A 71,419-nucleotide genomic window follows, 5' to 3' on the forward strand; every position below is an offset into this window, starting at 1 on the left:
GATGGTTCGGCTTGAGTTGAGCTAGACTCCACTTGTGGCGTGCTTGAAACATCTACTCCATCATCTTGATCATCATTATGAACCTCCATGGGCTGGATGTGTCCAATGCCCATATACTTGATGGCACTAGATGGATCATCATCATTACCTGCAACACATGGAACAACTTGCTCCACTTGGGAGCCATTATCCTCCAAGAACACCACGTCACAAGATACTTCAATGGTCCCGGAGGACCGGTTGTAGTATCTATAGGCGTGAGAGTTCTCCGCATATCCAACAAATATACCCTCTATGGTTCTAGTTTCAAATTTACCGAGCTTTCCTTTGTTGTTCTTAACAAGGCATTTGCATCCAAAGACACGAATATACGTGACATTAGGCTTGTTACCGGTAAGGAGCTCGTATGGGGTTTTGTTGTGGAGGGGACGGAGGAAGAGCCGGTTGGAGTAGTGGACGGCCGTAGAGATGGCTTCTCCCCAAAAGTTGTGGGGTGAGTTGAATTCACTCAACATGGTTCTTGCCATCTCAATGATAGTCCGATTCTTCCTTTCAACAACACCGTTTTGTTGAGGAGTGTATGGCACGAAAACTCATGCTTGATGCCCTCATCATCAACAAACTCTTGCATAGTGTAGTTCTTGAACTCGGTGCCATTGTCGGTCCTAATTGCCTTGATCTCGGATTCATACATACGTTGAGCTTTCTTGGCGAAGGTGATGAACTCTCTATGGGTCTCGTCCTTAGACTTAAGGAGAAAGACCCAAGAGTATCTTGAGTAATCATCAACAATGACAAGTCCATACTTGCTCCCACCAAGAGTATCATAATGTGATGGCCCAAAGAGGTCCAAATGAAGGAGCTCCAAAGGCCTAGATGTGGTAACAATACTCTTGATGGGATGCTTCTTCTTGAGTTGCTTTCCGGCTACACATGCACTACAAACACGATCTTTCTCAAAAGAAACGCCGGTTAGTCCCACAATATGCTCACCCTTTAGGAGTTGTTTAAGATTCCTCATGTTAACATGACCAAGGCGGCGATGCCACAACCATCCTTCGTCATGCTTGGCCGCCATTAGACATGTGGAGAAGGAGGGGCTCTCTTTCGAGAGGTCAACCACGTAAAGGTTGTTCTCCACATATCCAACAAGGACCAATTTGAGATTATCACTCCTAAAGACTTGCACATAATATTTAGTGAAATATGAATTGTAACCGGCATCGGCAATATGATATATAGAAAGTAAGTTATATCCAAGGTGTTCAACAAGCATAACCGTCTCAAGGCACAAGTCCTTAGAGATTGCTACCTTGCCATACCCAAGTACCTTTCCCTTTGAGTTGTCACCAAAGGTAATGCTTGACTTCTTGTTGATATCTTCAATGAATTGATCAAGCACACCTTTTCCTCCGGTCATATGATTGGTGCATCCACTATCAAACACCCATTTTGGACCACGGAGGAATACCCCTACAAAATCAAGTAGAGGATTTAGGAACCCATCGATTAATGGGTTCCTTTGCAATGGCAACAATATCTTTTGGTACCCAAATTGAGTACTCTCTATAAGCATAGCCATTAGGAGGGCCAACATAGTTAGCATAGACATCACCATAATAGTCAACAAATAATGCATAGTGATCGTTTGGCCCCGTGCGGTCACCACTAGTGGCTTTGCCCTTTGAGGCTTTGCCATTGTTAGTGACCTTCTTGTTCTTATCTTGAGCGGGTTTCTCCTTATTGTAGTTGTTCTTCTTGTGGGACTTGGGAACATATCCAAGTCCATACTTTTGATTGTTTGACCTTTGCTTACTCAAGAGGTCATCCAATCCCATCTTGTTCTTGGCGGTGGTGAACTTTGCAAGTTCCTTTGTTAGCCTAACATTTTCCTCAAGAATAGATGCTTGCTCACAAGAAGATTCATTAGGATGATAGTCAAGACCATATTTGGTCACCAAGGACTCAAGATATGCATTGGTCTCAACATGCAGAGAGAGTTCCTCTTGTAAACGAATATGTTCCTCAACAAGTTTAGCATGCTCACTAGTAAAGGAAATGGAGGAACAAGCAAGATTTTCACCATCAATGGGATCCTTCATTGATCCGAGAGCCTTTTTGTAGGATTCTTAAAGTAGATCATGGTTCTCTCCAAGTTTCTTGAGCTCATCCTTGACAAGCTTGTTAGCTCTTTCAAGGTGGTCAAGATCCCTAGTGAGAGAAGCATGAGCAACTTCAAGCTCCTCCTTTGAGGCATTGAGCTCTTGGGTCAATAATTGAGCCCTATCAATAGTTTCTAGGTCTTTAACTTTATCAAGTTCATAAGTTTCAATTTGTTGCTTAAGGCCTTGAGATATGCACCTTTCGGTTTTTAGCTCTTGTCTTAGGAGATTGAATCTCCGTTCCTTCTCATTCAATTGATATTCTAATTCCTCAATGGACTCATCCTTTTCTTTGAGTGAGTCCATCAAGAAATCAAACTTGACAAGAGCTTCACCACGAAGGGTGCATCTAACATCATAGAGTTCCTTAAGCACAATTAGTTCATCTAGATTTTCGTTCTCATCATCTAGAACACTAGATAGGGAAGGTGGAGGTTCCATTACCTTGGTTTCCCTTGCCATAAGACAAGAGCCAATGGTTGTAGATGAGGTAGAGTCATCGGAGTCATCATCTTGAGTTATCCTTGCCATGAAGGAGGATCCAACATCATTCTCAGTGGAGTAGTCCTTGGAGTAGTCATATGTAAAGAGTGACCCTGGCTTAGAGAAAGCCAAACCGGCCACCCGGCCTCCTTCTCCTCATCTTCCTCTTCATCATCGGACAAGTACTCGGCCCCAACAAAGGCTCTTCCCTTGTTCTTCTTGTATCGGTCATTGATTGGGTTTGGCTTCAATCTTGGCTTGACCCCTTTGATGAATCTTGGCTTGTCCACCCTTTTCTCATAAGGGCACTCATTTGCAAAGTGGCTATCTTCATCACAATTGTAGCAAGTTCTCTTCTTCTTGTCATTGAGGAGCATAGGGAACTTTGCCTTGTACTTCTTGGCAAAGAAAGCAAAGTCGGTAGCAATGTCACTAGTTGAAATCATCTCTTCATCTTCTTCAATTTCATAGTCTTCTTTGCTTTCATGGTCGGCTCTAGCTTTGAGAGCAAGGTTGTGTGACGCTTCATGGTTGTGTGAGGCTTCATCAACACGGTTCATTGCCTTGAGTCTCTTTCCGGCTTTGGCCATGCTTTCATTGGCAGCCACATAGGAGACTAGATCATCGGAGTTGAGATCGGCACTCTTGGTCATGATTTGCAAGTTGAGTGCAAGGTTGGTGTCTTCTTGTTTGACGGCAATCATAGCAATGACCTTGGATTTTATGAAGGCTTCGTTCATCTCGAAGCCGTCATTGTACTTCTCAGCACCAAGTCCCTTGACCCTTACTTTCAGAGCACCAAGCCTAGCATAGGCATCGGATACGGATTCTCCATCTCGAATCATGAACTGGTGGGCCTCTTGCTTTGCGGTCTCATAAAGAGCTGATTGGATCAAATCGGTTCCCTCTTGGAGTACTACGATCCGATCCCACAACTCTTTAGCGGAGACAATGTCATCGACTTGATCAAGAAGCTTGCGGTTGATGCCACTTCTAATCTTGTCACGTGCGGATGCATTGAGTTGACGGTTGTAGAACTCGGTGGAGGTCAACCGAGTAGGATCTTGTGGCTCCCGATGTCCATGAACAATGAGCTCCCATAGCTCCACTGCTTGCAGCTGCGAATATGAGATTCCATAGCAGATTTCCAATGTGGAAAGTGAGTTCCATCGTAATGGGGAACGGTCCCACTATGGTTTATATGAGGCATGGGTGAAGTGTTTACGGGATAGTCATGGTTAACATCATGGTAGGTTTCCTTAGAGACCGAAGCCCCGCTAAGAGTTCCACCCGCAGTTAGGTTCTTAAGCATGGCAGTCATTTATGTCATTTGGTTTTGTAGCTCATCCTCCTTTTTCTTCTTCTCGGCATCATATGCCAAGAATCTAGATTTCATCTCTTTAACCGAAAGGTTAGAGTCGTCATCTAGACCCTCGAAGAGTTTATCCATCTCACTCTTAAGGCGGTGAAGCCCTTAATAAGAGTCCGGGCTCGATACCAATTGAAAGTATAGAGATGGTAAACCTAGAGGGGGTGAATAGGTTTCTACAAATTTTAATTCTTTATTTGCAATATTAGGCTTTGCGGAATATAAAGATGAGCCTAATGCAAACTAGGTGAAGCAACCTATATGAAGATACAACTATCTCGAGCACGAAGGCTCTCTCGAGCGATTTAAATCACAAGTAAGGAGTTCGGTTAGAGATAACCGAGTAGCACGCGGAGACGAGGATGTATTCCCGTGTTCCCTTGCTTTGCAACAAGGTACGTCACGTTTGAAGGGGTGGAGGTCCCACGAAGGATTCCCCACGCCACGAAGGCTCACCCTATTCTCCGGAGCCTATCCCACGAAGGAATATCTCACTCACTTGTGGTAGACTTTGAGGTAGCCTCCAAACCTTCACAATCTTGCCGGAGCAAATCCACGGCCCGGATGCTTCCGGACTCCTCTTGCCCACCCAGGGTTTCCAAGGAACCCTAGGAAGCAAGCTTCTCAATGAATACAAGGGGGAATGAGATTTGGCTTGGTAGAACGGTAGATCGGGTCCTCCTCTAATGATTCCCGGAGGGATTTGAGTTTGGGTGGAGGAGGAGAGAGATGCGAGGCTTTTGGTGTTTCTAGCAATGGAGTATGAGAGAGAGAGCTCAAGAACGGCTTGTAATATGTTGCCTAGCTGTTCGAGAGGTAGGAGAAGGCCTATTTATAGTGTTCTTCGAAATACGGCCGTTGGTCACTTGCCACATCGGCGGATTTGTCGAGAAACCCGGTCAACCGGATTTGGCGCCGGACGAGGCCGGTCCACGGCCCGGTCGGGCCGGGCCACGGACCGGGCCGGCCGGTTTCCAACGGAGCTGGGACCGGGTCTTGGCCGGGCAGGCGTCCGAGCTTCTTGGATGGCGCCGGATGGCACGAGCGCAAAGTCCGGTTGCTCGACCGGGCCGCTCGGTCCGGTGCCGGTCGGACCGGGCTGTGGACCGGAGCGGCCGGTCCAAAACCGGGCTGGCGACCGGACGGCGACCGGAGGGCTTGCCCTCTTCTCGGAACCTGCCCGGATGGCACCGGTTACGGGTCCGGTTGGTGACCGGGCTGTCCGGTGCCGGAGCCGGTCCGACCGGATCTGTGACCGGCCGGAGCTCGAAGAACTTGCTGATTTTTCGTCGAATTGGGGGGTCTCCCGTTGCCTTTTTGTTCCATTGCTACACCAGCATACCTCTTTGGCTAATACCTGAAAGTCATCTTGTAGACATGTATTAGTCCAAATACTCTAGCACGGTGTCATAGATACCAAAATAATGGATAAGGGTAAAATACCCTTACACTTATAACCCTGCTCTGTTTCTTTGCAGCAACAAGATGGCCCAGAACCTGTCAATGATGATGGACCCCCCTTCAAATTCCTCCCACCAGCTCCAGTGGTCCTCTTCTGCAAGAACTTACCACCCTTTTTTTTTAAAAAAAGTTGTGATGCAGAGCCAACCGATACCAATAAAATCGGCTCCCAAGAGTAAAGAATCTTCAGGGTCAGCTGCCCCCCGAGCCTCAGTCAGGGCGAGAACAACAGTGAGAAAAGTAGCTGCCAGGAAAACTTTTATAGCTTGTCAGTGTCCCTTAATCCCACTCTTGCGGACCTCTACTGAAGACAATACTAGCGAGGAAACGCAGTCCAACCGACGAGGCTCAAACTCGGGCACCTCTGAGGACACCACCACGCGAAAAACAGCCAGATGTGCCACCATCGGCTGCCAAGAAAAGGTCAGCCCCTGAACCTGCTGCCCTTCAAGCTCCCATCAAAACAGGGCAAGGAGGCTTACGCACCAAGAGTCAATGCACCAAGAGGGCTCAGAAGGATCAGCAAACCCCTTCCTCGAACCAAGAAGCTTTAGATGTAACGGCTCTCCAATTCCTCCTAGCTTAGTTCTTGTGCTTTGCTGCCCAGATCGGCTCACCATCTTTTTTGCAGCCTGATGAAACTTCCAGTGGGGATGTCGAGGAAGTTCTGATGCCCTCCAAAACTCTGGAGGTAACAACCTCTGAAGGTGACATCGACCAAGTTGCCACCTTAGCCAAAACCCCAGGCAGAGACGCCACAGCCGATTACTTCGTCATCGGCTGTTCCCATGGTCATCGGAGAGGTATACTCCCTTCGTTGGGCTTGCCCTTACCCTGATCTGCAGACTTATGCTGCTTTTTATTGTTTGTCAGGGCTGTGATTTCTCAGGCTTGCTGTCGTTCGACCCTGAATCTACCGAGCCGGACCACTCCGCAGCACGTGATGAACCGAGCCCCGGCGTCATCGCTGACCAACTCCAATGCCTCAAAGCTCTGCTTTCTTCACCCATTGAGATATTAGTCGAAAAACCTGAGGAGGTGAAGAACACTCTCGAAGAAATCCAGCCTCACGTCCCAGTGACGGTGTAGTTGAAGCTCTGGCCAGTTGGCAAGGATGATGACGACAAGGCCGAGATCGTAGAGGTGGATCACGTCCGAGCTGGTGTACTCCACGCCTTAGAAACTTTCCTTTAGTAGGGCCTGCGCCTGTGGCAGTTTGTGCTTGTAATTCTAAAGTCGATGGCTGTGCATCGGCTTTTTATACTCTGAAGTCGATGCCCGTGCATCGGCTGTGACTTGCATACTGTCATTTTTTTTACTGGCCGATTTTTCTATCGGCCCCCAATATTTCACTGCACATGTATCGCACATGTTCGTCTCATTAGGTGCCCCCCGAGCCGAATCTGTCAGGTAACTGCAGATATCGGCTCTGTAGTTAGCCAAAGCACTGTATTTGGACATCGGCTCCGTCACGCTCAATGTTGACTTCTTCCAGCTCGTCAGCCGACGTACCTGTATCCCCGCTTTCCGCCGCTCGTTAGATCGACGTTGAACACGGGCAGAACGTATGGTGAGGATAATTTTGGCCGATTGCTGGAATCGGCCTCCATGTTGATCGAATTGCTCCATGAAGGTTTACATCTTGGTCTTGCTTCAGTATAACTACGTGACATGCTTGAGACGAGATTATCCCTTTTATTTTTGGGGCCAATCACAAGGATCGGCCTTGCTATGTTCGTCCACCGATTTTGCTCTTGTTACACGGACAGGCCGGTGGATAAGACCAGCCTCACCCCGTTTCTCGTCACGTCGATGCGCTCGCAGTCGTCCAAAGTAATGCCTGAGAGTGGCTCTTGGCCTGCCGTCTCCCAAACGTTCATGCCAGCCGTTGAAATCTCGGCTGAGTCATCTGCGTGGACGACCTCTACTTCATCTCCATCCCATTGTATTAAACATTGGTGCATCGTGGATGGAATGCAACAGTTGGCGTGGATCCAATCTCTCCCTAGCGAGGACAACATAGGTGCTCTTGCTGTCGACAATGAAGAACGTCGTAGGGATGGTTTTTCTTCCTACGGTCGGATCCACGTTCGGAACACCTTGCGCTTCGGATGCTTGGCCGTTGAAATCGCTCGGTGTAACGTTGGTCTTGATCGAGATCCGAGCTAGAGCGTCCCAACCGACGTAGCATGGAGTATGGCATAATGTTGACTGCCGCTCCGGTGTCCACCAACATCTTGTTGACAGGCTACCCATTGATATAACCTCGTAGGTACAGGGCCTTCAGGTGTCTATAGCTTCTTTCTCGTGGCTTCTCAAAGATAACTGGCCGTGGGCCGCAGTCAAGTTGTGCCACAGGTGCTTCGTCCAATCCTAGAGCACAAAACTCCGCTGGAAGGATGAACACCATGTTTGTGCCAGCCGATTGTGGCACCCCCGGGATCAGGGTTAGACAAATACCAGATCTTCGTCTGATATAAGCCTAACCTAGAGCTCGAGAGACTACAGTGAGAGAATCGGTAACACAATAGTGACTCTACGACTCAAGATGTAATACAAGCTCGGAACTGAGCGAAGAACCAAAGCATTACAAGCAGAGGTCACTGACCTGACATACATCAATCAACGGAAGCAAAGTTATGCTATTCGACATAGCAAGATAGCAAAAGGCCTAAGAGGCCAGGAGCATAACGGCGATGTCCCAGCCCATAGATTCCAGGCTGCCACCTGGGAACCCCAAGCTACTCGTCGATGTCGACTAGAAACCACAATCTGTTGGAGGGCTTCGTGCGAAACAAAAGCATGCAAAGCCGAGTACGGGGACTCGAGCAAGACTTAGTACAACCTTTTAGCAAAGCGGGTATGCGGAGCTTTACATGGAGCTTCTTTTGCGTAAAGCCGGTTTTCCTTTGTAAGACAAGAGAGAGAAGAAGATCGACTACTCGGAGACCTTTAAAAGGGGATAAGAGAGCGACATCTCTATCTCTATTGATCATCATATTGTATCCACCAATCTTCATCATCTCGAACCACTATCCTCGGATCACCCCTCAACACCCGAAGAAGGTATCCGTAAACACACATTGTTTGCCAAGTTTTACGATCAGGTTAAAGTTGTCTATGATCTCCACGTCCGTTCCCAAGTCGTCCGTAACCGTGGACACGGCTTTTCGAAAAGATTTAACCCTGCAGGGGTGCACAACTTTACCCACACGTGCCAACCGATTCTTAGTGCCAGTACATTAGCTCTCTTCCTTGGAAAGCCGGCAGAGAGTGGTTGACCACGACCTTTACCTTGCTGTCGCCGAGACCATGATTCACGCGCTAAGGATTGTTCCGCCGTAACGGGTCAAGTCCCGAAGTCGGTCCTTAACGATGTGAGGCGAGGTGGGTTTCCCCAGGGGCCGCAACCCCCAGCCACCACGGCCACGCTTACCTACCTGTCATGTACCTTTAACCCCAAGAAAAATGCAATGCATATGACTAGGTAACGCGCAAACTATGTGACTCATGGAATCTACTAGGCAAGTTAGTGAGTCGAGAGGGTACCATAATAGGGCCTCGTGTGGTTGTACGCTCGGTCTTGGTTCAAGAGGTGAGAACTCGGTTCCTAGGGTCGGCAGAAACGAAACAACCCACCACATCCCAATGTGGCCTCTCGTCTGAGCCTTTAATCATGTTTAACATCATCTCTACACTTACCACGTCAACCTGTCATGCTAGATTCATTCATTGTATGGCTCCAGTCCGAAGACCGGAGTAGTAGCATAACAAACTAAGCATGGCTAAGCATAAAGAGATAAAGGCTCTATCGACGCACACGTGCCCAACCTAGTTATGCTAGGAGCAGTGGATCAGGTATTTGAGGCTACAAGGGTGGAACATTCAATAGATAGGATAACTCTACCTATCGATAAAAGACAGTTGAATCGTATGCGATATGTAGGAACCAGAGTAAAAGCAGTTCGAAATCATATATGAACCAGGCTAGGGCTTGCCTTGTCCCTGACAAACCAAGGTGGATTTCCGATAATCTTGTACTTGACTTGTTTGTCGGAGGATGAGTATTGATCTTCATCGTCTCAGACTCGTGCTCTATCGATCGCGAAGAAGCAAATACTATAAAGAGAGAAATAACAATCAATACATGGCATCGATGCAATGCGCATACAAGGATGATGATATGACATGTTAATAGGTATTGAAATCATCCCTAAACATGAAAGGCAATTTAAATGGGTTTGGAATGCCCTAGGGTTAGCATTTCCATAACCACATAAATAAAGAAAAGGGTTCATATTGTTATTCTATTAAGGACAGAGTTCAAAGTTGTTTAGCAATGCATGCTTTTGATACTGAAGTGTAGATCTCATTTTTCTGAAGATTTTGATATATTATACACATTTTTCCGAATTAAAATGAATAAGTTATTGATTTTACAAGTTTTATCCATTTTAAATCATTTCTGGAAATTATGGAAATTAATAAAAACCTGACAGAATGGACCCACATGTCATAGTTTTAATCATTTCCTAATTATTAAATTTCTGACGAGGGGCCCCACCTGTCAAGGATTTCTTATTTACAGAAAACATAAAAACAAAAATAAAAAGAGAAAAGGCTGACACCGGGTCCCACCGGGTCAACCGCCGGTGGTTGACCACGGCGGCCGGCGGCAGGTGAGGAGCGGCGCGGGGTTCCAGGGCGTCCCGGAGCGCGCGGTCTGTCGCGTTGGGAGCGCCTCGACGCGGCCGACCTCCCTATGGCGGCGCCGCCCGAAAAAGGTGGCCGGAGCCGGCGCGACGACGAGCAGCGCGGAGGCGCGGGCCGGCGCACGTCGAGCGAGCGGCACAGGGGGAGATAGAGAGAGCGGGGGCGCGCGGGAGAACCAGCGGCTCACCAGGAGCGTGATGGTGCCGACGGCGAGGCTCGAGGAGGCCCGTAGCGGCGGCGGTGGTGGTCGGCGTCTTTGCCGGCCGCGAGGAAGAAGGGCGCGGCGAGGTTGATTGGGGCCTCCCCTCGTCGATTCCTTCGACGGGGATGACCAGCAGGAGGAGGCGGAGCCAGTGGTGGTGGCGATTGGGCGCGGGGGTGGCCGGAACGGCGACGATTCGCGTCGGCCGGAGCTAGGGTTTGGCGGGCGCGCGCGCAGAGAGAGGAAGAAGAGAGCCAGGGAGACGAAGAGGATAGGGACGGGGCAGGGAGAGAGGCGTCGTGGCGTTCTTATCCCCTGGAGAAGCTTCGGCGGCGGCGGGCATCTCCTCGCCGGGATCGACGGACGGAACTCTGCCAGGCAGCAGCCTGCCTGCGTGGAGGAAGAGGACAAAGGGGATTTTCTGAAAACCCCTCTACTCTTTTGGGATTTTTCTGGAATTTTGAAAACTGGTTTAAAAACAATAGTATTTTGCTATTTGGGAACTTTTGGAGTTCAAAAATAACTCTATACTTCAAGTAAAATATTTATTGGCCCTTCTAAATCATATTTGAGGGTCCAACTATTTGGTTTGAAACATTTGGAGAGAATTTTAAAAAGAGGGGAGTTTGCACCCATTAGGGTTTCCACTTTATTTTAAAATGCAAATCTTTCTTAATGCATTTTATATGATGCTCATGATGCACAAAACAACTCCTAATTAGGGTTTAGCAAAACAGGGATGTTACACCGATGTCTCGTCATCGGCTTTCCTTTGTTTGGGACGCCACTCTTTCTTTTGTGGTCGACCTTCTTCGTCCAGAGTTCGCTGAATTTTCGCGGCCAGATCAGGCCGCGCCTTCCTTAACGTATGCAGGTATAACCTTTCAGCTTCCTCCAAACCACGTAGCCGTTGCACCCTACGCTTTTGGGAACGGCTGAGTCCATCAGGGCACCACCTTGGCCGGTGGTACCTATCTTCTTCTTCTTCATCGTCGTCTTCTAACTCCTCGAGATCTTCCACCCGAGAGGACTCAGCGTACTTGTTCCGAGATGGGAGCGGCCCTAGACATTTGAATACTGACACGTCTCCTGCACCCTTCTTCTTCTCTTTACATTCTGGGCAGTTGCCGATTGTAGGCAATCGGCTCATTCCTGAATCCCAACAGTGTCTGAAGAAGGGACAATCCCAGTGTTTATCCACGTCGTCTTCTTCTCTTGACTTCTCCTTGGCATGGCGCTCATATCTCTCCTCGTCACGATCATGCCGGCGTTGTCTCCTGGCGTCTCTGCTAGCCAGACGATCTCTTTCGTCGTCGTCGTCATATCGCCGGCGTTGGTCGTATTGACTCACGTATTTGTTGAGGAGGTGATCAGAGAGAGGTCGGCGATATCGCAGATTCTTCACTTCTCCCTCTGTGACGTAGCGCTTGCCATCGTGCCGGAGCCGATCGCGTGGAGCGGCTTCCTCTTTGTCCTTGTTATGAGAGCAGCTGCCCTCGTCTCTGTCCTTACCAGAGTGGTGCCCAGGTCCTACCATGTTGATGCTGAACGAGAGACCTGGCTGCCACCTCCCAGGGTAAGTGCACTCCACCATGTTAACAGCGGGGAAGGGGTGCGTGTCGACTTTCATGGCGTACTGGCTAAAGATTAACCGCCCTTGTTCTATCGCCATTTGGATCTGCTGACGCCACACCCTGCAGTCGTTGGTGGTATGGGTGAACGTGTTATGCCACTTGCGGTATGGCTTTCCGTTCAGCTCTGTGTCGTGGGGATTTTGTGGCCTTCGGGTAACTTTAGTCGCTTCTCCTTAAGTAAGAGGTCGAAAATTTGCTCGGCTTTAGTCACGTCGAATTCAAACCCTCTTGGAGGACCTTGTGGCTTAACCCACTTGCGGGACACGGGGCTTGCCCCCGAGTCCATTCGAGCCTTGCTACCTCTTGATCTCCCGTGAGCCTTCATCTTCCTCTGCCTCAACCAGGACCACTGCACGCTTGAATTTATCCTGGTATACCTCTGGGTGGCGCTGTTCATATAATGACAGCTTCTGCACCATATGCGCCAGTGAAGGGTAGTCTGCTTGGGAGGCCACGTCCTCGATCGGTGATGCAAGACCCACCACCGCCAACTCGACTGCTTCTTTTTCAGTCACACGAGCCGAATAGCATCGGTTCCTAACGATCTGAAGCGGCTGGATGTATTCGACACCGTTTCTCCGCGCTTCTATCGCACTTGTGCTAGATCGGCAATGCCGGGCTCGGAAGACTACGAGTGATACTGCGGGTGGAGCTGTTCTTCCAACTGCTTCCAAGTCCGGATTGAGTCCGGTGGCGGCGATGTGTACCACCCAAAAGCCGATCCTGTGAGGGATAGTGCGAAGAACCTCACACGTAGTTCATCCGATGCTTGAGATCGTGCCCAGCTGCGCCAAATATCGGCTCACATGCTCGATTGAGTCGGAGCCATCCGACCCACTAAACTTGGAGAATTCGGGAGCCGATATTTGGGTGGTAGTGGGATCAAATCGTACTCGTTGGGGTACGGCTTGGAATAGCCGATTGCCCTCCTTTTCGGCACCATGCCGAACCGATCTCTCAAGATTGTACTTGATCGATCCGCGGTGATGGCTGCAGGAGTCGAACTCCGAAGATTCGGCTGGAGTGGTATACTTAGCCGGCCACGCTTGCTTCTCAAGCTCGAGCCAAGCTGCGGGAGTTGAGCTCCGGAGGTTCGTCGGAGTGGCATACTTAGCTAGCCACGTACGCTTCTCAAGATCTGTTCCGAAGTTCCTCCTGCTCGTTCTAGAAGTCCTCTGTCGTTGCAGTCTGGTTTGAGAGTACCCAGCTGCTGCAGTCTGGCACGTATGTGCACGTGTATCCGTGAGGGATCTCCTTAGGTGCCTCATCCAAGAACTGGTAATCACTAGGGTTACCACCGATCTTGTAGACGACGTATGTCGGTGAACTCGGCACCTCTGGTGCTGCTAACGCTAACGGCAGCGGTGGTCGGGACTGGAGTGGTATCTCTCCTTGGTGAGTCCCCAGAACTGGTCCTGACGGAGAATACCGATGGCTCATGATTTCCTGGATCACCCGAAGGGCGACACGCTCCAAAGTGTTCACCGAGGCTCTCGAGAATGGCGGTGCGGCGAATGAGCTACCATGAAATTAATCTCCGACGCGGAGACTCGGTGCGTTCTTCGAAGGGGTAGAGAGGTCCACTCCATCGAGCGCGCCTTCAGGCGAGAACCCCTTCCACCTGATGCCGTGTGAGCGGGTTCTCTGGAAAGAGCCGATGAGGTCGGCTTTGAGGACAGCTTTGACCTCGTCATACTTCTTCTTGAGCTCCTCAGTCAGATCCTCGTACGTGACCGGAGTACCTTCCGCCATCTCGGATGTAGATGGCGATGCAGTTGATGTCGAAGACTATCCCACCGGGCATGCCAGAATGTGTTGCGGTCAGAAACCCACCGGCGAGCAGCGACGGGCAACACAGTAGAGCCGGGAGGCTTCCAAGACTGTGGCTGGCCCTGGTCCCTCGAGCGACGGCCCGCAAAGACTCGGCACGCACGTCCGATCTTGGTGCAAGGGCGTGCCACCTGACCTATACCTGGTCAGGAAGGTGATGGATTTGCTTCGCTTAGTTTCCTGCATGGCACACACGTAAACATTAAATACGAGCCTCGATCGGCTCTCAGGTTATCCTGTGAATCGGCTCAAGGAGCCGATCCACCCATGATCCGTATGAGGTATACGATCACATGGTTGTCCTGCTTGATCAAAACAAAGCTAAAACGACCTACGATGATTTAGGGTTTTCACCACATAATCGGAGCATCCTACACGTGATTGAGCCTGGCAGCCACGCACGTTGATAATAAACCGACCCTAGATAAGGCCTAAAAACCAACAGGAGGTTGATCCCCGGAACATCTCATCTAGGACTAGCAAACTACACCCTACGTGCTACTGGATCCTTCAACCCGTTTGCAAGGCCTAACTATGCAGATATTAAACTAATCCTTGAAGAACAAGGAGCAATCATAACGGATCGGGTCTACTAAATAATGATCAAGCGGGGTGCCGCCCTTACACCTAAGATAGGTGTAAGGGCGGCTAGATGTCTAAGGGTCGCATGGACGAAAGCATATGATACGATGAAACAATGCTAACCGTAACACATCTATGATAACTACGTTGCTCGCCATCAACAAGGCTTCGACACGAGCAACGCATGAACAACGAATAAGCGTTATCGCCTAGATCGCAAGATGCGATCTAGGCATCATGATGCTTACCCGGAAGAAACCCTCGAAACAAGGGGCTGGCGATGCGCCTAGATTGGTTTGTGATGAACGTGGTTGTTGTTTATTTTATAAACCCTAGATACATATTTATAGTCCGTAGACTTTCTAACGTGGGGATAATCCCAACCGTGCACGAGCCAAATTCTATCTAACCGACACGTATCCTACTATATTTACAGATACACGGGCAAACTAGCCCAAACTTTGCATACAAGACCGATTCATGTATTTCTTCCATGTATATTCTTCAAGCCCATATTTAATCGCGGCCACCTCTGATCCAGTCAAATTCTGGTGATAACAGTAGAAACAACATCACTTTTAACAAGATGAGAGGTACAATTTTTCTGTAGGTATCCTTTTGGCTACACATTGAATTTAGCTATGGTTTTTCCTACCGCCGTCGGATCAGCAGGAGTCTATGACTTATTGGATGCATATGGTTGCTAAGGTTGTTCCTGATATCGGCTGGCTGGTGGTATACTAGTAGACTGCATAATGGATAGCTGCCACATGCCATGCTCTTTGTCGTTTCGTTTTTGTTCGTTGATACATATGTACCGAAGTGACCGAGTGAGTTGTAAACTGAATACTATTCTAGCCTCATAAAAAAACAGGTTGTGTGCATCCATTGATGGAGAGGCCGGGGTGCTTATCCCCCATTTCGACTTCTTTTTTGCTTCATTTGAACCCTGTTTCGCTTTGAATAATTTGGTTTGTAAACTTTAATTTTATTCCATGATTGTCATGGTAGTTTACTTCCTTTGAATCCTTCTATGTGTTTGGTTTTTTACAGCTTGATTTGCAAACTAACAAAATTAGTTGAGTTAATTGTAGGGCGTTCGCTGAGAAATAGTTCTTCATCTCTAGAGAACCAAATAGTTAGGCACGTAAGAGAATAACTAGTACTCCATCCGCCCCGAAAAGAATAGCGCAGTTTTATCTAAATTTGCATTCAATTTTAGATAAATCTGGGATGTTTTTTGAAATGGTGGGAGTATCAGTATTGTCATGATTAGGCTAAATACTCCAGATTAAGACAAGTACACTAATGAGCGGAACAGAGTAGGCATACTGCGGTGCAGCAAAGTTGCAGCGAGACGCAAGAAAGCATCTGAAAAGAGGTGGCGTGCTTACGTGGTGACTGGTGGCAGCCACGCGTGGGCCACTACTCGGATGATCCTCTTTCCACGGCACTGCCAGTGAGTCGGTCGGCTGGGCTGGGATCTCCTACAAAAGCTCCCCACACGCCCAATCCTCCCCTCTGTTTTCCCCAAGTCCCCCAGTTTGATCGGTTCAAGTCCAACCCCGCGAGTGATTCAATTCGCCCGCAGCGACCGCCGTTTGACTCCACCAAATCCCCAAATCCACGCCTGGAATTTGCCAAGATTTGGTTGGGGGCCTGATTTTCTCCGCCCGTTTTAGCCGACGCTGACCGAGACAACACCGGCCAGCCATCCCTGCACAAAACCAAGTGCCCAACGCCGCGTACCGCCGCGACAGCCACACCAGCCAGCCAGCGCCCAAAAACCCACCGCGTCTGCGCCTCACCCAATTTCGATTTTTGAACCACCCAACCAACCAACCGGAACCTCCATCCCTCGCCACCGTCGTCCGGCCGCGAGAAGCGCAAGAAACCGTCGCGGGAGGAGGAATCTGAAGCGCGCGGCGAGAGGAGCGGCGGCGGCGGCGACCGGGGTCCGGCGATGGAGCGGTACCACCCCTCCGAGGTCTACGAGCTCTTCGTGCGCCACATGAACACCCCGAGGTAAGTTCTTTGGGGATTGGGGATTACTCCCCGTTTGGGTATTGTTCGGCGAGCGTTTCTTGGCCGATTTCGAGCGGTTCGGTGAGCGTTTCTTGGCGCAGGGTGGTGGTGGACAACGGCGCGTGCGAGACGGCGACGCTGGTGCAGGTGCACAGCGCGCGGAAGCACGGCGTGCTGCTGGAGGCGGTGGCGGCGCTCTCCGACCACGCCGTCTGCGTCCGCAAGGGCTACATCTCCTCCGACGACGGCCGCTGGTTCATGGACGTCTTCCACGTCACCGACGCCGCGGGACGCAAGGTCGCCAACACCGACCACCTCCTCGCGCGCCTCGAGTCCGCGCTCGCCGCCGCCACCTCCGCATCACCAACCTGCTCGTCCGCGCGCGACTCGCCCCCAGCGGCCAGGCTCTGCCTGCTGGAGCTGCTCGGCGTGGACCGCCCGGGCCTCCTCTCCGAGGTCTTCGCCGTGCTGCACGACCTGCGCTGCGGCACGGTGGACGCGCGCGCGTGGACGCACGGCGGCCGCGTGGCCGCGCTGGTGTTCGTGCGCGACGAGGACACGGGCGCGCCCATCGCCGAGCCGGCCCGGATCAGGCGCATCGAGTCGCGGCTCCGGCACGTGCTCCGCGGCGGCGCGCGCGGGGCCCGGACGGTCCTGGTCGACGCGGGGGCCGTCGGCAGCCTCGACCGGCGGCTCCACCAGCTGCTCAACGAGGACGGGGAGGCCGGCAGGCGCGCTCCCGCGACGCAAACTCCGGCGGTGGCCGTGCAGGAGTGGGGCGAGCGGGGGTACTCCGTGGTCACCGTCAGCTGCCGCGACCGGCCCAAGCTGCTCTTCGACGTCGTCTGCACGCTCACGGACTTGGATTACGTGGTGTACCACGGCACCTTCGACACCGACGCCGATCACGCGCAGCAGGTGAGCCTTCCTGCCTGTTTCTTCTTCAGTCATATTTTAGGGGGAACAACAGGCTGTGCTGAATACTGTATTTGGGGGCGAGTTCTTGATTCCTGAATGCTATATCTTTCGGTAATTCTAGGTTGTCTATGCGATTCCCCTCTTCTTAGTTCTTTGGATTGGGCTACCAAGATGTTTCTTGGCGTTCTGTCAATCTGTCTCAGTTGATCACCTGCTTTAATTTCATTTGATCGATCAGAGTTGAGGGGAGAAAGTTCAAATGCAATAGTTACTTGCTATACTATGATGAAATGGAATTGAGCTTTACCTAATTGCATCACAACTATAAACTCCTAGCATTCCACTTTTTGTATAGGATTGACTAAGAACTTGCTGAAATGTTCATCTCCTACTACTAAATTCAGATTATATAGACTTAAGCCTGTTACATCAAATTCCTCTAGTCTCCGTACCCGCTCTGAAATCGAGTCATTTTTAAACAAGCATGCTCTGAAATTCAGTCAATTTAAGTGGTGCTTAGATTAATCTGATAGATCTTCCTTTGCTTTGGCTTCGCCGCAGGAGTTCTACATCAAGCGCTTGGACGGCCGGGCAATCAGCTCGGAGGCGGAGAGGCAGCGAGTGATCCAATGCTTGCAAGCGGCGATCGAGAGGCGCACATCCGAGGTACTACTCTCCCCCACTGAATATCTCCTTTCCTTGCCCTGGATGCCACGCCACCGCCGGGACAAAAAAGGGCAGCACCCAATTCCCCTTCACGATCCCACCACCATGTCATTTTCCGCCGAACTTTCCACTTCACCGCCATGTGTTCGGCCGAAGCTCCACCGACCGGCGTCCATCTAACGCCATCGATCTTTGTCAAGCAGGGCGTGAGGCTGGAGCTGCGCATCACCGACCGGCGCGGGCTGCTCGCGTACGTGACGCGCGTCTTCCGGGAGAACAGCCTCTCGGTGACGCACGCCGAGATCACCACCAGGGACGACATGGCGCTCAACGTCTTCCACGTCACCGACGTCGCCGGCCGCCCCGCCGACCCCAAGACCATCGACGAGGTCATCCACGGGATCGGCACCGACAGCCTCCGCGTGGACGAGGAGCGGTGGCCGCGCCTCTGCTCCACGGAGGGGGACGACGCCGGCGCCGGCGCTGGGCTCTTCTCGCTGGGCAGCCTCGTCAAGAAGAATCTCCTCAAAGTTGGCCTCATCAGATCCTGCTCGTGAAGGAAAGGACCGGAAGGTGTGTGACTTGTGTGAATACGGGATGTACAGGGGTTAGTTTGTAAATTAAGTAGCCTGCTCTTTTTTTCTTTTTTCTAGGTTTGGTTGTAGTTACGTGTACAAAGTAGACACCAGGAAGTTGTTGGTCGGTACAAGCTTGGAGCTTTGGTGGGTCATGTATATATACGCTCCATTTACGTGGAAGGGGACAATAGATCAGATGTAAATACGGTTGTGCATATATGATCATATACTCCCAGTTCCTTACACATGTTTTATTTTTTTTGAACTGCTTACACATGTTATTTTGGACATACACAAGGGACTCCGCTAGTTCTCGCCACCTGATTTTACGTGCAATTTATGTGTAACTGGTAAAAAATTATGTAATTGCACATCTACACATAATTGCACGCCATGTATACGAGTTATAAAGGAAATTTTACGATTCTAGTTGATCTAGAACTAAAAGCTAGAGTAAAATTATCAATCCATTTAGAATTAGCAAATGGATAAACAAAAGGTCCATGGAGATAGCTCAGAGAAGCAGAGTTCGCCACACAGGACTGAAACCAAACTGATCATATATGCCCTGAGTCTGAAAAGCATCACTCAGAGCTAAAACTGAGTAAATTCGCAAAAAAGAAGAGCTAAAACTGAGTAGACATTATAAAGAAAACGGGATCATCCAGAACTAGCCTTAACGGCATATTTTTTCTAGAATATACGAGATACTCGGTTTGTATTCACACCACTCCATAGTATCGTAGCAGACATTTCAAACTACATGGACGTCACTTGTTTCACAAGATTTCCAAGGCGGTGCCATGTGTCCAAACATCACAAACTAGCATTGTCAAAAAGTCCAAATGTATGCCAAAAAGTAAGACCTAATGAACCAGGTATGACGATCCATTTGGCTTTGGCAAAATATAATGTTTTAACTTGGTGACTTCGGCGAGGATGAGCAAAGAGCCAGAGAGAATGACCTAGAAATTGCGCCAAGAAAAGCCAAATATGGGCCGACTTATGTCGAGAAGCCTATGAAGCATGCCAGATCAAGCGAAGATAATGTCAAGACGACATCATCACGGACGGGCGAGGATGCCTTGGAAAGGAAGTCACACATACGCTTGAAATCAATGTCCAATATGAATTTGTAGTAGAATTTACCTTACTTTTAGATATTTTCTATCTAGATACTGATTTTGTAAAGAGGAGTCCTAAACTTGCATGAAAAGTCCAACCGCCTCATATATATGCGAGTGGGGACGACTGATTAAAATTAGGCAAACAATCGACAACTTATCAATACATCTAGTTTACCTCTCAAACACTTGTTTCTACTTCCATTTCTCAGTGGTTTCACACGTATTTTTACTGTGCATCAACAATCGAGCTAAAATTAGTCAAACTGGCTTAGTTTGACCCCCTGTTGGACAGGGCCGCGTCTAGGTAGCGATTTAGCACGCTTTAGGCACTAGTCGATGGATAAACACCTCGTCAAGGGCATAAGTGAAAATCTATGTAGGGTAACTAAAAAAACGTCTTACCTAAAATAAATCATGTCATATGTATCGATGAGCCAGATGGCTCATATTCCAGTGGTAGTTGTGGTAGTTTACTCATTTACATGGTATACATTAATATTTATTTACATACAATAACCTAATACACAGTCTATGGTAAAAATATGTTCCTGCCTAGGCCGCTCCTAGGACGCTAAAGCACAGCCTAACCATTAGGCCAATGCCAAGCGTCTCGCCCACGCCTAGCACATTTTTCAACCAGGTGTCCCATACTCACCGCTTCTACGTCAACCTAGAACTAGAAAAAATAGATAAAAGCTTAAAAAAATGTCGATGCCTTAAAGAAACTAGTGCCATGGAGCTAGTCCACATAAGCAGAGTTCGTCACGCAGGACGCAAACACAAACTCGTTCCATATGCCTTGAGTATTTTTTTTTTGCGACAAAGGGCTGATATTTAGAACAAAGTTCTTACAGAAAAGTCCACACCAAAGAAAAAAAATTACACAACAGCCCTTGTGGACTCCGCTGCTGAAGACGACGACTGGGACGTATCGCCGGCGCGTCGCCGCTACTCCTCCACTTGAACCTTGGACCGGGAGGAGCCTCCCTACGGCCGGGAAGTCGACGAAGCTCAGTCCCGGAGGACCTCCATCTAGTGCCATCGAGGCCAGCGCCCTGTTCCGCACATCAACACCTTCAAGATCTAGATCCGGATCCGCCGTCACGGACACCGGCGGGAGATTATTGGCACGCCGCGCAGCTCCGAGAAGCCGTGAGCATGACCACGGCAGCAGATCCGCAGCGCTGCTCCACGGAGCACCACCGTCGGAGGAGAGAACTGCCACCGCCAAAAGCCACTCCGGCCACGCCACCACCTCCAAAGCGCCGCCGGCTGGCATCCTACTGCTTCCTACACTATGTACACGCCGTGATCCGGTGATTCCCCAACCTCCCGCCGCCGGAGTGGCCGGCGGAGGCTGAGAAATCAACCGGATCGAAGGCGGCGAGGTGGAAGGAGTGGGAGAGCTCAAGAAATCGCCTTCTACTGAAGACGGGAGAAGAGTATGAAAAGCATCCCAGCTAAAGCTAAGTGCACAGTATATTAAAAAAACGGGGCCATCAAGAACTAGTCACTACCGGCATATTTGCACCCACGGAGCTGAGTACATGCATAGGAGTAGTATCATACGGGACATTTGAAACTACAACGACGCCACTTGTCTCACAAGATCTCCAAGGCGGTGCCATGTGTCAAAACAAGACAAGCTAGAACACTCTAAACATCACAAACTACTAGTATTAGCATTATCAAAAACGTCCAAATGTCGGCCAAAAGCAGGACCTGATCAAGCCAAGCATGACGATCGATTTGGCAAAATATATTGATTGAACTTTGCGCCGACTCTCCACCGTGTCAAGAATACCGGCCGGAGAATGCACAGAAACCAATCGTTTGTGTACATTTCTCTATCCAGCAGCGGTGACTTCACTGAATTTCATGAAATTTGCAGCATAGAAAAGCACTTGACTTGGCTGCCAAGCTGTCCAATGATCCGTGAGGTGTCCGCGCGTGACATATGGGCTCACTGCACGGCTGACGGCCCTGTCCCCGTAGAAAGAAGCATACAAAAAAGTTTCTGCAGCTATCGTCGGCGGAGCCGAATCCACGTATTCATACACATGATTACCTAACCTACCTCGTGTCTCGCTTTCACGGGAATTTTCGGCAGAGTGCCTGGCAGTTGGCACACAAAGGCTGTGTGTGGTTGTGTTTCTTGCGACGTGCCGACGCCGCATGCAGAGGCAGAAGGAACTGACAGGGATCCGATCGAGCGCTCTCGCCAAGAAAACCAACCGAAAGAAATGGATACAACCACCACACAACTACCACCCCGGTAAAAGCATCTTCAGCCATGTTCTCTAAAGTGTCTCCCAAAATTTTTTGGGACGCATCTGATATATTTTCGGTCCCAGTCACACGTCCCAAAGCTTCCTTCCACCCGACGTGGCTACATCTCAAAAAATAGGTAAACAAAAGCCAAAAATCAAATTGTCGAAACTAGAGCCACGGAGCCATTCCAGGGAAGCAGAGTTCGTTGCGCAGGACGTAAAGACAAACTCGTTCCATATGCCTCGAGCATGAAAAGCATTCTAGCGCTAAATCTAAGTACAAATTATATAAAAAAAAACAAGACCATCTAGAACAAGCCCCTAACGGCATATTTTTCTATAAAATATGAGAAACTCGGTTAATATTCGCACCCGTGGAGCTGAGTACATGCATAAGAGTAGTATCATATCGGGCATTTCAAAATACAACAACCCCACTTGGTTCACAAGATCTCCCAAGACGGTGCCACGTGTCAAAACAAGGCAAGCTAGAAAACTCTAAACATTTTTTTTTGAAATTTAGAAAACTCTAAACATCACAAACTACTCCAGTAGCTTTATCAAAAAGTCCAAATGTCGGCCAAAAGTAGGGCCTGATCAAGCCAAGCATGACGACCGATCTGGCAAAAAATATTGTTTGAACTTTGCACTGATAAAACCAGCGGTAGAGCGCGCAGAAACAGATCGTCCATGCACATTTCTCTATCATTTCAGTGCATTTCCAGAAGTTGCAGCATAAAAAGCACTTGACTTGGCTGCCAAGGTGTCCAATGATCCGTGAGGTGTCCGCGCGTGACATACGGGCTCAGGGCATCTCCAACCGGGCGACCCAAACGGACGCGCTGGGCCGTCCGTTTTGGGCCGTTTGCGTGGCCGCCCGGACACGCGGACAGCGCCCCGCGTCCGCGTGTCCGTTTGGGTCGCACGCGGCGCCCAACGCGGCGACCCAAAGAGACGCCACGTGGTTCGTCTTCGCTGCGCGGCGCTGCGCCATGGCGAGGCCTCGACGGGACAGCCATGGCGGGAGGTGGAACGCGCGGGAAAGATCCCGCGCGCACCAAGGTTCCCGCGCGCGCAACGCCATTGGCGCGCGCTCGCGCCCAAGTTTCCCGCCGGACCGCCGGCTATAAAAGACGGCGGCGGTCTCACCTGGACCGCATCACCGTTCTCTTCCCTCCACCTTGTCCGGCGCCATGCCGCGCACCCTCCGGTCCACATGGGCCAAGCTCTCCCTCGCCGCCGGGCCGGGTTCCCGCGGACGGACGAGGAGGAGCGCGCGGACTCGCGGTGGGTCGCCGACGACGAGGCGCTCCGCGTCGCTGCCGAGGCGGCGGCAAAGATGGCCGGTGACGCGGAGATGGGGGAAGCGGCCGCGGAGGGCTGGCACGAGACCGCGGACGGGCGGTACGCGGCCGTGGAGGAGGGGCGGACGCCGCGGAGGAGCCCGTCGCCGCGGAGGACCTCGCGATGGCGAACATCAACGCCGCCATCGAGGAGCGTCTCGCCGACCTCACGCGCGTGACGAAGGAGCACGAGGGCATCCGGCGGGCCGGCCGCCGCCGCTAGGCGACCTCCTCGGCCGGAAGAACGAGCCGCTCGCTATGCGAGCAGCCCGTGACCTCATCCGGATGCCGTCGCCCGAGCGGCGCGCCGGGAGGATGCTTGCGTCGGCGGAGCGCGGCCGGCAAGAGCGCATGCGCCGGCGGCGGGACAACCACGAGGCCCGGAGCCGCCGGCCGCGTCCGCTTGGAGCGCGCGCACCGGCCGTGGAACGCGCCGACCTGCGGGAGCTTGAGCTATGCGGGAAGCGGATGGTTCCGCCGCGAGAGGCGGAGCGCGAGCGCGCCCGAGCTGCGCGGGCGGAAGGAGGAGGATGATGCCCTCCGTCCAAGCTGCCGAGGCCCGCGAAGCCGCCCGCGCCGCCGCCGACGCCGCGCCGCCGCCGAGCGCGCCACCCGGCCCGTAGGAAGGCCGGAGTGGAATCCTCACGCGTACGAGCCGCCCGCGTCGAGTGAAATCCACGGCCCCGACGGCGAGCCGGCGGAGTCGCCGGCGAGGCCGCCGGCCCCGTGCGTATTTAGGATAGAAGTAGTAGCTAAAAAAATTGTAATGAGTTCTATTTAATGAAAAATATTATTTATGCCTATGACACGCGGGCCGAGGGCGGACAGCGGGCGGACGCGAGCGACCAGCCTTTCGCGTCCGCGGCCACGCAAACCCGGCCAAGATTTGGGCCGGGTTTGCGTCGTTCCGGACGCCGCGGGCATCCGTTTTAGGGATGGGTCCGCGCGCTGGGCCGGGTTTTTGTCCGGCTGGACCCATCCGGACGCGCGGGCGCGGGATGGGTCGCCCGGTTGGAGATGCCCTCACGGCCGTGTCCCCGGACAAAGAAGCATACAAAACGCTTGCTAAGCTATCGTCGCCGCAGTCGAATCCACGTATTCATACCTGCCTCGTGTCTCGCTTTCACGGGAATTCTCGCTAGAGTACATGTTGGATTGGTGGCACACGAAGGCTGTGTGTGGTTTGATCTTGCGATGCCGCCGTCGCCGGAGACCAACCAGCCCAACCATGCGGGAGAAGCAGAAGGAACTGACAGGGATCGCAACGCTCTGGCCAAGAAAACCAACCGAAAGAAAAGGACACAACCACTACCCAACTGCCGACGATCGAACAGCCATAAACTTGTTGGTGCAGACGATACGCCCGAGATTGCATTGCTTCCGGTGCAGCTGCGCTGGTAGATCTGACCAGCTGGAGAAAACGACCGGTTAACAAGTTTATTTCCTTCCCCAGATCTCTCTCTCGAGAGATCTCGAGGCAGGTCAGGTCTGGGACGTGAGATGGCTCTGGTGGTGGTTTGGTGGCGATCGGTTAGTTTAGTTTCCTCGTCACTCACTCGCTGGCTCCGACCCGGCGACAAGGACCGGTGGTTGCGGCGTCCACGGGGAGCAAAACGTGCGGGAAATCGCGACCAAAACCTCGCCAGAAATTAGGTACACGTCGGCAGCTGCAGTGCTGCACGGCTCCGGCCGCCATCGTTACCGTTTAATCCGCAACCAAACCAAGTTGGCAACTGGGCGAAAGCCCAGTCTGCAAATTGCACGCGCTGGATCGTATATCATCGTAAGTTACCATCATCATCATCAAGCAAGTTGGAACCGTCATAAGGAAAGGAAACAAATGTTTTTTTTTTGTCAATTTCAACGGAGTTGCTACGTTGTGCAAACCGCACATGCATGACCAAAGCCATGTGTTGGTATATGCCTTCTTTTTGGCACAAAGGAAACAAATGTTCGTTGCGTATTGTTCCTGCTCTTGGACGATGAACTCGCGCTGGAATGGATACACATCCAGTTCAGTACCGGGCCACGGGGGAAACCGGTGGTGCCATGATTAGGTGGCAATGAGTGGCAGTGTTAGGGGACTCCTCGCCTTGTGTCGGCCCAGATCTGAAGCTGGTCCAGCGTGTCCATATACATGTCCAGCTGCAGCCTGCAGGGGGGGTCTGGACTCGACAGGACACTGCGTTGCGTACTTGGCCAGCTTCTGCTTGCCTACTCCCTCCGTCCTCAAAAAAGTGGACATCTAGCTTCTACACTTTGTCCACAAAAGAGTGTACTCCTATCTTCCCAATGTAATTTAATTGTTTCTCTCATCGCACGGAAATCAAACCCAATAATATTGAGCACATATTCTTCTTGCTTTTTACATGCAATTAGCTTATTGGAGGTGAAAGAATTAAAGAGGAGAGATGCATGTTTCCAATATACTTTTCACTCCATCTCATAATTTATCTTGAAAACCCCGCAGGTACACTTATTTATGGACGGAGGGAGTACATACTATACCAAGGCGGCCAAGGACGACGCTCCTGCTGGCTACGATTTCGACAAGGAAGCTGGAGCTGTTGGCTCCTGCTGGCTACGATTTCGACAAGGAAGCTGGAGCTGTTGGCTCCTTGTCTAGTTGTCTGGCCAGCAAGAGGAGTGCACTCCAGAACTTGGTTGTTTCCGGGGCGTCAAAAGCGACGGCTCCGGAGCTCCAGTGCCTGCCCTCCCCAGGAACGGAGAGAGGCGTCATCGTTAGTTCGTCATGATTGCTCATGGCTAGCAGCAGCGGAGCAGAAGCAACGATTGCCTCCCGCGGCATGCCGTATGTCGCCCAAAGTATCATCAGGCATCGGATTACTTCCTTTGGTCTGTCAAAGAACGCTAGAATCTCATTAGAAAATACTCTAGTACTTCAGAAGGTGTTACACGTTGTATACAGCCGAATAATAATAATGCTTATACGTACCAAACACACTAAAGATCGATTGATTTTGGGTGGCACAGGAAAACCGAGAAGAGGTAAATAACAGGCGCACTTCGTGCTACGAAAGAATGGTTCTTCCCCAGCCCGTAAAAGGGGGCTCGGCAAGGGTATATACAATGGTAACTGATCTGCAGACCGTATGTACAAAAGAATTTGTGGCCATTTGCCAGCTTATATGAAGTGGAGGCGTGGTTCACACAGCCAATTACGTACGACAGCAACACAAACCAAGCACACCTACTTCTGCCAGTCTACAGGGAGGGGGTCACTGCTGCGAGGTATTATTCGTACAGGAAGCCCGGCTGGCGCGCGGTCATAAGCATTAGCTCCGCCAGGTCGCCGGTCTTCATCCTTGTCAGCAAAATGAAGGTCCAGCCCATCCTCCTCCATGTGGGAGTCGTCCATATACCTCGTCCTCGCAAGCGTCTGAGGATTTCTCCAACTGCTGCTGCTGCTGGTGCTTCTGTTATCACCCTGCTCCAGATCTCCCTCGCTTCCCTCTGATATGTCGCCGCTGTGATGGCTGGAACGGCTGCCGCGCGCCATGTTACGATTTCCAAACTCCGGAGGCTCGAGGAAACTGCCCAGCGCAGCCATATTATGGTTTTCAAATTCCGGAGGCTCGACGAAACTATCCTGCTGCGGATCATGAGGATAGGCAGGGGCCTGCCCCCACCAGTTGCCCGCTGAACTGTCTTCTTTACCAGGGTGTTTCGTAGGACCGTGCCGAAACAAGGTGCTTGATGTTGATGCTCCCATATGGCTTTCAGCTCTTGGGTACAACTCAGAGTAATTGTTTTCAGCTTCTTCAATTTCAGACGTTTCCCTTCCTGGTGGACTCGTATTCGGAAAAAATTCAGGGGACTCTTCGTCGAAATGGAGAGAAGCTTCTGTCCTATCCGTGTGTGGTGAATGGCACATGTAATACCAATCCAGAATATACGGATGAGTTCTTTGATCCGTGTCAAGCAACCCTAATGGGCCAAAGTTATAAGCAGCAGGTGGGATGGCATCGGCGTGATTACGGATTATACTTGGGAGCAGCTGACGGAAGATATCGTCCCTTTGACCTGTGCTATCCACAAAGCCTGATGCTTCCATTGCCTGATACTGTGCAATAGCCTGTTGGCGTATTTGCCTTTCCTTGAACTTTTGTAGGTTCTGTAAGAACTGTTTGCCATGCACGTTTGCCACCAATGAAGGATAAACACTCTGAAAGCTGCAAACAATCATGTAATACAATTAGGCTTCAATGTCGCTACATAATTGGAAATGTACAGTGTCAACAGTGGACTAGATAAAAAAGTGGATGATACTTGCAATACTTATGTCACAGGATGAGAACAGTGGACTAGATTAAAAAAAAAGTGGATGATACTTGCAATACTTATGTCATAGGATCAGAACAGCGGACTAGATTAAAAAAGAAGAAGCAGATGATACTTGCAATACTTATGTCATAGGATAGGTGCTATACTTCTGCATCGTCTCACTACATCCATAGAGTGAGTGATCACTGGAAGAGAAGGACAACGTGACAGTGCCAATGATCAACTTACGTCATATCTTAGGAGAAAATCACTTTCTGCTATATACTATGCCTTACCTCAATTAAGCGTTGAAATACGTGTTGTTTCAACTTTATAGGAAACATTTTGCATTAAATTTCCCTAGTAAATTTTTGTTTGCACAATTTAGACAGGTAGTTAATAAAACGATATATTAACAATGAGCAAGAAGCTAAATATGTTAACCCCAGAAGAAAAGACAAACTCACAGAACATTACTAATACTTAAGTACACCAACCTAGTTAGAATTATTTGGAAGTATAGTTGTTACCTTAAGAATGATTTCTCCATTTTCCCTTGGGAGCTCCTTAGGCTTTTAGGTGCATCAAATGGGGAACCATAGTTTCTATTACCATGTCTTCTGAAGTCAAACACGCTTAAACTATTGAAACACAGCAAATCAATGATGTTAACTCTTGCAGACTAGCAAAGATAGATGGTAAAAACATAAATCTGAAGAAGCTTCAGCAGACCTGCATACATCTCCCACTCCATCTACATAAATTGTGAAGTCTGAGATGAAGCGCAGAATGTCATCAACACGCTGTAAATAAGAATCTGTAACTGTCACGAAACTTTAGAAGAACGCATTTATTGAGGTAGTTCAGAACATTACCTTTGGTAACTCAAAAATGAGCAGGTAAGGAGTGATGAAAATGGAGGCCATCTCTTCTACTAGCATTACCACGGTATACTGCATACACAATTTAACAAGGCTCACAACTATAATAGAGAAGGTAAACCACATAGCCGATACAAATATATCCTTGATCTCAAACATCGGTCAAAATATTATGCAGGTGGCAGATATTAAGATCGAGGGGGAGTCCTGTAAATCTAAACGCCAAAACCAACCTCAATCTTTTCAGATATATCACTTTAACTGAAAAAGATGAAAATAACTTCTATATTCACCTATTAATTTAATTGTCAAATGCCGCATAAAAGACTATGTGTTATAACGCATAAGCAACATTTTTTAATAATGCAGTGACTTGGGTAATCACAAAAACTGGTGATGGATTCCAACAAAATGAATGGCCGTGAAATTCTAAAGCCAAATGACACAGCATACCTAATACTTGTATACCTAACTTAATTATTTAAATAGAGGTATATGTACAACAATACAGCCTACTCTTCCTCTTAAATACTAAATCAAAGAAGCACCAGAGCACATGTACCTGAAATAGCGTCTCAAATTCTCTCCGAACCAGTTCACTGCTTTCTTTCCCACGCCATCTCTTTGGCATGTAATGTGTTTGCTGGACAACAAGGCACATGGCCCCTTCTGGGTCAATTACTTGAAGTTCGTCAGCCACTACTTTTCGACTTATAGCAGCTATTGTTCCAAAAACAATAGTATACCAGAATAGGTTCCTTCCGAAAATCTTCAAAAATTATGGATGTGAATATTTAGAAGGTGAAATAACTGCAAGTGACAGAAAATAAAATAGTGCAAATAAAGAGCTTACATGACCCTCGAGAATGGATTCTCCCAGAAATCCCATGATTATAAGAGCACCAGCCAAACCACCAGAAACAAAAGATACAAATTTTGCTATGATAGAAATGAGTGGAGTTGGAAATTGCTTCAGGTAGTTCAACGAATGCACGGCACTATTGTTCATCCTATGTCTGAAGAAATGATCTACCTGAAATTGTGTAAACAGTTGAGTTTTAGGGACAGCTAAGAAAAATTGCATATAAAATGCCTCAACAGACACAAGTAGCTTGCAGCCATAGCTAATATGAGGACTGTTAGCCTGATAAACTGTGAAACATGGAATGCAAAAGAGGTCCAACGTTTCATTTAGACCAGTCACTAGTAGTAGTAATGACAAATAATAATGGCATAAGAAACTACCTCATTATACTCCCTAAAAATCCACCTTGATAAGTTTGACCATCTTCTGGATGATGCTGTACTGGGGTGATTATAAAGTTCTTCAGCATGCCTCAGAATGAGGTACACCAATGGGAAAATTACAAGGCAGGGCGACAGAACCAGCATTGCAATGCCAACAAAGACAAGTCGTTTTTTCAACACAGCTGGGCTTGTTAGAAAATCTTTTCGAACACAGAAATTACTGCAAAAGCAAAGGATACGAGTATTCAGTATAACTGCATAAGGAACTAAAGTTGACCCAAAGAGAAAACTTAGTTAACCAAAAAAGTCAATGGAACAATCCCAAAGCAATGTGTTGAGTTCTTGCTACAACTGGATCATGTAAAATTTCAAAGTTAGAGAAATATCTGTACAGGTGAATCTGTAGCCTGTAGGTGCTAACATCTAAGGCAACATATCATAATACCCTATACATCCTGATTACTTGGTATGTCCTTGTATCCCCTCAATACAATCCTTCTGATCTGATCCATGTCCTAGGGGATAGAGGAATACACCAAGGATCCTGAATCCTGAGCATAGGATACTGTCGCATGAGCTGTTGGATAATATTTGAACCAATGTGCAGAAATCGGATCCATTATAAATTGTTTCCACTATGTGAAGTGACTATTTAAGCTAACTAAATAAACCATGTTTTTGTAACTAGTTATCTAGAAAATTGTTACTCCCTCCGATCCATAGTAAGTGTCGTGGTTTAGTTCAAATTTGACTAAAAAAGAACTAAAACCAGGACACTTATTATGGATCGGAGGGAGTAGTAGTAAAGTAGAAGAGCTTGGGCATGTTCTGCATCAGCTAATAATCATTTAGCAGCATGTAACTAACTATTTTACTGAACATGTGGTGTCATGTATCTTTGACCACATGGGTTTAATAGGATTAAAAGATAAGGCAAATATCATGACTGGCATCAACTGTACAGCTGCCTTATTTGTGCCCCCCCTGTGCATTAGAGTGCTTAATAAGGCAGTGGCTTAAGAGCTTATATGGACTGCTTTAGGGTGTGTTTGCCCTGCTTGACTTCCTACCGAAAGTAGGGATATAGTGTAGAAAAGAAAATAAATAGCTTGATCATCCGATAGCGAAAAAAATTGTAGACGGCTAATTAGTATTGAAATAGTTAAATACTAGTCCACATGAATCAATTACTAAACACTAGTTATAGCTTCAAAATACTGAGGTACCGACTGCCTTACCTGTCAAACATATACTGGAAGATGCACCAATTTAAGGTCCATTCTAGTGCTTTTGGAAGTATCACATAGTTTCTCCTATCATGCACGTGAGATTTGACAGTTGGACCAGCACCAGGTAGCCAAGGCCGAATTGGAAATGAGATAATGCCCTTATTCACCATCCCTATCAAGTAATTTTCTTTCCTCATTATTCTCATGATAATATCATGCTCCGAGAGATCCCTAACAACACAAAGTTTTTTAGACCTCTGTAGCAGCACAACCTTCTCGATTATTTTGGGCCATGATATTGTTTGAATCTCGAGATCTGTAACCCTAAGACTACACAAACAGAAAGAAGGAACAAGGGAAAAGTTATTAACTGCTGTGAGGTAAAACACAGACGTATGCTTTAATCTGAAACATTACCTGTTATAGTAGAAGTCACGCGCATTCAGTGTACTTCTCAGTTGCACAAAGAACTTGAGGAAGTTGATAAGTCCATACGTTGCCAATATAACCATTGATCCAACAGTGATCATTTTGGGAAAGGTGAAGGGCACTAGCGGATTACGCTTGATAGCTTCCATCAGATCACATGGCTTTTCCCCAGACTCGAGCGCCTCGACACCGCATTTCAAGTGGCCGAGGGCGTTCCAATCGACATACAAGAAGAAGAACCCGATGCAGCACACCATAAACAGCACATTAAGTATCTCGATTATCCATTTGGTAACGATGCACCTTAGTCCTTTCGCGCAGAAGTATTCGTAAAGCCTTTCGAAGAAGATATCCAGGTCGGGGATCGGCTCTTCCTTGACGCTTTCGCCATGGAGAAGTCTGGATGGGCTGTCACTGATGGAACCTGGCAACCTTTGGTAGTCCGACAGCTCTATTTCGGGCGGAATGTCAATGAGAAGCTGCGCTGATAATGGCGATTCTCTTCTCCAGGGCCACTTGAATACTGTGCGTGTGTTAGTGTCCTTCGGAGGGAAGGACATCATTCATGAACAGAGAAGCAATGGCCGATTGGTATCCTTGCCATGCCACAGGAAATCACCTATAAGCAAAACCAAGAAGAATTTAATACTGGCATTTTTCCAATCATTAGTTAATGCTTGGAAATTAACTAATGATCCCCATCACCACCACTTGGGCTAATCCAAGGTCAAGTTCTCAACAGGTGGTAACAGGACATTTAGGTTGGAAAAACATTGCAAACAGGGTGACCATTCAAGTAACAAGCAGTTATGAACAGATGGAATTTCGCAATGTTAAGCCTCAATGACGACCAGCAGCAAACATGTGCACCGAAACTAATGAAGGCTTAAAATACTTCAATCTGGGTAATCAATCGCTGCCACAAGGCCGAAACGCAATCACACGGAAACTATCTGCCTCCAAATCTTCTAGCTATCACCAGGCGAAGCAATCCAGGGGTCTGGACCTCAAGGCCGGCAGCTAAACAACACGTTTGAGCTAGCTCATAGCAAAATCCCCATGTGAACACATGATCATCACAATTAACTAGGGTATTGTTCCGACTAATACGAGACACCCGAACCTACACCAAGTGGTTTGCCAGAGCTCGGTTACATCGGAAAATCGCGAAGAAAAAAAAAACAGATTACGCGCGGAGAAGGAAGAGGGGGTAGGGGCGGAGTCCAGGACCGACCTGATGGATGGGCACCGGCGATCGGCGGCGCGCGCGCGCGCCCGATGGAGGCCGGGTTGCGGGAGGCGGGCGACTGGGCGAGGGTTTCGCGGGCGGAGGTGACTTGCGGTGGACTGCGGCTTCTGGTGTGGTGGTAGGGAAGGGGAATCGCACGCACGCGCGATGGGAGAAGACGAGAAGGAGAGGGAGACGGAGGCGGTGCGTTTGGGGAGAGACGTGACGGGAACGGGGAAGGGAATCGTACTTTTGTTCGTTTCCTTTATCCGGGGTTTTCCCTTTCCCTTTGCTCTGCGTTGCGTTGGTCGCCTCCAGCTCCAGGTTGATTGGGAATCGTAATGGCTTGCGTAGGGGATTTGATGCTTAATCACCCACGTGCACAACACGTTTAAGGTTTTAGACACTAAATTATTTCCTTACCGATTTTTCAGTTTCCTTAGCTAACTGATATTCAGACTAGTATTTAGAATAAACATTCCCCAAAAACTTAGGAAAGGGTCCTTAGCTAACTGATATTCAGACTAGTATTTAGAATAAACATTACCCAAGAACTAAGACAACCCACAATAGGAGTATTATTATAGGTGACTCAACGGCGAGCAGAGATTCGTCGACCTCCCAGCACCACGCGATGGCACCGACGAGGGAAACCTCCAGGGAATAACACCATCCTTCACAGCAGTAATACGCCTAAAGCTACACCTATCACCAACTCTATCTACACGAGGAGGCCGGCCTCCCCTCCCCTACCCACTCACGCTGGAGAGGTCGCCGGAGGAGAAGGGGAGAGGAGCGGGGATGAGAGAGATGACTCTCAAGGAGAAAGGAGAGGGGGGAAATGAGCCACCCAACCTCGTATATCATTATTAGACTAAAAGCCTAACCGCCGATGCCCTATATACCCAGGTACCCAGGCCAGAGGGGAGGTATCAGGTAACAAAGCTCCATTATGCCACCTCACCTCCAATGCTGCAAAATTGCTCGTACTCCCGGCGCCTCTAGCGAGCAATTGAGAGCACACTAGACACTAGTATGGTTGGATCTCGTAGCTCGTCAAGCGGAGGCGCCGGTTAGCGTGGTAGCTCAATGCGCGCATGGGAGAGACCTCATTCAAGACGTGCCGCCTCTTTTGGCAACGACGAGCACGCCTTGAGTACTCCAACAAGTGGTTGTGAAAGTGATGACATCACCGGTGATGCTCCGCAAACTGAATCATGACATCATCTCCACCGCCGCATCATTTTGTGAACTTTAATTTGTGAAATATCTAAATTTTAGGTTTAATTATCTCTGCTTATCAGTTCCAATTAGTTTTAGTTTGATGAACTATCTATATCGTAAAATATTCTGCGAAGAATCAAAATTAAATTATGCAGTCTGTGTTTCTTATCTGAGCCGTGCTTTTTGGGTACCCTAGTTTATGGGATGGGCTAAAGATTGTCTTATAAACCGTGATCCAAACAACAAGCATTCAGCGGCGTTTCTTCCGCTCCCGTAAACCCCAAACCCATCTTCTAAAAAAAAAGTAAACCCCAAACCCAGTGGCAGCTCGACTCTCGAGGCGCCGGCGGTTGGAGGCGAAGCCCCACATCCCCAGTACAGCAGACCACCATCGCCGGCGACCATGAACGGCTCGGGCTTCGACATGAGGCTCGGCATCGAGAGCGCTCTCCGGCGCGCGCTTCCGTACGGGGGGCTTCCCAGCAACGACTCGCCGCAGACGGCCTTCTTCGACGCGGCCACCGAGGGCGACCTCCGCCGCCTCAGGGGTGAGCAATCTGCTCTTCGCACCCATCTATCAAGGGTTTCGCCGTGCACGGGCGCGCGTAGCCCGCCCCCTCCGATGCGGCCTCGCGTTTGCTAGGGTTTGGGCGGGAATGGGGGTCTGCGCATGCGTCTGCTTGTTTCGCTTTGTAATATAGTGCCGTATTTGTGTCTTACCTGTGGATTTGTGGCGGTGGTGCTGAAGAGTTGGCGAGCGGCAAGGACGCGAAGGAGAAGGCGTGGCTTGCCGATGTGTCGATCCAAGGCCTGGGGCCGTTTCAGGCCGCCGCGCGCCTGGGAAGAGTGGATGTGTGCAGGTGCATGGTGGAGGAGCTCGGCTTTGACATCAATGCCGGAAGCAAAATTGGTAAGTGTGTGCTTAAGATTGAGTCAATGTCTGTTCTGATGAGCTCAATTTTGCAATGTTACAACTTGAACAATTTCAACATTTATGACTTATGAGGCATGAGTACACTGTTAGAGCTTTAATATAGATCCATCCTTTAGTTGAGAGAGAGATGTTGGTGACTACACATGTTCCCTGCTTCTGATTTTGTTGGTAGGTGTAACTGCTTTGTCTGCTGCTGCATTGGATGGAAAAATGGATGCTGTGAGGTACCTTCTCGACCATGGGGCTGATCCAAATAAAAAAGATGACGCAGGCTCAGTTCCTCTTCACTGTGCTGCAAAATTTGGTATCCTTCTTCTCCCTATTTTTTTTTTCTTTAGCCTTCTTTGGCTTTTGATCTTGTACCACATGAGTTACTCCTGTTCGTACATTTTCCCTATCTAATCGAATTGAAAGCAGCTCCGCTGCCTTTCGTCAATTTTTCTTTTTGGTATCCTCTCTGCTGATACTTAGCTTTTTCTCTGTAGACTTTACACTTCTTAGTTTGTTGCAGTGTAAAGATGAAGGGTTCATTGTTTACTGGGCAGTATACAATATTGATTTGTTTCCATGTTGTGGCTCCATTTAGATCTTGAGTTCTTGTACATCTACCAAAGCGTGGTTTCCATGTTGCTAGAAGTTCATAAGAGAAAAAACAATATTGATTTGACTGTATTAACCAGTCCTTGTTGGTCTTTGTGATGTCCAAACCTGTCAAGCGTAACCGCACTATATAAGTATCTTTTAAACCGGCCTAGATGGCATTCAGTTCTGTTAACTAGCTCTCCATAATATTGCACTTCTGTGACAACAGAGGAACTCACTCACATATGTTTGGATCTTGGGATCATCCAGGGGATGGTGGCACTTCTACATGAATTAATGTCTTTCATTGTGTCTCGTTATACAAAATGACAACAATCATGTTCTTGCTCTTTGTGCTCTCTATAGCATTTCTGTGTCCTAAACAGTTCCAACAAATAATCATCATAATTTATGCACGCTTGTCCTCTAGCTAAGTCATGAAAATGGTAGTTATCGATATATTTTAAGAATGTGTTCTGTCGTTGGAGAAATGTTATTTCTCCTTTTCCACGGTAACATTTTGTTGTGTTTCTGTGTGAATTTTATCTAGGGCATGACGAAGCAGCAAGCCTGTTGCTATCTAGAGGAGCTAGTGTTGATATAGCTTATTTTCATGGGACACCACTACATATTGCTGCTGCCTATGGGAAGACCGGTGTCATCAAAGTCTTGTTGGAGCATCATGCAGATGTAATAATTAAATTCCACTTTTTATTACAAAGGCTTTTTTCCTTTCAGTGTGATTGTACCACCATGTAGATGTCATAGCAGATACATACATATGCCAAATGGTCTTACAGCTTTAGGGAACCCCCTACCTTTATGAAGAGATATAAATTCTTGGTGTACCATGTGCTGTTTCTTATTTGGTTTGTCACTCAATGTAACAAAGTGTTATTTTGTCTAATAGTAATATAGTATGCAATAAATGGTTGAACTGAAAAAAAAGGCATTTGCGCCTGAGACTTGGCCATTTATTAAACAAATGTACTGCAAATTGTCAGCCTATAATTGTTCCCTACTTAATAAAATTAAGGAGATTCATCAGTATGGAAACAAGTCTGTATGTCATAATTTTCTCTATATTGCTGACTTTTTTGACCCAGAATTCAATACCTGGCTTATTCTGTAGTACATTAAGTTAATATTTTCCCACTAAAGTTGATCTTTTCTTGTAGCCAAACAAAGTTTCAGAAGTTTTAGGTACACCACTGGTTGCAACTCTACATGCTACTTCTGAAGGATTACCTGAATCCATTTCACTGAAGTGTGCGAAGCTTCTTGTTGAGGTCTGTTCACTGTTCACTGTGACTTCATGTATTTTTATTGAAGGGTAGTCCTTTATAGAAAAAAAATATGTACTTCTCTTTGTGTGATTAATCCATTTTCATGAAAAGTTGAAAACTGCAGTGTCGCCGACTTTTAATTTCGTATGATCCATATTCACAGGCAGGTGCTGATATAAATTTTACTAATCCCGACACTCCGCTGGTGGTGGCAACTACCCATGGCTTAACTGACTGCATTAAGTACTTGCTAAAGGCTGGTGCAGACCCTAATATCCCAAATAGCCATGTGAGTATTTTTGGGTTTGCATTCTTCTACCTACTTGCATTTATAGTACTTAGAATTTTCTTAAATCAGTTTATCTATGGGATCGGATACATGTCTAGTAGTACAAACCCCATCTTCCTATTTCTGTTCTAAACATAGACATCTGCCTTTGCCATCCAGTCAGTATGTGGATGAATCACTTCCATAAACCAGTACCATGGGACTCTATTGCAGCCTTCCCTTGGTGCATTTGCTTTTAATGTCCCATGACCAAATGAACGATAATCCTCTCAGATTATATTCTGATAGATTAGGGCAAGACTATTTGCACATTTGCACCAAATGGCCAGGCTGTTCTTTGTGGCCACTTGACACTTGAGATATTGATCAAACTTCAGGAAATAGTTTTATGCTTGGTAGTGCATAAGCCTCTTAATATGAGGAACTAGAAGTTCATATGAAGATCTCACATGCTCCAATTAGTTTTCAATGTATATGTTCTTGATTTTGGGCTGAGCGAAGCTGACACTTCTTGAAACAGTACCTCAAATGACATTTCGGAGTTGGTGGGTCATGTAATGGCCAGTATAACTTAAGCTACTCCCTCCGGCCCAAATTAATTGGCACAACCATACACTATGTCCAGTACAAGTGTACTCCTGAGCTGCCAATTAAGTTGGGCTGGAGGGAGTATTATACTTATCATGTTATATAGACATTTTGTGTAATGAATACAGTTTTTCTTATAGTACCTATTTAATAAGTTCCTCTCTTATTCAATCATGTTACCCATGTTTTGTCCTTCTGTTACTTGACAGTGTGGTGCCATGCCAATACAAATCGCAGCAAGCTGTGGAAGAAGAAAGCATGTGGAACTACTATTTCCTTTAACTTCTCCAATTCGAGCAATATCAAACTGGACCGTGGAAGGGATTCTTGCTCACGCCAAATCAAAGTGTTGCCAGCCCAGGGTATGAATTGAATTCTATGTACTTGGATGATTCTATATTTCATCAAGATATCCAATGCCTAATGCCCACAAGGCCACGACCCACAGATATTTGTTTCATCAAGAAAAATTCTACATACCTAATTACGCATTGCAAAGTGATCAGCTCCAGAATTTTTTCAGCGGGACCAGCTTGAATTTCTTGAAAAATAATTCGTACCTAATTACACATCAGGGTGCGATGCCCAGAAACTAAACTTAGTTGTTTGTTTGATCTTTTATTTTTACATGAAGCTGTCTGGTCAAACTACTTCAAACTTTCTTGACATGAAAACTTATTTTTTGTCTCTGTAAATATTGGTCATTTCGTGTCTAAATTTCACTTGGTTTAATTTTTTTCATGAATTAGGATGAGCAAGATGACACCAATACTAAAGCCCAGCTGAAATTATGTGGTGAGAAAGCTGTTAAGAGAAAGGACTATCGTGCAGCGTCAATGTTCTACACCGAGGTAAGTACTTAGTAGTAATGCGAGAATGATTTATTAGTAATGCTACTCTAATGCTTTATTGATAGTAGAAGTAATGTCAGGAATAGTAGAGGTGGTGTGAGGCATATTCAATCATACCAACCTGTTCTATGGGTTGAAGTAGTATGTTTCTTTAGTCTATCGTTATCTTTTGATTCTTCATTCTATAACTGCTGTTGCAAAATGACAATACCTGATAAAAAAGAACACAATTTGTTTATTTGGAAGCAAGTTCTTTTCTAGATTCATATTCATGGTACAATTAAAGAAAAAAATTCCTGCTGCATCACAGAAGTCGAGCTTCTGCTTCTGTTGTGCTATAATTCCTACATTTTAAGACTGTAGAATATCCACTGATTAACACAGATATCACTTTTTTTCTGAGGAGTTCGGATTTCAGGTAATAATGTGCTAAATTATGAGATCTGATAAAATGCCTCATCTTAGTTTGCCCTCCAGGAACTAAGTATTTGATGATACCCCCAAGGGACCATAGTACTTTCCACTGATAAAACACCCTAACCAATAATTTGAGTATTATGCACTAAGTGGGCCCTCAAAACGGACACCAAAAGCTCAAACTGCCCCTACTCTTCTCTCTATGGCTTCTCCACCTTTCCGGATTTCTTGGCGCAAGCTTGTTGGGCGCCGAGTGCAAGGGGTTGCTTAACTTCTCTTCACGGGTGCCTCCTCTGACCACCATCTCGACCTTTTCAGTCACCTCCTTCACTTCCAGCCTTCCAGGTACACTCTTCCCTCTGCGCTCAGGGCTGTGCTGCCTCCTCTGATACGTGCCACCAGGACACTGCGTTGTTTGCTCAGGTGTGCTCACCTTGTTCCCTGTCTCTGACAGCGTTGTGCTCAAGAGTGCTCGCCTTGTTCCCTGTCTCCGACTACATTGTGCTCAGGAGTCTCGCTCCAGGCTCATGCTGACGTCCAGGTGGCAGAGGCTTACAGATTGCCATCGAGGACATCCACTCCAAGATGTACTTGCTGCTGTCTCTGGGCCTCTGGGGCGACACTAGGAGCAACTCACGTTGAGGTCCGGTGGCAGCTTGTGTCAGAGAGGAGGAAGGAGGGCATTTGGGTCTTCTCCCGTGCCTGAGGAGTGGAAATCATTAAAATAATATAAACAAGACATTTTTGTTAAATTTAGTACTTTTGGATCATTTGGGGTTTTACCAAGTTGTTGGTCCTTTGTGGACGAAGGGCAAACTAAGCCATGGGATTTTATCATCTAGTTGGTCCCACGATAGTACTACAGGGTCCAGCCAAGTTTGACATGTATTGTGTACTGTTTGAAAACCTTCGCCAGCCATCAACTGCTGGTAACAACTGAAAATTCAAATCAGCTTCAGCAGCCCTCTAGAAAGAAGCCAGAATGGTTTGAGAAACCCTGGTTATCAGGTCTCAGTGTAGAACTACCATGAAGAGTCGGTGCGTCACCGGACCTGTATGTATTGCTGTAGACATAGAACATGTGTTCTATTGCTAGCTGAGTAAATGAGGCTGTTGTCACCCATACATTGTCAACAAGATATATGCACTTTTTCTTGTTTGTGATATAAAAATTATTCGATATTACTCTTGTTCTCCCTATTTTTAATTCTCTGTTATGATGCAGGCAATCGAGCTGGACCCTAATGATGCAACACTGTATTCAAACAGGAGCTTTTGCCATATGCAAATGACTGAAGCACATAAGGCTTTGTTTGATGCTAATACATGCATTGAATTGCACCCTGGTTGGCTAAAAGGCTACTACAGGAAAGGAGTTGCTCTCATGTTTCTGAAGGTCAAACAAATAACTTTAAATTTCACTTCCCTTTTCACTTTGAACTTATATGTCACCTCCCATTTGTAATCTACTTTTCTACCAATAGGAGTACAAAGAAGCATGCGATGTTTTCATGGCTGGACTGAAGCTGGACCCTGGAAATGCCGATATGGAGAAAGCATTACGGTAACTTATCTTATATTATGATGCATAATACTTGCATAAAATGCTTGTGTCTATGATTTTTAACCTGTAAAATTTATTTACCAAACAAGAAAGAATGACAACATAAATGCACGGGGTGAAGAAGACGGACAAGATCTTGTTTTGTGCTTATTCAGAGATACTTACAGACTAGTTTAAGTGAGGCATTGAACATGGAATTACTTTTGCTCACTTTGCAGGGAGGCAGTTGAGGCAATGAAAAAGGATCACTTTGCTAGGAAAAGCTTCAAGCCATCTGGTTAGAGGAAAACGGCCGCTCTCTGGATTGAACTGGCCGTTTTGGATGCCATAGTAGTTCCGTACTGCAAGTGTTAGGGTTAGAGTTCTCAATGCCTTATGACTCTAGTTTGCCTTATGACTCTAGTTTGTCAATGGCATTGGTTAGCCTTATGACTGTGGTTTTGTCAGATGCCAACACTTACAAGTTTGAACACAGGGTTTCCGTAGAAACTCCATGTCAAGTGAAAGTGGATGGTTGCTTTTGGCGTCAAAATGAGTGTTTCGTTGGATGTGTATGATGTGCTGCGTTTATATTCCCGCTTTAGGCTTTGCTTCCTTGTCTCGTTATGATTGATGGCATGTGGTGAGTTGACTAAAGCAAGTCAACTACCAAGGTCCTCATCCATTTCTTTCAAGATCTACACTTGTTAGGACTTGTATGTTTTACATTTGTTTCAAATGGATGGACGGTGTTTCAATAATTCATGGGCAATAGGTTTGTGTTTCACAAGTTAACCATGGAATCTTTCTGGTGTTTCATTTTGTTGGACATGTTTCACATTAGTTTCAAACCAATGGAAGGTGTTTTAATAATGAATGGCCTTTTTTACCATGTTTCACAAAATGGATGACTATTTAAATAATCTACTTGGTAATGGGAACCTTTTAGTGTTTCAGTTCATCCTACATGTTTCACACTAGTTACAAATGAATGCATGGTGTTTCATTAATCCATAGACTATGTAATTGTGTTTCACAAGTTTAACATAGAATCCTTCAACCCTTTCACAAGTTAGCCATGAATACTTATAGTGTTTCAGTTAACTAGTCTAGTCAATTTTCACATTTATTCCAAATGGATCGACGTTGTTTTAGTAATGAATGGAATTTTTGATTGTGTTTCACAAAATGGAAGACCATTTAAATAATCTAGCTACTTGTTTCATTTCCGCAATTAAGCCGACGTTTCACAAATATTTCAATGATGCATGAACTATTATATCGTGTCTCACAAGCTCACCATGGGATCCTTTTACTGTTTTGGTTCAACGTCCATGTTTCACATTACTTAGAAATGAATGGAGGATGTTTCAGCAATGCATGGGCTATTTTATTGTGCTTCACATGTTGAACATGGAATCCTTCATCCGTTCACAAGTTGACCATGTATCCTTCTAGTGTTTTAGCTCGTCGGGTATGGTTCATAGTTGTTTCAAATGGATTGACTGTGATTTAATAGTGCATGGGAAATAGGCTTGTGTTTGATAAGTTTGCCATGGAATCCTTCTAGTGTTTTAGTTCGTTGGACATGTTTCACATTAGTGCCAAATGGATCGAAGGTATTCTAGTAATGAATGGGATTTTTGACTATGTTTCACAAAATAGATGAGCATTTAAATAATCTACTTGGTACATTTTCACAATTTAGCCGCTGCTTCACAAATATTGCAATGATGCATGAGCTTCTAGATCGTGTTTCACAAGTTCAACATGGGATCCTTCTACTGTTTCAGTTCACCGTGCATGTTTCACATTAGTTACAAATGAATGAAGAGTGTTTCAAATATGCATGATCTATTTGATTGTGATTCACGAGTCGAACATGGAATCCTTCAAATGTTTCACAAGTTGACCATACATCCTTCTAGTGTTTCGGTTCGTCAGTCATATTTCACAATAGTTCCAAATGGATCGATGGTGTTTCAGTAATGAATGAGATTTTTTACTATGTTTCACAGAATGAATGACCATTTAAATAATCTACTTGGTTCATTTCTACAATTAAGCTGACATTTCACAATTATTTCAATGACACATGAGCTATTGGACCGTGTTTCACAAGTTCACCATCGGGACCATTTAGTGTTTCAGTTCAACATCCATGTTTCACATTAGTTCACAATGGATGAAAGATCTTTCAATAATGCATGGGTTAGTTGATTATGTTTCACAAGTTGAACATGGAATCCTTCAACCGTTTCACATGTTCACCAGGCATTCTTCTAGTGTTTAAGTTCGACATGCATGTTTCACATTTGTTTCAAATGAATGGACGGTGTTTCAATAAGTCATGAGCAATAGGCTTGTGTTTCACAAGTTTACCATGGAATTCTTCTAGTGTTTCATTTCGTTGGACATGTTTCACCTTAGTTCCAAATGGATGGATGGTGTTTCAGTAATGAATGGCTTTTTTGACTATGTTTCACAAAATGGATGACCATTTAAATAATATACTTGGTAATGGTATCCTTTTAGTGCTTCAGTTCATCCTACATGTTTCACACTAGTTACAAATGAATGCATGGTGTTTCATCAATAGGCTATTTAATTGTGTTTCACAAGGTTGACATAAAATCCTTCAACTGTTTCACAAGTTAGCCATGAATACTTCTAGTGTTTCCATTCATTGGTCCATTTTCACATTAGTTCCAAATGGATCGATGGTGTTTCAGTAATAATGAATGGGATTTTTGATTGTGTTTCACAAAATGTATGAACATTTAAATAATCTACTTGGTTCATTTCCATAATTAAGCCGACGTTTCACAAATATTTCATTGATGCATGAACTATTATATCATGATTCAGAAGCTCACCATGGGATCCGTTTAGTGTTTCAGTTCAACGTCTATTTTCACATTAGTTAAAAATGAATGGAGGCCTGTGTTTCAGTAATGCATTGGCTATTTTAATGTGCTTCACATGTTGAACATGGAATCCTTCAAACGTTTCACAAGTTGACCATGTATCCTTCTAGTGTTTTAGTTCGTCAGGCATAGTTCACGTTTGTTTCAAATGGCTGGACGGTGATTTAATAATGCATGGGCAATAGGCTTGTGTTTAATAAGTTGACCATGAAATCCTTCTAGTACGTGTTTTAGTTTGTTGGACATGTTTCACATTAGTTCCAAATGGATCGACGGTTTTCCAGTAATGAATGGGCCTTTGACTATGTTTCACAAAATAGATGAGTATTTATATAATCTACTTGGTTCATTTTCACAATTAAGTTGTTTCTTCAGAAATATTGCAATGATGCATGAGCTTTTGGATCGTTTTTCACAAGTTCACCATGGGATTCTTCTACTGTTTCAGTTCACAGTCCATGTTTCACATTTGTTAAAAATGAATGGAGGGTGTTTCAAATATGCATGGGCTATTTGATTGTGTTTCACGAGTTGAACATGGAAGCCTTCAAATGTTTCACAAGTTGACCATACATACTTCTAGTGTTTCGGTTTGTCGATCATATTTCACATTAGTTCCAAGTGGATCGATGGTGTTTTAGTAATGAATGGACTTTTTTACCGTGTTTCACAGAATAAATGACCATTTAAATAATCTACTCGGTTCATTTCTAAAATTAAGCTAATGTTTCACAAATATTTCAATGACACATGAGCTATTGGATCGTGTTTCACAAGTTCACCATAGGATCCATTTAGTGTTTCAGTTCAACGTCCATGTTTCACATTAGTTAGCAACGAATTAATGGAAGATGTTTCAATCATGCATGGGTTATTTGATTATATTTCACAAGTTGAACACGAAATCCTTTAACCATTTCACAAGTTCACCATGCATCCTTCTAGTGTTTAAGCTCGACATGAATTTTTCACATTTGTTGCAAATGGATGCACGTTGTTTCAATAATTCATGTGCAATAGGCTTGTGTTTCACAAGTTGACCATGGAATCCTTCTAGTGTTTCATTTTATTGGACATGTTTGACATTAGTTCCAAATGGATGGATGGTGTTTCAATTATTAATGGCCTTATTGACTATGTTTCACAAAATGGATGACCATTTAAATAATCTACTTTGTAATGGGATCCTTTTAGTGTTTCAGTTCATCCTACATGTTTCACATTAGTTACAAATGAATGCATGGTGTTTCACTAATCCATAGGCTATTTAATTTTGTTTCACAAGTTGAACATAGAATCCTTCAACCGTTTCACAAGTTAGCCATGAATATTTCTAGTGCTTCGGTTCGTTGGTCAATTTTCACATTTGTTCCAAATGGATCGATGGTGTTTCAGTAACGAATGGGATTTTTTATTGTGTTTCACAAAATGGATGGTCATTTAAATAATCTACCTGGTTCATTTCCATACTCGAGCTGACTTTTCACAAATATTTCAATGATGCATGAACTATTATATCATGTTTCACAAGCTCGCCCTGAGATCCTTTTAGTGTTTCAGTTCAACGTGCATGTTTCACATTAGTTAGAAATGAATGGAGGTCGGTGTTTCAATAATGCACATGCTATTTTATTGTGCTTCACATGTTGAACATGGAATCCTTCAACCGTTTCATAAGTTGATCATGTATCATTCTAGTGTTTTAGTTCGCGGGGCATGGTTCACATTTGTTTCAAATGGATGGATGGTGATTTTATAATGCATGGGCAATAGGCTTGTGTTTCATAAACTGACCATGGAATCCTTCTAGTGTTTTAGTTTGTTGGACATTTTTCACATTAGTTCCAAATGGATCGACGGTGTTCCAGTAATGAATGGTTTTATTGACTATGTTTCACAAAATAGATAATAATTTAAATGCACTACTTGGTTCATTTTCACAATTAAGCCGCTGCTTCACAAATATTTTTCAATGATGCATGAGATTTTGGATCGTGTTTCACAAGTTCACCAGGGGATCCTTTTATTGTTTCAGCTTAGCGTCCATGTTTCACATTAGTTATAAATGAATGGAGGGCGTTTCGATTATGCATGCACTATTTGATTGTGTTTCACGAGTTGAACACTTGAAGAATTCCATGGTCAGCTGGTGAAACACATTTAACCAATATAACCTCTATCTTACATTGATATAAACAAAAGGTGAAACATCTTCCATCATTTTCAAACTTATATGAAACATGCCCAACCAAGTGAGACCGCAAAAGTGTTTTACCAAACCACATTTCAGGCGGTATCCAAAAGTAATATTATTGTGAAACCACCTCCGTGATTTTCATACTTATATGAAACATGCCAAACCAAGTGAAATGCTCCCATGATTCCATGGTCAACTAGTGAAACACATCCCTATAGCCCCAAATAATTGATTTTTTTGTGAAACGACATTTGATTCAAAAAAAACTGAAGTACATGATACGTCCAATTTGCATCACTATTTTATATCATAATTTGCTGTTATTCATTGATATATTTCATATTGGGACACAATACTTATGTTATTTCATCTATTTTGCATGTTTCATCATTATTGGAGGATTGAGCACCGGAGCCAGGATTCTGCTGGAAAAAGCACCGTCAGAACGCAATATTTCGGAAGATCAACTGTGGAAGGAAATTACACCAAAAATCCTATTTTTCCAGATGACGGAGGAAGCCAGAAGGGGGAGCCGAGAAGATCCAAGGTGGGGCCAGACCACAGGCCGGCGCGGCCCATGGCCTGGCCGCGCCACCTTGTGGTGTGGGGGCCCCACAGCCCCTTTGGCCTCCTTTTCTTCGCGTACTCCTTCGCCCCGAAAACCTAAGCTCCAGAGGGTACGTCGCGAAGAGTCACAGCCGCCTCGCGGGGCGGAGAACACCGAGAGAGAAAGAGCTCTCCGGCGGGCAGGAATCCGCCGGGGAAATTCCCTCCCGGAGGGGGAAATCGACGCCATCGTCACCGCCATCGAGCTGGACATCATCTCCATCACCATCACCATCATCTTCATCATCATCACCTCCGTCTCCACCGCAGCACCTCGTCACCGCTGTAGCAATTTGGGTTTGATCTTGATTGTTTGATAGGGCAAACTCTCCCGGTGTTGATTTCTACTTGTTATTGATGCTATTGAGTGAAACCGTTGAACCAAGGTTTATGTTCAGATTGTTATTCATTATCATATCACCTCTGATCATGTTCCATATGATGTCTCGTGAGTAGTTCGTTTAGTTCTTGAGGACATGGGTGAAGTCTAAATGTTAGTAGTGAATTATGGTTGAGTAATATTCAATGTTATGATATTTAAGTTCTGGTGTCATTCTTCTAGTGGTGTCGTGTGAACGTCGACTACACGATACTTCACCATTTATGGGCCTAGGGGAATACATCTTGTACTCGTTTGCCAATTGCGGGGTTGCCGGAGTGACGAAACCCGAGCCCCCGTTGGTATATCGATGCAGGAGGGATCGCAGGATCTCAGAGTTTAAGGCTGTGGTTAGATTTATCTTAATTACTTTCTTGTAGTTGCGGATTCTTGCTAGGGGTATAATCACAAGTATGTATTAGTCCTAGGAAGGGCGGTACATTAGCATAGGTTCACTCACACAACACTTATCAAAACAATGAAGATTAATTAGCCGTATGTAGCGAAAGCACTAGACTAAAATCCCGTGTGTCCTCGAGAACGTTTGGTCATTATAAGTAAACAAACCGGCTTGTCCTTTGTGCTAAAAAGGATTGGGCCACTCGCTGCAATTGTTACTCTCGCACTTTACTTACTCGTACTTTATTCATCTGTTACATCAAAACCCCTGAATACTTGTCTGTGAGCATTTACAGTGAATCCTTCATCGAAACTGCTTGTCAACACCTTCTCGCTCCTCGTTGGGATCGACATTCTTACTTATCGAAGATACTTGCGATACACCCCCTATACTTGTGGGTCATCAAGACTATTTTCCGGCGCCGTTGCTGGGAGTGAAGCGCTATTGGTAAGTGGAGTTGGTAAGGAAAACCTTTACTTGTTTGTGCTGATTTTATTTCACTTTCGCTGCTATAAGTCATTATGGAGAGATCTTCTCTTCAATTTCTATTTGGGAAATCTACTACTACTGCAACGGTAGTGGATGAGGCGCCAGTTGAGGAAGTGATACCATATAAAATACCTATGAAAATTATTGAACGTGTTATGGATAACCGCTATGAAGGGGATGGAACTGTCCATCCTGGTGATCATTTACTTGTTTTTACATGAATTATGCGGGTTATTCAAATGTGCGAGTATTGCTATGAATGAAGTTAGAAAGAAACTATTCTCTATATCGCTGTCCGGTAAAGCGGCGCATTGGTATAAATTGTCTGAAGAATGGTGATTCTCTTGATTGGGAGGACATTGTGCCTTTATTTTATTCTAAATTCTATCCTCCAAGTGAAATTCACAAAGATCGTAACCGCATATATAATTTCTGGCCTCATGATGGAGAAAGTATTGCCCAAGCTTGGGGGAGATTGAAGTCTTTAATGCTCAAATGCCCCATTCATGAGCTTCCTGGTAATGTTATTATTGATAATTTCTATGCAAGACTTTCTTTTCAAGACAAGACCTTGCTGGATACTTCTTGTTCTGGATCATTTACACGCAACAAAGAAGAGTTTAAAAGGGACCTTCTCGATCGGATCCTAGAAAATACTAAAGGTTGGGAGAACGACAAGGACAGAGAATCAGGTATAATTTATGATTATAAATGCGTTGAAGCTTTTATGGATACTGATAAATTTCGTAATATAAGTGCTACATATGGTCTTGATTCTCAAGTTGCTGCAAATCTTTATAAAGCTTTTGCCTCTCATTATGAATTGCCTAAGAAGAATTTTGATAAGTATCATGAACCGTATAAAGATAAAATTGATTCATCTATTAATAAATGTGTTGTAGTTGAAAGCTGTTGATCATGTTATTCCTGAAGCTTATATTGAAAAAACTCCTTTCCCTGCTAAAATGAAAGAGTACTCTGTTATAAATAGTGCGGTTCATAAAAGTGAAAAGAAACCTATAGAACCTGAAGAACAAATAAAAGTTGAACCTGCTGTTGCAATAGTTAAAGATCTTGTGACTGAAAATGTGGAGGATGGTCATATTATTTTACGTGAAGATGCTTCTAATATTGTTTCACATCCTAATAAACCCAAACAAGTTAGTGTTCCTATGCTATCTGTTAGAATTGGTGATCATTGCTATTATGGTTTATGTGATATTGGTGCAAGTGTTAGTGCTATTCCTTATGAGCTTTACACGGAGATTATGCACGAAATAAATACTTGTGAACTTGAAGATATTGATGTGGTTATTCAGCTGGCTAATAGAGAAACTATTTCTCCAATTGGTATTGTTCGAGATGTGGAAGTTCTATGTGGTAAGATTAAATATCCTGCTGACTTTTTGGTACTTGGTTCTGCTGCTAGTGATTATTGTCCTATCATTTTTGGTAGACCTTTTCTAAATACTTGTGGATCTATTATAGATTGCAAGAAAGAGAAAATTTTGACTAAATTTGCTGGTGAATCTTATGAGTTTAACTTCTCTAAATTTACCAAAACTCCTTATAAAGTTGATTTGCCTAGTGATGATTTTAAAATGGAGCAGTGTGCATCTATTGTTCTTGTTCCTAATAATCCTTTGCAGCAACATTTGGAGAATAGCGAGAGTGAAGTTTTTAGGAAAGAAAGAGATGAGCTTGAGGAAATTTTTCTTCGCCAACCTATTCTCAAGCATGACTTACCGGTGGAAGATTTGGGTACAACACCGCCACCAAAGGAAGATCCTGTTTTTGATTTAAAGCCTTAGCTTGATAATCTTAAATATGCTCATATTGACGATAAGAAAATATATCCTGTTATTATTAGTTCTAAGCTTACAGAGATTGAGGAAGAAAGGTTATTGGAAATATTGAAGAAACACCGAGGAGCTATTGGCTACACTCTTGATGATTTGAAGGGGATTTCTCCTTCTATTTGCCAACATGCTATTAATATGGAAGATGATGCAAAGCCTGTTGTTGAACATCAGCGTCGTCTAATTTCGAAGATGAAGGAGGTGGTAAGGAATGAGGTATTAAAACTTCTTGAAGCTGGTATTATATATCCTATTGCTGATAGTAGATGGGTTAGTCCTGTGCATTGCGTTCCTAAGAAAGGAGGAATGACTCTTGTGCCTAATGATAATGATGAGCTCATCCCTCAAAGAGTAGTTGTAGGGTATAGAATGTGCATTGATTTTCGAAAAGTTAATAAAGTTACTAAGAAAGATCATTACCCTTTACCATTTATTGATCAAATGCTAGAAAGATTGTCTAAAAATACTCATTTTTGCTTTCTTGATGGTTATTCCGGGTTTTGACAAATTGTTCGTTAAAACTAAAGATCAAGAGAAAACCACTTTTACTTGTCCCTATGGAACTTATGCTTATAGGCGTATGCCTTTTGGTTTATGTAATGCTCCTGCTACTTTTCAAAGATGCATGTCCGCTATTTTTCATGGCTTTTGTGAGAGTATTGTGGAAGTATTCATGGATGATTTTTCCGTCTATGGGAATTCTTTTGATAGTTGCTTGCGAAACCTTGATAAAGTTTTGCGGAGATGTGAAGAAACTAACCTTGTTCTTAATTGGGAGAAATGCCACTTTATGGTTAATGAAGGAATTGTATTGGGACATAAAATTTCGAGAGAGGTATTGAAGTTGATAGAGCTAAAGTTGAAGCAATTGAGAAGATGCCCTATCCTAGGGATGTTAAAGGTATTCGTAGTGTTCTTGGTCATGTTGGGTTTTATAGGAGATTTATTAAAGATTTCTCCAAGATTTCAAAGCCTCTTACTAATCTTCTTCAAAAAGACGTACCTTTTGTTTTTGATGATGATTGTAAGGAAGCTTTTGAAACTCTAAAGAAAGCCTTAACAAGCTGCTCCTGTAGTTGAACCTCCCGATTGGAATTTGCCTTTTGAAATTATGTGTGATGCTAGTGATTTTGCTGTAGGCGCTGTTCTTGGACATCGAGTAGATAAAAAACTAAATGTTATACATTATGCTAGTAAAACTCTTGATGTTGCTCAAAGAAATTATGCTACTACTGAAAAAGAATTGTTAGTTGTAGTCTTTGCTTGTGATAAATTTAGATCTTATATTGTTGATTCAAAAGTTACAATTCATACTGATCATGCTGCAATTAGATACCTTATGACAAAGAAAGATGCTAAGCCAAGGCTTATTAGATGGGTACTTCTTTTGCAAGAATTTGATTTACATATTGTAGATAGGAAAGGTGCTGATAATCCTGTCGCTGATAATTTGTCTAGATTGGAAAATATTGCTTATGATCCTGTTCTTGTTAATGATAGTTTTCCAAATGAACAATTGGCTGTAATAAAGGTGAGCTCGCGAGACGAGTCCTTGGTATGCTGATTATGCTAACTTTATTGTTTCCAAGTACTTGCCTTCAACCTTTTCAGCTCAGCGAGAGGAGGAAATTCTTTTATGACTTGAGGCATTATTTTTGGGATGACCCACACTTATATAAAGAAGGAGTGGATGGTATTACGCGAAGATGTGTTCCTGAATATGAACAACAAGAGATATTGAGTAAATGTCATGGTAGTGCTTATGGAGGACATCACGCCGGAGATAGAACCGCGCAAAAGGTTCTACAATCAGGTTTCTATTGGCCAACTCTCTTCAAAGATGCAAGGAAGTTTATTTTATCTTGTGATGAATGTCAAAGGGTTGGTAATATCTCCGGACGCAATGAAATGCCTATGAATTATACTCTTGTTATTGAACCGTTTGATTGTTGGGGATTTGACTTCATGGGACCTTTTCCCTCTTCAGAAGGTAACACTCATATACTTGTTGCTTGTTGATTATGTTACTAAATGGGTGGAAGCCATACCTACAAAAAGTGCTGATGGCGAGACCTCTTTAAGAATGCTTTTAGACATTATTTTTCCTAGATTTGGAGTACCTAGATATATTATGACTGATGGAGGTTCTCATTTTATTCATGGAGGTTTTAGAAAAAACTCTTGCTAGGTATGGTATTAATCATAGAATTGTTTCCGCTTATCACCCTCAAACTAGTGGTCAAGTAGAATTATCAAATAGAGAGATTAAATCTATTTTGGGAAAGACCGTTAATAAATCTAGAAAAAATTGGGCTAGTAAATTGAAGGAAGCACTATGGGCTTATAGAACTGCTTATAAAAACCCCATGGGAATGTCACCTTATAAAATGGTTTATGGAAAAGCTTGTCATTTACCTTTAGAACTAGAGCACAAAGCTTATTGGGCTGTTAGAGAATTAAATAAAGATCCTAAACTAGCTAGGTAATAAGAGGTTGCTGCAATTAAGTTCTCTAGATGAATGGAGAAGTGAAGCTTATGAAAATGCTAAACTCTTTAAAGAGAAAGTTAAGAAATGGCATGATAGAAGGATTATCAAAAGAGAGTTTAATATTGGGGATAAAGTCCTATTGTATCGGTCTCGTCTCAGATTCTTTGCAGGGAAATTACTCCCGAAATGGGAGGGACCATATGTTGTTGAGGAGGTGTATCGTTCAGGAGCAATTAAAATTAGTTCTCTCCAAGGCAACGCCACGCAAGTGGTGAATGGACAAAGACTCAAGCATTATATCTCAGGTGATTCTTATAATGTTGATGTTGATATTATTCGAGTGGAAACACCGGAGGCTTTCATCAAAGGTCAATTTGACGATCCGCCGAACTCGACTTTGAATAGGTAACGATACGAGTAATAAAAAAGTTCGCGATTTACTTTCCGAACAATGTTTTTGCTGTTTTTGGAAAATATGAAAAATTACGAGATCGAAACGGAGTGGAGGAGACGCACGAGGGCGTGCCCCCATAGGCCGGCGCGGGCCCCAGCCTGGCCGCGCCGCCCTATGAGGACACCGCCTCGTCGCCTCTTTCCGACTCTGGTTCGACCTGGTACTTTCCGTTTGTTGAGAAATTTTTTGCTATATAATCCCCCGGACCCCTGGAGGTCCGTATATCATTTTCTCGACGTGTTTTGTTTTGAGCTGTTTCTGCCAGGATTTGCTTCGGATCTAGAGGTGTCATGTCTTCGTCGGGAACTCCGAAGGACAGCTCCCGCAAGGACTTTGGCAATTTGTACATGGACGAGCTGAGGATGCATCCCAAGGAGTTGCTGCTTGTTGATGGGGAGCTGCAGATCAAAGATGTTCAGGGTCCCAAAGGAGAAGGAAGCTTGGAAGACAGGATGGAGAAGCTAGAACAAGAGGTCTTCAATTACAAGAAGATGGCCGAGCGTGAAGTGGATATCTTCCACAAGATTGTGTCTCGAACTCATTGCTCGAACACGAGAAGGAAGCCGCAAAGCTATGGGGCGACATCCTCTCACTTCACGACACCACCAACAAACTCCAAGCTCAACTCTATGACGTTCATAATCAGAGCTGTGAGTATGAAAACAGGTTTAAACACATAAGCCATGCTGCTAGTTTCAGGATTCCCGAGACCAAGATGTCATTTGTTGATGGAGAGCCTCTATCTTGGAAGTCTGAAGACGGGAATTCATCACCACCGTCGCCAAAGGAGTAATTCATCATCGGTATTGGCATCCCCTTGGTTTGTTCCAAGCTTGGGGGAGTGCCGCGGTATCACATCATCACTACCTTTTACTTTTTACTATCAAGTAGTGTCATATCATGAGTAGGGAGGTTATCGTATAAGATGGGTTGCGGTGTGGAAGTATCTCTCCTTTAGTTTGTCTATGTATCCCTTGGTGTGAGTTATCGTTATGAAATATTAATGAGAAGTCTTATCATTTACATATTGCACACCTTATTTTAGTTTGCAATTTCTACTATATGATTGATCTTGATTTTAGTATTGGTACCACTTTGGGAGCATTGAGTAAATCTATTTGGTTTTGGCAAACTTAGCATTGGTCAATAGCAACAACACCTTGAGGTTTAAGTAGAAAAGAGAAATACATATAGTTGTTTCATTGTCTTCCTTTCTTGTTAGCTCATAGCTTATTATTCTAAAGTTAAAGTTGTTTGTGCTTACAAGAAAGATGCATGATTATGTCTATCACATGTATATTTGCTTGTTTCCCTCAACTCTTATGCTTGCTAATTAACCTTGCTAGCCAAAGACCTGTACTGAGAGGGAATGCTTCTCGTGCATCCAAACCTGAACCCAAACCTTTGCCATTTGTGTCCACCATATCTACCTACTACATGGTATTTTCTGCCATTCCAAGTAAATACTTCATGTGCTACCTTTAAACAATTCAAAAATTTATTACTTCTTATATGTGTCAATGTTTTATAGCTCATGAGGAAGTATGTGGTGTTTTATCTTTCAGTCTTGTTAGGCAGCCTCCACTAATGGACTAGTGGCTTCATCCACTTATCCTATAATTTTGCAATAAGAGCTGGCAACGGGGTTCCCGACCCCAATTAATCAACTTTCATTAATAATTCTCTTCACATGTTTTGCTCTGATTCATCGGTAAGCAACTTAATTTTGCAATAGACACTCCTCCATGGTATGAGATTGTTGGAAGGCACCCGAGGATTTGGTTAGCCATGGCTTGTGTAAGCAAAGGTTGGGGGAGTGTCATCCTTAAATAAACTAAAGTACATGTGTCAACAAAAGAGAAGAGGGATGATCTACCTTGTCTGGTAGAGATAACGTCCTTCATGGGAGCCGCTCTTTGGAGGTCTGTTTGGCAAGGGGGTTAGAGTACCCGCTACCGGTCGTTGACAACGACAAACACCTCTCAAAACTTTACTTTTATTCTCTTTATATGATTTCAAAAACTGAAAAAGCTCTAGCACATGATTTAATCCCTGCTTCCCTCTGCGAAGGGCCTGTCTTTTACTTTATGTTGAGTCAGTAAACCTATTTCCCTCCATCTGAAGCAAGCATTTTAGTTGTTGTGATCAAACTATTATATTGTGATTTGCTTCATCATGTATTTTATTCTTTCTTGTTTAGTACAGGTTTTACCTGAATGAATATAGCTTTGAAAGTCATCAATGATTACTATGATTGAGTATGCAAGTTTACCATAAGCTTTAATATGAGAGCGCTGCTCAATAGATAAGTATAATCTGTTAACTGTTCTCTGGCCAAGAACAAAGTTTGCCATCACCAACTATGATTTCTTATGCACCTTTATTTGTGATTACCTTATACTTGTTTCAAGTTGAATTATATGAGGAAGTTGTTTAATAGAGTGTCTTGTGTGAATGAATATGATGCTTCTTGTCCGTATTTGATTTATCGACTCTTCACTCCATAAACATGTGGTCTTGTTTACTGAGCTCAGTTTCGCTTGGGGACAAGCGAAGTCTAAGCTTGGGGGAGTTGATACGTCCAATTTGCATCACTATTTTATATCATAATTTGCTGTTATTCATTGATATATTTCATATTGGGACACAATACTTATGTTATTTCATCTATTTTGCATGTTTCATCATTATTGGAGGATTGAGCACCGGAGCCAGGATTCTGCTGGAAAAAGCACCGTCAGAACGCAATATTTCGGAAGATCAACTGTGAAAGGAAATTACACCAAAAATCCTATTTTTCCAGATGACGGAGGAAGCCAGAAGGGGGAGCCGAGAAGACCCAAGGTGGGGCCAGACCACAGGCCGGCGCGGCCCATGGCCTGGCCGCGCCACCTTGTGGTGTGGGGGCCCCACAGCCCCTTTGGCCTCCTTTTCTTCGCGTACTCCTTCGTCCCGAAAACCTAAGCTCCAGAGGGTACGTCGCGAAGAGTCACAGCCGCCTCTGCGGGGCGGAGAACACCAGAGAGAAAAGAGCTCTCCGGCGGGCAGGAATCCGCCGGGGAAATTCCCTCCCGGAGGGGGAAATTGACGCCATCGTCACCGCCATCGAGCTGGACATCATCTCCATCACCATCACCATCATCTTCATCATCATCACCTCCGTCTCCACCGCAGCACCTCGTCACCGCTGTAGCAATTTGGGCTTGATCTTGATTGTTTGATAGGGGAAACTCTCCCGGTGTTGATTTCTACTTGTTATTGATGCTATTGAGTGAAACCGTTGAACCAAGGTTTATGTTCAGATTGTTATTCATTATCATATCACCTCTGATCATGTTCCATATGATGTCTCGTGAGTAGTTCGTTTAGTTCTTGAGGACATGGGTGAAGTCTAAATGTTAGTAGTGAATTATGGTTGAGTAATATTCAATGTTATGATATTTAAGTTCTGGTGTCATTCTTCTAGTGGTGTCGTGTGAACGTCGACTACACGATACTTCACCATTTATGGGCCTAGGGGAATACATCTTGTACTCGTTTGCCAATTGCGGGGTTGCCGGAGTGACAGAAACCTGAGCCCCGTTGGTATATCGATGCAGGAGGGATCGCAGGATCTCAGAGTTTAAGGCTGTGGTTAGATTTATCTTAATTACTTTCTTGTAGTTGCGGATGCTTGCAAGGGGTATAATCACAAGTATGTATTAGTCCTAGGAAGGGCGGTACATTAGCATAGGTTCACCCACACAACACTTATCAAAATAATGAAGATTAATTAGCCGTATGTAGCGAAAGCACTACACTAAAATCCCGTGTGTCCTCGAGAACGTTTGGTCATTATAAGTAAACAAACCGGCTTGTCCTTTGTGCTAAAAAGGATTGGGCCACTCGCTGCAATTGTTACTCTCGCACTTTACTTACTCGTACTTTATTCATCTGTTACATCAAAAACCCCTGAATACTTGTCTGTGAGCATTTACAGTGAATCCTTCATCGAAACTGCTTGTCAACACCTTCTGCTCCTCGGTGGGATCGACATTCTTACTTATCGAAGATACTGCGATACACCCCCTATACTTGTGGGTCATCAGTACACTCCATATTTTTCTAATTAATAGGAAACATGTAGAACCAATTGAAGCACTAGAAAGATTGAATGTTGAACTTGTGAAACACATTCCCACGGTCCTTGGATTATTGAATAATATGTGAAACAATTGGAAACAAGATATTACATTGATAAAAATACAATATTTTCATTTCGACGATTAATGAACTATAAAAACAAGCTCAATTCGCTTACTTACCAATGCAACAACTAGATTACTATATTTGAAACTCTACTAATAAATCATGTAAACTTTTATGATACTCTATAGATTATTGGGAAAATTTCCATGGTCAACTTGTGAAACACTTTCTTCTAACACATGCATTATTAAATTATTTGTGAAACAACTGGAACCTAGATTTTACTTTGATGTAAAAAAAAAACCAGTTCCATCCATTTCATACTAATATGAAATATGCCAAACCTAGTGAAACTCTCCCATGATTCCATGGCCATCTTGTGAAACACATTCCGACCTATAACCCAAAAATATTGAAATTGTTGGGAGACACATTTGATGCAAAAAAAAAGTGAAATACCTTCCATATTTTCTGACTAGTATGAATCATGCCCAACCAATTGAAAGACTAGAATGATTGCATGATGAACTTTCGAAACACATTCCCGTAGTCCATGTATTATTGATTTCTTTTGTGAAACAACTTGAACCTAGATCGAAACAACCTACATCCATTTCAAACTAATGCGGAACACGGTCATCCGAGTGAAACACTAGAAGGATTCCATGGTCAACTTGTGAAACACATTCCTATAGCCCATGCAACATTGAATTAGTTTTGAAACAATTGGAACGTAAATCTTACATTGATGCAAAAAAAAGTGATATCACCTCTATAATTTTCATACTAATATGAAACATGCCAAACCAACTGAAACGCTCCCATGATTCCCTTTTCACCTTCAGAAACACATTCCTATACCCCGATTAGTTGACATTTTTTGAAAAAGTTTAAACCTAGATATTAAAGTTGATTAAAAAAAGTGAAACACGCTCTATACTTTTCTAATTAATAGGAATCATGCCCAACCAATTGAAAGACAAGAAGGATTGAATGGTGAACTTGTGAAACACATTCCGATAGGTCATGCATTATTGAATAATTCGTGCAACAATTGGAAAAAGGATATTACTTTGATACAAAAAAGATGAAACAACATCCATCCATTTTAAACTAATGTAGAACATGACCATCCAAGTAAAATACTAGAAGGATTACATGGTCAACTTGTGAAACATATTCCAATAGCCCATATATTATTGAATTATTTTCGAAACAATTAGAACCTATCTCGTGAATTGATGCAAAATAAAAGAGAAACACCTTCTATCCTTTCGAACTAATATGAAACACGCCCAACATGGTAAAACACTCGCATGGTAAAAAATACAATATGTTCATTTCAACCATTAATGAAACATAAAAACAAGCTCAATTCGCTTACAAATGCAAAAACTAGATTATTATATTTCGAACTCTAGTGATAAATCATGAAAACTTTTATGATACTCTATAGATTATTTGGAAAACTTCCATGGTCAATTTGTGAATCACTTTTCTATAACACATGCATTACTAAATTATTTGTGAAACAATTGGAACCTAGATCTTACATTGATGCAAAAAAAAAGAGTAAAACCACTTCCATCTTTTCATACTAATATGAAGCATGCCAAACCTAGTGAAACTCTCCCATGGTTGCATGATCAACTTGTAAAATACATTCGTATAGCCAAAAAATATTAAAATTGTTGTGAAACACGGTTCATCCGTTATCAAAATAATATGAAACATGATCAAGAAAGTGAAACTATAGGATAAATTTACTGAAACATTTTCTTTCCTTTGTTAAATAAGCGAAACATGCATGGAGAACTCGTGAAACATAGTCCATCCTCAAAAAATTAAGTAAAATCTCGAAAAAAGTTGTATCTACAATTGGTACTTAATTGAAACATGAACTTCATGATTTGCCCATGCTTACCCCATGTACATTGCATACTCGCACTTAAGAAAACAAAATTACAAACGTACATTCAACTTTCGGTATGGGACGCAAAGACCAATGAATAATTATATTTTCAGTTTTTGAAAAAAGATACTGAAATATGCATGTAGTCGTACTGAACCATAAACCATACATTATTGAAACATATGTGAAACTGTTGAAACATGAATTGTTACTTCAAAAGTTGAAATTTTAGAAATATTTGGGTTTCACTAATGTCTCATCCAGGTTTGTGGTATGCTCCATCAAGATTTCACATGGCTTCATGTTTTATTCAAAATTTCAATAAGGTTTTAGAGAAGTTATGGGTTTTACTAATGTTTTAATGAAGTTTCTAGTTGGTTTCAGAATTATTTGGTATTGCTAATGTCACAATCAATTTTCTGGCACGTACTGTCCAGACTTCACATGGCTGCTTGTTTCCACCATGGTTTCAAGAAGTTTCAGTAAAGGTATTTGTTTCATTGATGCTCTACTGAAGTTTCTACTTGGTTTCCGTAGGGTCTCAGCATAGGAGACGATACAAGTGAAACAATGTAGTTTATAGATGACTAGGATAAATGCTAGCTTGATATGTTATTTGCACGAGCGAAAAAAACTCACAAATAGTCAACTAGACCAATTACATGATTCATACCAAAATTGTTCCAAGCATATACTGACATGCATTTCATAATTTCATAAAAATCGTCCAAGTCTAGAAATGGAGCAAAAATGTTCAGATGGAATTCACAAAATGCAAGTATTTGGCACTGAAACTGAACCATGTTAACAACCGTTTCAGATAAGTCAAGCAAGTTCCACAAAAAGATGTAACCTGAAAAAGTTCCAAACAACATTACTAAGTCATACATAGAGCACATCTCTTCTTGGCGCTAAAATCTACTGTACGGGAGAAGATAATGCAAAAAAAAAAAAAAAAACAATAGTGCAATCACCACACTATCATTTCTAATATATTCGCCCACTATCTGTCACCGAGATGTCGGAGCTGTCCAGGACGGTCCTAGTTGCTCGTTATCCTTGCCACCACCAGCTGAACATGACAAGTTGCTAGCCCAGATCTGTTGTTGTGCCATGCAACTTTCGTGCATCGTCTTTACCTATTGCACCACATTCAGATGCAACATCCTCATCTGCCAATACGAAGTCTGCACCTCACCAACCTTTTTTCCTTTGGGGAAAAAGAATCCAAGAACATGGCCATAGTAAATTCCTGGAAATCCAAATGTGAGAAATTAGAGCACTTAGGTTTCCTGGGAATATTTCACAATAAATTTCCAAGAATTTTGCTTCAGTTTCACATATAACCCACTTAGGTTGCACAGAAATAGCACACCAATTTAGCTTTGGTTTGTGGGAAACGTTACATCTGTTACACAGTTTTACCACTAGTACAATATTTTTAAATACGGTTCCCCAATTCAACTGGTTCCGAAAAAAGTAAAGAAAGATTTCACAAACTATGAGACAAGTTCAACAGAACTGAACCATGCAACAATGAGATTTACAAGTCCAAAAATATTTCACTCAAATAGTTCTCTCAGTTCGCATGGAATCAAGTTCTAATAATATTCCACACAAAATTGTAAAACAAGTAGATAAGAAATAATTTAAAGATTTGACAAAGTTGTTCATAAATATACGAGTGAAGCTTCATTTATTATACAAAAGTATTCCAGTAAACTTTCACTAGTTTTAAGAAGTTTCAATTCCAAAAATATTCAGACAGCAAGATCCATGAATAATTTCGGAAAATAGAAACATGGATGAAGTTCTTTGGAAAACATGAGATTAGAAGGTACGAGGAGCCACTGATACACAAAGTAGAGGAATTCAAAGAGAACTAAATATCTATTTCCTACCAACAATATATATGAGAGGACACCATAAATGAAATCGACTTTCCTTTAACTTGAGTTCTGATAATTGTTCATGGCATATTTGTTATACGCTACAAATCTCGACCCGCTTCATCAAATAAAGAAAAAGTGCACATTATGAAGATCAGAAGGAAATTATCTACCTACTTTGTGTGGAAAATACTACTCCCTCCGTTCCTTTATATAGTGCCTATAGATTCTCGGCATTTGTTTCATAATATAAGGTTTTAGCTTAGCTTTTTTTCAATTACCCCTCCCCGTTCAGCTCCCAAATCGTTCAGCTCCCAAAAATTGTTATGGTAAGTTAGAAAGATATGTATTTACCAAATTTTACGTTGATCTCAAATCGTTCAGCAAGGGGTCTTGTGTAAAAAATACTCTTGCGCTAATTTCCGTGCCAAAAAACAATAGGCACTATAGAATGGAACAGAGGGAGTATAGATTATCGCGAAACAAACATCTGTTTATACTGAAAAGCCTGGAATATCGGCACTGATTTGGTGATATTTCAACAACCATTAATCCAAAATTATGAAGATCGGGGTCTCTGGAAAGATAATTATGAAGACTTTTATACTTTTTTAGTGCATAAATTCATCTGATAAACCAGTCGACTGCAGTTTCAAAAATAAACTTAGTCATAAATCTAATCATGCATTTGATCCCGTGTCAAATTCCAATTTCTGTTCCAACAATACACAACTATATATGGATTTACCAGGCATTACCTTTGCTGTATGAGTATCCTCGACTCTGACTCGTCGTCGAAGAAGCCGCGTGGAGGTCCATGCTCCAATCACTGCTCCTAATTAAGCAACCATTGGTCGCGGCAAAAGCAGCGTACTCTAGACATGAAGCCATGACGACCGCTAGCTAGCTACAGACAATAGAGAATAGTGTGGGATCGATTGAGAAGCAAAGAATGGCGAAGTGGAGACCATAGGGGGTACCTGCTACGTACATATATATAGCCATGAGCCATCTTGTACCTGTGCACGCGATCCAGGGACGGAGCCAGAATGATGTATAAGGAGAACAATCTTGGTATGAGAGGAAAGAACTAGCTAAAATCACAGAAATAAGAAGCTGCCATGGCTTGTATTCAAAGGAAAATCATGAGAGGGGGGCCCTTGCCCCCTGTCTCCATCCTTGGCGCGATCGATTCAAAGGAGAAAATCCATCTGTCTCTTTGCTAGCCTGGACGAACAGCCGTGATCAATTCAACCTGCCGTATGTCTGCCTCGAACACTTTTGCCCAAACACGGTGTGGCACCAATGGTTAATCACTAAAACAAGCCTTTCCACTAATAAGCGCCAGCATCGCGAATAATTCTGGTACGTCCACACGCCTCCAAAATTGCTAGCATGTGAGATTAACTCGCCCCGGTCGGCCGCCCTTGCACCCTTATGCCCGATCGAGCACCGACCATCCACGGCGGTCAAGGATGGCATGCAAGCACCATTTTCAGTAAACCAGCTGTAACCAATTACTAGGACGTACATGCTGCTCAAGAGTCATGGTATTCTACACGGGCAAAGGTTGAACGTTGGTATTCTACACGGAGGCCGCCCCATAAGGCCGCGTTCCATTGTACTTTCCGCAAGCGGAGTGCATCGTGTCGGTGGTGCCGACTTTGCAGAGGGCGTCCGAAGGTACACGCTGGATCCGCGGCAGGCGGCGGTGTGGTCCGCTAGGGACCATAGCGCCAACTTCGTCGACCTCGTCAGACCTTTCGTGCCGCTGGCGCCAAAGGAGGAGGAGGAGGACGACGGCTGGTCCTTCGGGACATCCAGCGACGACGGCGATGACGGCAACAACCTCGAGTTCAGTGCCTTCGACGCACGCCGCCGCTAGATTTTTTTTAGTTTTTAGTTTAAATTCGAGCAACTTTTGAATAAATTTCTTGAATTTCGTACGAATTTTGTTTTTAAATGTCATTCCAAGTTTAAATTTCTATCGGGGCTGGCGTATGGAGGATGCCGGTGTGAAAAAAACATCCCCAAATAGAGGATACTCTGCTGGTGGAGATGCTCTCATATCTCAGTTGCATGCCAATCACTGTAAAACTTGTAATTACAGTTAGCTCTCAGGGCTGTGATTCAAACGTGAGTAGCTTCAAGTTAATTTGCTTTGGCATTCAGTTCTCTAGTATCCTGATTTACAAGATTTAGTTTCTGCGAGATCGTACTCTTTTCCCAAATTATTGCATGTTTTAGCTTCTGTCGAAGTCAAACTTTACAAATGAGGTATATAGAAAAAAAATCAACATCTACATTATCAAAAGTTGGAAACTGTTTAGTAGTACTATACAACAAAACACAAATAGAACTTACTAGGCTTACCACAATATTCTACGAATGTGACTGCGACCACTCAGCAAATGTACACTACACGTGCAAAGAAAATTGCACCAGATACGTTGGAACCTTACGATGCTGACTTCAATAGAATTTTATGCAACCCACGTTTCTTCGGGGTATCTCCAGCGGCGACCCAAACGAAGGCTGAGCGATCGTTTTCGTCCGCCGTAATCGGAAATGCGTCTGGGCCTGCTCCAGCGGGCGGTGCAAAGTGATCGAGCCGTCCGCGAAGATGCAAACCTGGCCCAAATATGCGCCAGGTTTGCGTCTCCGCGGACGTCGAGCGTCCTCCATTTCTTACCCGGTCCCGCAAGTCAGGGACAGCGAAATCGACCGCTTCGATTTGCTTCTTTTTCCTCTTCTTTGCTACCCTAGTGCGACGCCACCACCCCAACCCCACCTGTCGCCGTCCCGCCGCAGTGCCGCAGTACTCGCCGTCGGCTCCGTTGCGCCGCTCGGGAGAGCAGGATCGTACTCGGGGTTGGCTCCGGCGCGAACCTGCCGGCTGTTTTGGGGTCAAACGTTGCGGGTTGCGCCGCCCTTCCGCGCCGCTCACGACCTGTTCGGTCAATTGCGCCGGTAGGTTTCTTCTCCTTTTTTCGGCGCTATTTGTGCGCGGTCATTGATCAACAGTTCGTACCCACGCAGATGGACATGTGGCATATGGTGGAGAAGTTCCGCGCGGAGGTCGTTGACTCCTCTTCCGACGACGAGTCCGATCAGTGGACGCAAACATTGGCAACTACTACGGCCTCCATGATCCACGAGTTCACCTCAAACTCGGGGCCGGTGCATCGGGGCTCTGTGAAAGGGCGCTCCAAAAACCTGCCGCACAACAGAGTGGCAGGGTAGGCCCGCCTCCACAAGGACTACTTCCACCTCACCAATCCGGTGTTCCCGGAAAAAGTGTTCCGGCGCCGGTACAAGATGTCAAGGGACCTGTTCTTGGTTATTCTACGGGGCATCAGAAACTACGACCCCTACTTCCAATGCAGGCCCAATGCAACTGGTACGCTAGGCTTCACCTCCTACCAAAAATGCTCCGCGGCTATTCGCATGCTCTCATATGGAATGGTTGCGGATATATTCGATGAGTATCTTCGAATGGGTGAGAGCACCTGCCTAAAGGCCATGTACAGGTTTTGTCGAGCCGTGATTGCCGTGTTCGGAGAGCATTACTGTAGGGAGCCAACTGTTGAGGATACAAGGCGGCTCCGGTCTATCAACGAGTCTAGAGGGTTCCCAGGAATGATTGGTAGCATAGATTGCATGCACTGGGAGTGGAAAAATTGTCCATCTGGATGGCAGGGTCAGTACAGCGGGCATGAGGAGGGACGGACTGTCATTCTTGAAGCTGTCATATCTCAAGATTTATGGATTTGGCATTCATTCTTTGGCATGCCCAGTTTTCAATAGGCTCATGCAAGGCAAAGCTCCCCGGGTGAGCTACGAGATCAATGGAAATGAATACGACAAGCCATATTATCTTGCTGATGGCATCTACCCTGACTGGGCCACACTGGTGAAGACTGTCCGTAATCCAAACTCCGAGAAGACGAGGAGGTTTGCCAAGATGCAAGAGGCTTGCAGGAAAGATGTGGAGCGCGAATTTGGTGTGCTCCAAGCTGGCAATTGTCCGTCACCCGGCAAGAACATGGTCGCTGAAGACCATGCATGAGGTGATGACATACTGCGTGATCATGCACAACATGATCGTTGAGACGAGCGTCCTGATGGCCGCAATGAGAACCACTGGGACTTCCAAGGTGAGCTAGTTGCGCCACTCCCTGGAGCTTTATCTTAGGAAGACTATCTACATATGAATGTAGAAGTCACTAACGGGAACGTCTGCAAACAGCTGCAGATGGATCTGATTGAGCATCAGTGGACATTGGCTGACCATGAAGATCATACCTAGAGGAATACTATTTTATTTTCATGTAGACTTTTCAAAATTTGAATATAATAACTATGACTTCGTTCAATTCTTTATTTGTTGCTTGAAAACTTCATAATTGATGCAAACACGGAAGTGCGTCGGGCAACTGAAGCCACCCCTAGCAAACGGATGCGCGGACAAAAACGGTCTGTCTCGCGTCCGCCGCGCGACGCAAACGACGCTAGTGCACACCCGCTGGAGATGGCCTCATATCAACAGCTCTGTTTGACTTGAATTAGTTCAGCTATGGCGTGTAGTGGCGTGGCCAATCCCAGTAGCATCCCGAACTTCTCCCCCATGTCCACCCCATTTGCCTCCACCTCTCTTGGGAGCCTCCACTCGAACCGGTGCAGCAACGACGCAAGCAACAGGTGCACCATGCGCACAGCCAGCGGCATCCCGGGGCAGATCCTCCGACCGGAACCAAACGGGAGGAGCTCAAAGTCCCGGCCACGGTAATCGGTCTCTCTCCCCAAGAACCTCTCCGGCATGAACTTCTCAGGTTCAGTCCACAGCTTTCTGTCCCGGCCAATCGCCCAGACGTTGACCAGAACACGTGTGCCCTTGGGCACGGTGTAGCCGCCTACCTCCGTAGTCGCCACGGCTTGCCGCGGCAGCAAGAATGGAGCAGGAGGATGGAGACGGAAAACTTCTTTAACGATGGCCTGAAGGTACTTCAGTTGGCCGATGTCTGATTCATCGATCTCTGATTTGGTGCCAATCACCTGTGCAAGTTCTTCGCGAGCTTTTGCCATGGCTGATGGATTTCGTAGCAGCTCTGCCATTGCCCATTCAACGGTTGCTGAACTTGTGTCGGCTCCGGCGCTAAACAGATCCTGTGCAGTTGTAAAATCGACGGAATCAGGTTAAGTCCCCCGGAAAAATTCTCCACAAACTCACAAATTGAAAGGCGGCTTAGGATTAGAAGCTACCGTAAGCAGCGAGCGCAGCGTCTGCCGATCGAACTCCCGTCCATCCTCCGGGCTGCGGTGGTCGAGGAGCACGTCCAGGAAGTCGTTCTTGGGTGGCTCCCCGGCGTCGCGCTCCAGCACGCGCCGCTCGATCTGATCGTCGAAGATGGCGTGCAGCCGCTGGAACACCCGGGCGAGGCGCTTCCTCAGACGCTGAGGGTCGAGGGGGGCGATCGCCGGGAAGAAGTCCGACAGGTTGGGCACCCCGACGGCGCTCGTGAACTCGGTGATCACGTCCCTGAGCTGCTCCGACCCACCGCGGTCGTCGAGGTCGGCGGAGAATATGGTGCGGGAGAGCAGGTTCAGCACGGTCGCGAACGCGACGCGGCCGACGTCCACGGCCGCGCCCTCGCGGGACAGCCGCGCGACGTGGGAGACGAGCTCCCGCACCTTCTCGCGGCGCAGGGAATGGTGCGCGTCGAGGCGGGACGGCGAGAAGAGCTCAGCGGAGCACACCTTGCGGAGGGCGCGCCAGCGGGGGTCGCTGGGCGGGAGCCAGCCAACGGAGAACCTGTCGTGGGCGCACGCGTGGACGGCGTCGGGCACTGAGCGCGCAGAGAAGGCGGCGTCGTGGCGCTGGAGGATGTCGCGGGCGGCGTCCGCGGAGGAGGCGACGACGGTGATGACGGCGCCGAGGCGGAGCGTCATGAGCGGGCCGTGGCGTTCGGCGAGGCGCGCGAGGGAGCGGTGCGGCTGCGCGCCGAGGTCGAGGACGTTGCCTATGAGAGGGAGCGGGCGGGGCCCCGGGGGAAGGTTGCGGCGAGCATCGGGGAAGAGGCGGAGGAGGAGGTACAGGGACGAAACGACGAAGACGATGACGAAGCATGGTGCGCAGAGGAAGAGTTCCATGGCGAGTTACCAGCGAGCAGCTACCAGCGAGCAGCGAGGGCTGTGAACCTGAATCCAGTGCTCCTCTTTTCGTTTTCGTTTCGGTATTGGAAATAGCCTTTTTTTTTTTTTTTTTTTTTTGAGCAGGGAAATAGCCGATATGTGGGCAGACTCCTCCAGAAACCGGCCCGTCAAGGCAAATCAACATCGGCCTTCCAGACTCTTCCGATAAAGACTAAGAGCATCTCCAATCAAGTCTTCCAAAGTATCATAAAATACCGTCCTATTTAGCAAACTAGATGATTTTCCGCGCGTTGCAGCGGGAATAGCGTGGTATATGAACATGAAACATACAGTATATATATTGTTTCTTAGAAAATATGGATGATCGCAGCGAGCCAAGAATATGATTGACGTTGGCTTTGGATGCTGCGATTTCAGAAAGAAGTTGCACATGCTTAATACTTGATTGTAGTAGAGTCACATAGTACCTCAGATTTTCCATTTGCTTGATTAATTAAAATCGAGATCTGCTATATGATAAGAATGTTTAGATATATGTTACAGTGCAGAACTATGATGTTACAGAGGCACGAAAATGCGAAGTGCGTCGCATTATACCGTTATAATGAGTATACTGGGGAAAGTGAAGATTTATATATGTAGATGCCAGTTGAAATGAATACGCCTCCCAGTCGTTCCTAGTTTTCTAGTAGTCCCTACTAACCTGCAATACACCAAGGAACACTGTTTAAATCCTATAAGATGTTGCAGCTCCAACAGGAGAAAGTCGACCAGAAAAAACTGGAGAGAAAAGGGAGAACCTATATTGACATGCAGGTTAAGTAACATTTGCTTACCAAATCGGGGGATGATATGTATTGTAGAAAAATAAAACTCTATAATTAAATAATAAAAAGGATGAATACAAAGTAAGAAGTAGGGCGACATGCAAGTAAAAAGTTCTCACCTTGTTTGGCGAATAAAAAAGATCTCACCCTTGAACGCTGCTCTTCCTCTGTCTTTCACTTTTTCTGGATCCTCTCCGTGTGCTATAACTTCTGAACCCCACTGATTGGTGTTCTGCTTCTTTTCCTATGCTTTATCCGCTTGCCTCTTGATTCATCTTGAGACTTAGGCCCTGGTAAGGAGCAGATAAAAAAAAAACAGAGTTTGAACCATGTACCTAAGCTTTTCATGATGATAAAGATGGAGCAGCGTTGGACTGCTCGTAGCTGCGCACAACAGCGAATCTCCTTCAAGTTCGAATTGGCGCTGCCTCTTAGCCGGCGAGACCTAATCCCCGAGCTTGCATTATCCGTATCCAGTGCAAGGGCCCGCACTTTCCATTGATCTTATGCCCACCTACTCATGGCAGCAAGTAAAGCTGGCCTCGCGCAGAGAAGATATAGGAGTCAGTTGTGAAACAAAAGGAGATTAAAAAATATGTTACACAGCCTATAGAAAAGAGAGAACTGTCCATAAGTATATAAGAGATCGTGGGGGAGAGGAAGTGACTGTTCCATTACATAGATCACGGGGAAGAAGAAGCGGCTGCACCTGGTGCCTGGCTTTGGTTAAGCAGAAGGCCAATGGGTAGATACATAATAGTAGTGGGTTGTTCTTTTTGTATTCTGGTGTAATAGTTAATGACATTTTTTCTCTTTGATGATGTAGCATATCTGATGGAGTTAGTGGGGTGATGTGGTAGGCTAGGATTGGTCATAGAAGGTTGATGAGGTGGATAGCTTGCATGTTAAGAGAAATCAACTTAGTGGGTTGCTCCTATTTAGATATTATAGATGGGGAGCGTTACCGGACTCGCGTCGCACTTAGGGCGCGTCCATTTCTAGCCACGTTTCCTAAAACTACCCCAAACATAAATTTAAATCGTAATCAAAGTAGCCGTGATCAAAGTACAGGTTCAATCATATTATAGGTTGGGGGTGCAAATTGAACATAATTTAGAAGAAGAGGTTACACGACGTCGACGACGCATCCTGAGTTGATGTACGCCTGTCGAGCATGAAGACCTCGTCGTGCTCTATCCGGTATGACTGCTCCGAGGCCGATGCTGATGCCGATACCGACGCAGGTGTACTAGCAAACGTTGTCGCCGACGCACCTGCTGGTGCCGCTGCTGCCTCCGGGGGTGAGGTTGCTGCCGCTCCCTCGACCGCCGCCATTTTGGCGTAGATCTCATCGAGAATCATGCCTTTGTAGAAGTTGTGTGCCGCCAACGTCCGAGGATCCATTCCAGTTGTCGACACGGTCAACAGGGAGAAGTCCTCTTTGTGTTTCCCTTCTTGAGATTTATCTTCTCTTCTTACCTCTTGAGCAGCGTTGCCCACATTTTGTCGGTCTTTTTTATCGCGGATGAGGAGGGTCAAGGAGACCTCGATGAGGTGGTGATTGACGACTGTGTATTCTTGATCGTCGTTGCGTCCGCCAAGGCAGCCTTGGCAGCCATGTTGCCGATAGGGTGAGCGGCACTGATCTTCCCGTACTTTTGGTTCTCGTCCATCGCCCACGACTCGTAGAGGCACTGATCTTCCAGAACCTTCCACTTGGGGCCTAGTGAGCCCAAGGACGTATTCTTCTTCTTCTTCCTCACGCCGATCGCATCAGCCTCCACGAGATCCTCTGCATCCTCCGACTCGTCTTCTTCATCGCCGTCCTTTATGTCATCCTCGTCGCCGTCCTCCTCCTCATCCTCCCCGTCCTCCTCCTCGTGCGTTGCCTCCTCCTCCCCGAACAGAGCACCGGCGCCCTCGAATTAGAGCGGACCCCTGCATACAGTGAAGGCAATGTCATCCGCACCATGGCCTTGCTGGAGGCTTCTCGTCGTATGTCGGGAAGAACACGACTTTCTGGTTGAAGCCGCCATGCGCCAGCGCATCCTCATACCACGGCGACAAGCGCGGTGTTAGGGGATGCCACTCCCGGAATAGGGGATGCCACTCCCGGAATGTACGCGCTAGTCGATGAACTCCATGGGCTCACGATGGTCGCAGCGACACACGCGGCCAGCGCGGCTTCCTGCTACACAAGCGACGTCGCCATCTTCTTCGCTAGCTCCGCCACCCACCGCTCCCCTGCTCTGTCGTCGACAACTTGTTGCATGCAGTCTTCCTGCCACCTTTGTCCAGTCCAGTCGTCTGGCTTCATCTTCACTGTCGGCGTCTTTAGCGGCTTCGCGAAGGGCGCCTTCGGCCCCTTCGTCGATACCTCCTTGCCCGGTGGCTCGGTGGCCGATTTCTTGGCTAGTTTTTTAGGGCATGGCGGCGCCATGGCTAGGAGAGAGTAGCGGCGGTGGGAGGGAGAGAGTATCGGCGGAGGGAGTGAGAAATGAATCTGTGGAAGGGGTTGTAATATCCCAGGTTTAGAGGCAATAAAATGAGAGAACACCAAAGTGTGCATTGCATTCATGCATAGAAAATCCGGGAAATTTTCGCGCTTTCAAATAAAACTTACCACGATGAATCGAAGTTTCACTTGACTTGCTGGAATTGAAGTAGATCATCAAGTCAAGCGCTACAAACTTCACTGTGATCTTTGCTAAACCCTTATTTTGTGTAGACATAATTTGATCCATAGGTTGGATCAAAAAGGAACTAGAACTATTACACCACACTTAAAAGTTAGCAACTACCTTTGTGTGTAATTTAATTCACTTATAAATAAGGTAAACCACAGGGTCTAAAGTGCATAAAATCCACACATTCTTATTTAAATCATAACTTATTAAATACATGGAATATCATAAAACTAAATCCATTTACATTACAAATTATAGTTCAAACTATTTGAATAAAACTAATTATGAGTATTTTGAAACTCATATGATCATGCCTTGGTGAAATCAAACCCAACTATCCAAAATTGAGAAATAACCTTCAACCTTAACCTTTTTACCAATATTATAATGTAAATCCAATCAAAGATGGTATGATGACTGATGGCGTGTAACTCACACGTTCGTTGGGAACCCCAAGAGGAAGGTATGATGCGCACAACAGCAAGTTTTCCCTCAGAAAGAAACCAAGGTTTATCGAACCAGGAGGAGCCAAGAAGCACGTTGAAGGTTGATGGCGGCGGGATGTAGTGCGGCGCAACACCGAGAGATTCCGGCGCCAATGTGGAACTCCGCACAACACAACCAAAGTACTTTGCCCCAACGAAACAGTGAGGTTGTCAATCTCACCGGCTTGCTGTAACAAAGGATTAACCGTATGCACAACAGCAAGTTTTCCCTCAGAAAGAAACCAAGGTTTATCGAACCAGGAGGAGCCAAGAAGCACGTTGAAGGTTGATGGCGGCGGGATGTAGTGCGGCGCAACACCAGAGATTCCGGCGCCAATGTGGAACCCGCACAACACAACCAAAGTACTTTGCCCCAACGAAACGAGTGAGGTTGTCAATCTCACCGGCTTGCATGTAACAAAGGATTAACCGTATTGTGTGGAAGATGATTGTTTGCAGAAAACAGTAAAGAACAAGTATTGCGACAGATTTGTATTTCAAGTATAAAAGAATGGACCGGGGTCCACAGTTCACTAGAGGTGTCTCTCCCATAAGATAAAAGCATGTTGGGTGAACAAATTACAATCGGGCAATTGACAAATAGAGAGGGCATAACAATGCACATACATGTCATGATAAATATAGTGAGATTTAATTGGGCATTACGACAAAGTACATAGACCGCCATCCAGACATGCATCTATGCCTAAAAAGTCCACCTTCAGGTTATCATCCGAACCCCTTCCAGATATTAAGTTGCAAAACAACAGGACAATTGCATTAAGTATGGTGCGTAATGTAATCAACAACTACATCCTTAGACATAGCATCAATGTTTTATCCCTAGTGGCAACAACACATCCACAACCTTAGAACTTTCCGTCACTGTCCCAGATATCAATGGAGGCATGAACCCACTATCGAGCATAAATACTCCCTCTTGGAGTTAAGGGCAAAAACTTGGCCAGAGCCTCTACTAATAACGGAGAGCATGCAAGATCATAAACAACACATAGGTAATACTTGATAATTAACATAACATAGTATTCTCTATCCATCGGATCCCGACAAACACAACATATAGCATTACAGATAGATGATC

The 71,419-nt window shown here is 45.3% G+C and overlaps 4 protein-coding genes across 5 annotated transcripts; 2 read left to right on the plus strand and 2 right to left on the minus strand.

Moving 5' to 3' along the window:
• The first annotated feature begins 16,117 nt into the window (after window positions 1-16,117).
• On the plus strand, window positions 16,118-18,868 carry LOC124697246 (ACT domain-containing protein ACR8-like). The gene is made up of 4 exons (XM_047229867.1): window positions 16,118-16,461; window positions 16,563-17,379; window positions 17,941-18,045; window positions 18,249-18,868. Exons 1-4 carry the CDS (start codon window positions 16,400-16,402, stop codon window positions 18,600-18,602), a joined length of 1,338 nt encoding a protein of 445 aa, XP_047085823.1. The 5' UTR covers window positions 16,118-16,399; the 3' UTR covers window positions 18,603-18,868.
• Window positions 18,869-26,315: 7,447 nt separating this feature from the next.
• LOC124701891 (autophagy-related protein 9-like) lies at window positions 26,316-34,852 on the minus strand. 2 transcript variants are annotated; one of them, XM_047233989.1, is made up of 10 exons: window positions 34,607-34,852; window positions 31,423-32,053; window positions 31,015-31,335; window positions 29,774-29,996; window positions 29,382-29,561; window positions 29,091-29,297; window positions 28,523-28,600; window positions 28,380-28,450; window positions 28,178-28,288; window positions 26,316-27,556 (listed from the first exon to the last, which is right to left on the minus strand). In XM_047233989.1, exons 2-10 carry the CDS (start codon window positions 31,995-31,997, stop codon window positions 26,575-26,577), a joined length of 2,748 nt encoding a protein of 915 aa, XP_047089945.1. In that variant the 5' UTR covers window positions 31,998-32,053; window positions 34,607-34,852; the 3' UTR covers window positions 26,316-26,574. The 2 variants fall into 2 exon arrangements, with proteins under 2 accessions (XP_047089945.1, XP_047089946.1); XM_047233990.1 differs by lacking the exon at window positions 34,607-34,852 and adding an exon at window positions 32,669-32,723.
• Window positions 34,290-40,878, plus strand: LOC124701893 (ankyrin-3-like). Its single transcript, XM_047233991.1, has 11 exons — window positions 34,290-34,434; window positions 34,635-34,796; window positions 34,993-35,124; window positions 35,953-36,092; window positions 36,581-36,691; window positions 36,852-36,977; window positions 37,775-37,927; window positions 38,315-38,416; window positions 40,059-40,229; window positions 40,318-40,397; window positions 40,616-40,878. The coding sequence occupies exons 1-11, from the start codon at window positions 34,290-34,292 to the stop codon at window positions 40,677-40,679; spliced, it is 1,386 nt and encodes a 461-aa protein (XP_047089947.1). The 3' UTR covers window positions 40,680-40,878.
• Window positions 40,879-64,707: 23,829 nt separating this feature from the next.
• LOC124695130 (geraniol 8-hydroxylase-like) lies at window positions 64,708-66,315 on the minus strand. The gene is made up of 2 exons (XM_047228019.1): window positions 65,428-66,315; window positions 64,708-65,331 (listed from the first exon to the last, which is right to left on the minus strand). Exons 1-2 carry the CDS (start codon window positions 66,313-66,315, stop codon window positions 64,708-64,710), a joined length of 1,512 nt encoding a protein of 503 aa, XP_047083975.1.
• Window positions 66,316-71,419: the final 5,104 nt, after the last annotated feature.

This window comes from Lolium rigidum, chromosome 3 (genome assembly GCF_022539505.1).
Source record: "Lolium rigidum isolate FL_2022 chromosome 3, APGP_CSIRO_Lrig_0.1, whole genome shotgun sequence".
In the NCBI taxonomy this organism is placed as follows: Eukaryota; Viridiplantae; Streptophyta; class Magnoliopsida; order Poales; family Poaceae; genus Lolium; species Lolium rigidum.

Bases quoted from the DNA above. Each gene is read 5' to 3' on its own strand.
- LOC124695130 (XM_047228019.1), bottom strand. From the start codon at position 66,315: ATGGAACTCTTCCTCTGCGCACCATGCTTCGTCATCGTCTTCGTCGTT. The intron at 65,332-65,427 runs GTAGCTTCTAAT...ACAACTGCACAG, and splicing joins CGCTGCGCTCGCTGCTTACG to GATCTGTTTAGCGCCGGAGC.
- LOC124701893 (XM_047233991.1), top strand. From the start codon at position 34,290: ATGAACGGCTCGGGCTTCGACATGAGGCTCGGCATCGAGAGCGCTCTC. The intron at 37,928-38,314 runs GTATGAATTGAA...TTCATGAATTAG, and splicing joins CAAAGTGTTGCCAGCCCAGG to GATGAGCAAGATGACACCAA. The intron at 38,417-40,058 runs GTAAGTACTTAG...GTTATGATGCAG, and splicing joins CGTCAATGTTCTACACCGAG to GCAATCGAGCTGGACCCTAA.
- LOC124701891 (XM_047233989.1), bottom strand. From the start codon at position 31,997: ATGATGTCCTTCCCTCCGAAGGACACTAACACACGCACAGTATTCAAG. The intron at 29,562-29,773 runs GTAGTTTCTTAT...ACACAATTTCAG, and splicing joins TTTTTAGGGAGTATAATGAG to GTAGATCATTTCTTCAGACA. The intron at 28,451-28,522 runs GTAATGTTCTGA...TCTTATTTACAG, and splicing joins TCATTTTTGAGTTACCAAAG to CGTGTTGATGACATTCTGCG.
- LOC124697246 (XM_047229867.1), top strand. From the start codon at position 16,400: ATGGAGCGGTACCACCCCTCCGAGGTCTACGAGCTCTTCGTGCGCCAC. The intron at 16,462-16,562 runs GTAAGTTCTTTG...TTCTTGGCGCAG, and splicing joins CGCCACATGAACACCCCGAG to GGTGGTGGTGGACAACGGCG. The intron at 18,046-18,248 runs GTACTACTCTCC...TTTGTCAAGCAG, and splicing joins TCGAGAGGCGCACATCCGAG to GGCGTGAGGCTGGAGCTGCG.